At 35.3% G+C, this 59393-nt stretch overlaps 7 protein-coding genes across 11 annotated transcripts in view; 4 read left to right on the top strand and 3 right to left on the bottom strand.

Annotated features, from left to right (window-relative positions):
• Positions 1-8899, top strand: part of LOC125810182 (protein FRIGIDA-ESSENTIAL 1-like) — a 12241-nt gene extending 3342 nt beyond the window's left edge. The window contains exons 2-6 of one of the 5 annotated variants that reach the window (XM_049489711.1): positions 4989-5159; positions 5253-5408; positions 5547-5814; positions 5891-7065; positions 7323-7464. In XM_049489711.1, coding sequence (XP_049345668.1) covers positions 5703-5814; positions 5891-7065; positions 7323-7397 — 1362 coding nt within the window. In that variant the 5' untranslated portion in view covers positions 4989-5159; positions 5253-5408; positions 5547-5702 and the 3' untranslated portion in view covers positions 7398-7464. Of the gene's footprint in view, positions 1-4746; positions 5160-5252; positions 5423-5546; positions 5815-5890; positions 7066-7154; positions 7465-8845 lie in introns of those variants that run through there. The other 4 variants (XM_049489714.1, XM_049489715.1, XM_049489712.1 and 1 more) reach the window with 4 other exon arrangements.
• Positions 8900-11361: 2462 nt separating this feature from the next.
• LOC125810063 (mitochondrial arginine transporter BAC1-like) lies at positions 11362-18338 on the top strand. Its single transcript, XM_049489578.1, has 9 exons — positions 11362-11471; positions 12396-12485; positions 15261-15362; positions 15549-15653; positions 15732-15830; positions 15901-16089; positions 16223-16321; positions 16396-16535; positions 18064-18338. Coding segments are annotated over exons 1-9 (918 nt in total). The 5' UTR covers positions 11362-11378; the 3' UTR covers positions 18065-18338.
• On the bottom strand, positions 17179-19364 carry LOC125810078 (squamosa promoter-binding protein 1-like). Its single transcript, XM_049489595.1, has 2 exons — positions 18923-19364; positions 17179-17544 (listed from the first exon to the last, which is right to left on the bottom strand). The coding sequence occupies exons 1-2, from the start codon at positions 19210-19212 to the stop codon at positions 17427-17429; spliced, it is 408 nt and encodes a 135-aa protein (XP_049345552.1). The 5' UTR covers positions 19213-19364; the 3' UTR covers positions 17179-17426.
• A 9008-nt stretch (positions 19365-28372) lies between these two features.
• On the top strand, positions 28373-41538 carry LOC125810034 (putative DEAD-box ATP-dependent RNA helicase 29). Its single transcript, XM_049489548.1, has 11 exons — positions 28373-28823; positions 29123-30284; positions 30378-30432; positions 33567-33662; positions 35046-35091; positions 35952-36025; positions 36184-36236; positions 39257-39338; positions 39424-39480; positions 40509-40647; positions 40975-41538. The coding sequence occupies exons 1-11, from the start codon at positions 28460-28462 to the stop codon at positions 41208-41210; spliced, it is 2364 nt and encodes a 787-aa protein (XP_049345505.1). The 5' UTR covers positions 28373-28459; the 3' UTR covers positions 41211-41538.
• A 444-nt stretch (positions 41539-41982) lies between these two features.
• On the bottom strand, positions 41983-43365 carry LOC125810060 (serine/threonine-protein kinase WNK8-like). The gene has a single exon (XM_049489576.1). It carries the CDS (start codon positions 43139-43141, stop codon positions 42164-42166), a length of 978 nt encoding a protein of 325 aa, XP_049345533.1. The 5' UTR covers positions 43142-43365; the 3' UTR covers positions 41983-42163.
• Positions 43366-45110: 1745 nt separating this feature from the next.
• LOC125810038 (probable hexosyltransferase MUCI70) lies at positions 45111-50570 on the top strand. The gene is made up of 10 exons (XM_049489552.1): positions 45111-45240; positions 45570-45937; positions 46526-46762; positions 46898-47093; positions 47287-47396; positions 47480-47679; positions 48558-48661; positions 49468-49655; positions 49752-49951; positions 50298-50570. Exons 2-10 carry the CDS (start codon positions 45811-45813, stop codon positions 50514-50516), a joined length of 1581 nt encoding a protein of 526 aa, XP_049345509.1. The 5' UTR covers positions 45111-45240; positions 45570-45810; the 3' UTR covers positions 50517-50570.
• A 1292-nt stretch (positions 50571-51862) lies between these two features.
• Positions 51863-52255, bottom strand: LOC125810125 (pentatricopeptide repeat-containing protein At2g20710, mitochondrial-like). The gene has a single exon (XM_049489651.1). It carries the CDS (start codon positions 52253-52255, stop codon positions 51863-51865), a length of 393 nt encoding a protein of 130 aa, XP_049345608.1.
• Between the last annotated feature and the right edge of the window lie 7138 nt (positions 52256-59393).

Here is a 59393-nt window from a genome sequence, read left to right as displayed (position 1 = left end):
TTAGAAAATCGTATTAGCCACGCGGAGGAGGATGGTCAAGCGGTGCTCCGGTCCCTACATGGTGACATCATGTAGGCATAGAGTATGCATTAGTACGTTTGAATGTACTAAGTATATGGGATGCAATGCAATGCTACAATAGATGGACATCATAGGAAAAATGCATAATCATACCCGATAGATAGCATAAATGAGATGATATGTATAATGATGCTTACATAAAAATCATATTTAGTGGGACGTAGTACATGTGTGGCGAGTGACCATCAATATAGTATTTCCAAGGCCTACCACCCCCTTGGAGAGGCGAAAGAGGTACAAACCCCTCAATGTGGTTACCCGGGCCTACCACCCCCCGAGCTAGGGACCAAGGTACAAACCCCTCGATATGGTTATACGGGCCTACTACCCCCCGTACTAGGCAACCAAGGTACCAACCCTCGATACGGTTACCCGGGCCTACAACCCCCCGAGCTAGGCTTGGTCGACTCACAACACTTATATAGAGAAAATCATATACATGTGTCCATTTCATCATCATTTCAATAATTATATAACCATCCGACTCATAGGACGTACATTGGACCTTCCATTTCCTAAGAATTCTATAAATGGCATTTTATCAAACACATGGTGGGCTATTGTTCATGTAAATAAAATCATGTATTTCAAGAGTACTAAGTCCAACCAATTCCAAAATCCATATAAATCAGCCCACCAACAACATACATATATATATATATCAACCTTCATAATTTGATCATGGAAGCATGAAAACCATAAACATCACATAATAATTCCATTTCATGATAATATGCAAAATAGACCATAATAGTGTGTAGTAGTAATTCCATACTTCAAGAGTTCATAAATAACCATAAGGACCCATAAACTTGAAGTAAAATAGAGGATAAATGGTTGGACTTGTGGAAAGGAAGGTTTCCACAATCAAACCCACATACCTCAACTTTGGAGAATCCTTGATGAAGATTGGAATGGAGAATTGAAGCTTGAGATTGAGTCTTGAATCCGGAATTAGAGCTTGAGATGTTTGAATTTGGTTGAAGATCTTGGTGGAATTTTGGAGAGGGCTTAGAGAGTGTTTTTGAAGTTAAAAAAATGACTAAGTATGGGACATTCCCTTTTTATAAAAAAAACGTCCCAACCGCTAAAAAAAATAGCTCACTGGAAATTGCAAATCTGCACAGACAGGTTTTACGAAAATGGTCATAACTCCTCATCCTAACTCGGAATGAGGTGAAACCAAGTGCGTTGGAAAGCTAACTCAAAGGCTTTAATTTAATAGGTGTGGCCCTTCCAGTTCCTTGTGTGCTAAGAGATATGCCCCTTTAAAGTTGACCCTCCAAATCGCATTTTTTGCGATTTTCGAATTTTGATACGGTTGCTCTAAAATTCGGGTTAGACCCATTCCCACTCAATTTGACCCCATGAATAAGAATATGAAGTCGAATTTCTGAAATCATGCACAGATTTTGAGATATATGGAAAATACAGATTATAGGTGTTTCCGAAGCACATTTTCGGGCATTTTTGGGGTCGTTTCAATATCTCCCCCTTGGGAACATTCGTCCCCGAATGTTAAAGAAACGTACATGAGAGACACAAACATGGCAATTTCAGCCCACATAAGGATGCAACAATGCACTTACACCTTATTTCAAAAACCTCAACATAGTTTGTAAAACCACAATGAACTTGTCAACTTAAACATGAATGTATGCAATGACATGGGGGTTGAACTTAAGACCTGAGATTTTATAAAGGGCTTAGATCAATACCTTAGCTTGAGTGGAGTGGAAAAGATAAGGATATCGCTTTTGCATGTCCGCTTCGGCCTCCCAAGTAGCACTTTCAACTTGTTGATTTCTCCAAAGGGACTTTAACGGAAGCCACATCTTTGTTTCTCACCTCTTCACTTGTCTATCTAAAATCTGGACTGGAACCTCTTCATAGGTCAAATTATCTTCAACAACACCCACAACATCAAGAGGCACAATGGCATTCGGATCCCCACACACTTCCTCAACATAGTCACATGAAATACCGGATGAACCAAAATCCATTTTGCTAGGCAATTCCAACTCATAAGCTACCTTGCCAATTCTCCTCATCACCTTATAAAGACCCACGTATCTTGGGCTCAACTTGCCCTTCTTACCAAAACGAACCACACCCTTCATGGGTGACACCTTCAAATAGACCCAATCACCAACTCGGAATTCAAGATCCCCTTCTCCTCACATCGGCATAGGACTTTTGGCGACTTTGGGCCATCTTCAACCTTTCTCTAATCATCCTAACCTTCTCAAGAGCCTCCATAACTAGATCTGGTCCTAACAAGGCCACCTCACCAACCTCAAACCACCCAACCGGTGATCTACAACGCCTCCCATAGAGAGCCTCAAAAGGAGCCATACCGATGCTAGAATGATAGCTATTGTTATAGGCAAACTCAATCAATAGAAGATGATCATCCCAACTACCCTTAAGCTCTAATACACAAGCCCTAAGCATATCCTCAAGTGTTTGGATAGTCCTTTCGGCTTGTCCATCCGTTTGCGGGTGAAAGGCCGTAGTAAGCTTAACTCTCGTACCTAGACCCCTTTGAAAGGACTTCCAAAAGTGTGAAGTAAATTGAGTATCACGGTCCGATATGATGGATAGAGGAATCTCATGCAACCTTACCAAGTCATGAATATATAACCTTGCATAATCTTCCGCCTCATATGTTGTCTTTACCGGTAGAAAATGAGCCGATTTTGTCATCCTATCAACCACCACCCAAATAGAATCAAAACCTTTTCTAGTCTTGGGTAAACCAACTACAAAATCCATATTAATTTCTTCCCACTTCCAAGTAGAAATCTCTATGTCTTGGGTTAGATCACCCGACCTTTGATGTTCGGCCTTGACTTGTTGACAACTATGACAACCGGAGACGAATTTGGCAATGTCCTTCTTCATGCCTCCCCACCAATACACATCTCTCAAATCCTCCATTCCGGGGACGTTGCTTATGATCTCTTGTTATGTATAAGACTTTTCCTTTTTAGTTATGTATTGACTATGAGGGTGAGCCGGTAATTTGGCTTGGCCCCCGCTAAGTACCCATGTTTAGAGGTGGTGTTAGACAAGTTGTGTATTATGCTTGAGCTTGACTCACCTATGGTATTTATGTATCATTCTCTCTTTCTCTTGCTCCCTTAGTCCCGATTCCCCCTTGATTATGCTTATCGCTTATGGTCATTTTAATTGCTTCCGCGACCAAGGATGTGTAATGATATGCTATGAGGCTTGTTTGGGGTTCCTTCGGGTTCCCCATTCGCCGGTCACGTCTAGGCCCTAGGCTTGGGTCGTGACATTAAGCATAGATGATTGTGTTCTAGTTGTAGAGACCAACGTGTGTAGGTTCTCTACTTTTTGCATATCACTTGTACATCGGGAATTTTCAGTCATATTAATAGAACTATTCCTTTTTTTAATCATGGTGTTCGACCAACTTGTGCACACCTCGACTAATTCCACAGTTACTACTATCTTCCACCAGCACAGGTACCTGGTAACTTTGTTCACCAAGGATTGGAATGATGGAAATAAATCACCCTCAGTTTGAACCATAAACCTTATGGTTCTCAACCCACTTGATTGATCATTAAGCCGCACTCTTGGATGGCTAATAGAATGATTCCTTAAAATTCCTTTTGAAAAAATAGAACTATTTCTTAAAAGGGAAAGATGGCTCAAAGACCAAAGTAGTTATTATAAGCACAACCAACCTTCTTATTGCCGGAGAACTCATCATGGCTGGTGACTTTAATCATGACTGCTTTGATTTGAGGATTTTGGAAAATTATCCTTCTAGATTAAAAATGAGAAGAAATCTAACATAACTTGGTGGAATAAGGAAGGTGTTAGAGTCCCACATTGATTGGGGATTGGACCGACAATCTGCTTATATGGACTTAGGCAATCCTCCCAAGTTGCTTGGACTCGGGTGCAGATCTAGAGGTTGGATCCTCTATGACCTAAATTTTAAGATTCGGTGATACAGATCCATGTGTGGATACGGGTGAGGGTACTCGGCTAAAAATAGAGTTATAAAACCTAAATTATGAGATGGTGTGGAGAACTCAAGTAAAAAATAATGATCAAAAGGAGAATCTTGGAAGGAGATAAAAGGAAAGAGAGTGGCAGTAGAAATTTATATATACAAGATATTTCGTTTTCTTCAATTTCACCTTAGGTTTTGTTTTGATAACAAAAATCATTAAATTTGTCCAAACTTTCTCCCTTGAATTTGGTCAAAGTATCCAAAACCGGTTGACCAGATCGGATACGGATCCCACACCCACACCAACGTCGTGTCGACATGGGTGCGGCACCGAAAGTGATGAATCGAAGCAACTTAGATCCTCCCCTCATGAGCTAGCTTTTGGGTTGAGTTAGGCCTAAGCATCATATCTTTATGTGGTATCAAAGCCAGATCCATCCCTGTCTGGACTCCTAGTCCATGCTCCAATTTGGCCTGGGCGGGAAGGGGGGTGTTAGAGTGGTTTGAGTCCAACATTGGTTGGGAGAATGGACTGGTGATCTGCTTATATGAACTTGGCAATACTCCCCTCATAAGCTAGCTTTGGGGTTGAGTTAGGCCCACTCCCAGGTGCCATATCTTTACCGGAGGAAGGCTTCTCTTCCTCAAACCAACTCCCACTGCCCTATTGGCATCCCCTAAATATGGAAAATTTGGAATTATGAAGTATAGAATCTCCTTGAGGTGTATTCCACCATATGTGCTTGCCTAATTATTTAGCAATAAGGTTTCATGTACCTTAGTAGATCTGTTAGGAATAGATAATCGTTTCATGCTTAGACAGAGACACAGAGTTGTTGGATAAACAATCGTCAGGGAATCCACCACAAAGATGTTGAATTGGTCTGTGACTTACTCTGATCTTTCTTCCTTGTAGATGGAACCCGCATTCTGGAGCCTTTGGGTCTTAAAGATCATTTAAGATCAGGATCTTGTACTCCAAAACCTGTAGCAAATCCTGATACCCCTATGACTGAAGAGGGTAATGACAGTTGCAGGATATCTAATTCTGATGAAAGAAGAGGAAAGAATTATTCAAGTTTGGATGGTGAGAATTCTTGTTAAATTAAATGGGGAACATTCTAATCTCCCGTTATAAGACTTGTAGATATTCACGGGGATCCTGATGGGGCTCTTGCAGGAAAAAGAACCGTTGTACTTTCTGATCTCCAAGCTCTTAAATGTGATAATGGGGAAACAACCCTTGAAACCAGCCGTTTGGTCAAAAAGTAAGTGCTGAATTCACTGAAGGAGGTCATCATGAAGTGTTACAGGATTTACAACAAACATCATCAAGGTTTCATTATACTGGTTCTCTTTCAACTTTCTAATCATACTATGAAGTAGGATCTCATGCTGCTTTTGAACATCTCCTTGTTGGAAGTTTGTTTTGGTTAAATTTCAAGTAGAACTCTTGAAGGTCTGGTTTTTCCAGGTTGGATGCTGAGGAGACTTGGGCCAGAAGTTTGACCCCTCCTGCTGATTCTAGAGGTGGAAACAAACGACCAGCAGATAGATGTGAATTTTATTCTAGAGGTTGGTTTATCAACAGGAGTTCATGTAGGTTCCTATTATTTTTTTGAAACTGGTAATGTTGAGGAGCTCATGTAGGTTCCTTCACGTAAGGGATTATGTAATTAGCCGTAATAAGGATGGTGTTTTAGATACTGCAAAGATGAAAAACAAAGTCATAAATGGTGAAGGTAATATCAAACTATTTTTTTGGAATTGGTTAACCCTAACTTTAGTATTCCTGATAAAGTAACTTCTGTGTTATAGGTTCAAAATATACCACCGAGAGACCAGCATCGTATTGTTTCTCTGATTTTGCATCATCTGAAGTTCAATGTGGAGGATATCAAAGGTTGAACAGTGAAAATGATTTGCATATGCATAAAGATGAGGATTGGTCAAGCATGCCGTTTAGAGACATTGGAAGAGAAACTTTTGGATATAAATCATACTTGGCTAGTTATGGCAGCTCGTCACCACCATTACTCAAAGATAATTCTCTTAATAAAGATAACTATTGTAGTGGAATGCATCCAAGTAGCTCAGTACTGCCATCTTACAAGTATCTGAACACCGAAGGTCCCTCTTATGCCTCAGCTTTGGATGGCACAAGTTATAAGAGGACCCACCTTATGCCCGATTATCATCATTTGCCATTCTTGAATCGCTCTGTGGATAGGTGGCCTTCTTATCTCACTTCTTACTCTTCAAACCTAGACCCTGTTGGTGATCAGAAGCTTTTAGACCGTAGCCGAGACTGTATAACTAGGTCAATGTCTCTGCATAACAAGTCTTCAGCACTTCCTGGTTGTGGAACTGAATCTTTTTCTTGGACTGATTTATCAGGGGACACGGAACACTCATGTGGTTATAAGACCAAGGTGAATTTTAATGACTGGGAAACTTCTGCGCCTTTTCGTCCATCAACCTTTCTTAGTCAAATTATTCCCCCTCCAGAAAGTCTTTATGATCCGATTCGTGACAGCATTGAGCAAACCAGCACCGCCGAGAAAGATTTGTCTGCTAATGAAAGAAAAACAGCTGATAGAGCTATAGCCCATCAAGAGAACATGAATACCTCTTCAAAAGAAGAAAAGCACTCAAGATCAGTTAATCCCAGAGGCCAAAAGAGGAAACAATCAAAATTAGAGAAGCTCGGACCCAGCTGTGAAATTCATACCGACTTTAGGAGAGATGGATCTGTGAACTATGAGTCAGGAGTTATGAAGCATTTCCGTGCTGCTCTTGTGGAATTAGTTAAAGAATTGCTTAAGCCAACTTGGCATGAAGGTCTTTTGATGAGGGATGCGTACAAGATGATTGTTAAGAAAGCAGTAGAAAAGATCATTAACTCTTTGACACCCGATCAAGTTCCTGATACGACTGAATCCATCAATCAATATCTCTCTGTATCTGAGACAAAAGTAGCTAAGCTGATTGAGGTGAGTCAACACTCTGAAACAGTACTTGCTGACTGTGGTTGAGGCTCTTTCTTCCCTGAACTTAACAATTGGTTAATTTGTGATTGCAGGGGTATCTGGAGAAATATGGTAAATCTTGAGATGAATCATCAAAAGTATTGCTTTACATGCTGCCACTAGTCAGGAATTAATTAAACATGTCATTGTGGACTACTTATGTTTCTACTAAAGGGCTAGAAGCAAAATGTTAATTTTGTATATGGATTTCTTCTTCTTAGATAAGACCTTTTTTTGCTGCCTTCATGGGTCGAAAGAATTTTGGAAGCATCTATGTTTACTTAGTAATAGTTTGATTCAATCTTGGTAAGGAAATATAATTTGCTAATGTCATCATCTTCGCTAGAGTCAACTACTAGATTAGTGCTCATTCTCTGGCATTCATTGAGGAAGCTTTTAGATCCAAAAGGTCATGGAGGAGGCCACTAATTATCCATGAAGCTTTAATCTGATGTTCAGTAGGTAGTCTCACGATCTAGCACCCATGCCCTGACATTGTCATTGTATACTTCCATGAGTCGGAAGGTTGCAGGAGTAGGAGGGGGACACTAGCGAGATCTATAAGCAGTGAATTCCCCATAAAAATAGAGGCACCTATCAAAAGAATACTTTAAAGGCTTTGGGATTGAGGTCTCATTAGCTCGCAACAGGCTGCATGACTAGAGCCTGTTCCATGCCGTTTTCACTTTTCAAAGTTAGGGAACTAAAATACTTTAGAAGATAAAGGAATATGAGTGGGAGAAGATTGTGCTTTTGAAGAAAAACGAATATTAAGTTTAGTAACTTAGCGAAGTGTTCAGTTCTTTTTCAACAGGATTACAGGAAGTACTTATCGTCTTTCATTCCGGCTTTGAAAGGAATTTGTTCTTTTAAGATGTTGCTCCAATCAACTTAGTGTTAGCGGTTAGATATTGGCTAGTGCTAGTTATATATGAAATGAACTAGTAACTGCAGTTCGTGACAGAATTGGATAGCAGGCAAGCATGCTTTTGATCGTGTCTTTGCACCAGAGCATGGAGGTTTAGAGATAACTATAGATCAGCCCAGCTAAGGGACATCTACCTCGTCGCTGTGGGAGGATCATCCTTTATTTGCGGCATGCTGTTAATGTTTACGTAGTTGCATGGGGGATTCTTGCATTTATAACAGTTGCAGTTCCTCACTAGGGGCACAGAGGTTCAGGTTTCTGCAGCTGCTTGTTCAGACAATTATTAGATAATAGTGTGATGGTCAATTAGTCGGTGGCATAATCATGGTGCATACAAGTTGACCCATATGCCTCCGTTGTCATTAAAAAGATACCAAACGATTATGTGGACTTTGGGTATCATAGCTACACTAATTCTCTACAGTATTGTTATGGTAACCCTATGGGAGGTTACACTGACAAAAACAGTTCAATATTATGGACATATCCGATGCATTCACTGGTGACTAAACCAAATTGGACAGTCTTTTTGGCCCTATAGCTATTTCATTAAGCATTGAGTTGTTATTTAAAGCTGCATAAGAATTATTATGAGTCTAATAATGTGTTGAACGAACAGGAAGTGCAATGAATGGGATGTTTATTAGTGAGGATCGCGGTGTAGATAAATTAAGTTTTATTTGGCGGGTCCAAGATTTACCAGGCACTACATGCTAATTAGATCTTTTAGCTTGAAATAGAAAGAGTTCTCTTGAGCCATTGCTTGTTTTGTTACTCATTCTCTGCTTCTGTAAGTTTTAATATGTGGAATTGCAGAAAAATGAAATCTTCATCTAGATGCTTGGATTGGACATATTTCCTTGGAAGCAGTAGATCCTAATGCCGCAATATGCTCGCTGGAGCAATGGAAACTTCTGGGGCATCATTATTTGAAGGGGTTGCCGGAGATAGACAGAATAACTCAGCTACTTAAGAAGGTAATGAGTAGGGGATACTGTCCTTATCATATGAAAAAAAGTCAATTTCATAGAATTCAGTGGCCATGTGCATATACTTTGGAAGACTAAGACAACTCTCAAAGAGTCCGTCCTGCTTTGGATGGATATCAAATCCATAGAGCTACAACTTCCACAGATATATAATTCAAATCCATGATGCTATATCTGTAGGAATGATACTGGTGATACCTAATCCGATCCTTTATTTCTGCATATGGCAAATGTGAGCTTTTATCTCACTTTTTGGTCTACATTGGTTCATTTTTAGAACAGTCGATGAAGCCTTTACAAGCCGGAGAAGCAGAATGATCTAGCAGGCGGCCAGTTGGAAGGAGAAACCTGAGACGTTAGATCAGAATGTAAGACTCAACTTTTGGCCTTTTGATGTGATCTTAAGATCTAAATGACCGAGATTCCATTGGACTTTTTTGAACACTGTATCGTGGACGAGCTAGGGTTCCAAAAGAGGGTTCATCCGAACCTCCTTTGGCGAAAATAGGTTAAAATTATATTTTATGTATGTATAATATTGAGAGACTCACCCCCACCCGCACCGCCTTTTTTTTTTTCTTTTTCTTTTTTCCCCTCTCTTGTGAGAGTTTCCATTTTTTGCTTCCTTACTGACTCGAATCCACAATCTTTGGGTTTGAGGGAAGGAGATTGTTCACCATCTAAGCAAACCCCTCTTGTCTGCATATGTTTACTCTTTTATAAGTTGAATTTCCTTTAAGTGAAAATCGTGGTTCCGTCATTGCCAGTGTGCGTAGTAGAAGTGTTATTGACAGCACCCACTTTGTTGCTGCTTTATGTCAATAAAAAGTACTCTATGTAAGAGAAGTTGTCATTGCTTATTGAGCTGCAAACCAATCCAATTTGTTCAACTTTATTTCCTATTTTGTATGTGTTATAAAGTCTGCTAATCTCTACCCCAAAAAAATATAGCATTTGTTAATTGTAGGAACAAAGGAACAAACTAATCCCCTATGAAAAGTAGAATGAAAAAGGAGCTAATCTTGTATGAGAATCTATTCTCTACACTTAAAAGCCTAAAAGATATTTTTCTCAAGTTCACTTCAACTTTTGATTATCTAAAGGAAAATTTCACTTTATGGATAAAATCTTTTTATCAAAGTTTCACTTCAACTTTTGATGAATATTTTAAAAAATAATTAATTTCTTCATAGTAGTAATATTGTTTGGACGTATAATTACTATGACAAAAGGGATGGGTTTTAACTTCTTGATCAACAGCCACGCAAACAATTTGGATTAAGAATGTTGCAACTTTCTCAGATATGAAGTTATAACCACCTTTGACTTCCTTTTGGTTGTCATTCATCACCCCCGTAGACGGCGAGCGTCTATTTATTTAATTTTATAAATTTAATTGTGGGTTTATGCACATTAAAATTGGATGTCAAGTTAAAAACATATTTATGAAACTATCGGACACGTTTGACCATATAATTTTTTCACTTATTTCATGCGTTGAACTAAATTCATCTCGAAGTTGAATTTAAGAATTTTCAAAACTTTTAAAAAGGCGTTTTCACTTTAAATTACTCACAAAAAGTCAAAAATATGTTACGAATTCCCACATCGGTAGAGGGATGGGAAATTTGGCTCTTTATATGGATTTGAACAAACCTCCCTTCAATCCTCATAAGCTAGTTTTTGAGATTGAGTTAGGTCCAAGTGTCATATCTTTACTCTTAAGAAGTCCCACATCGGTAAAGGGATGAGAAATTGATAGAGGCATATCTAAGATTTTGAGATGATGGGTGTACTATTACGAAAAGGTGAATCTAAGATATAAATTTGATCGGTTTAACATTTAGGTTCTTATCACTAAAAATAATTAGAATTTTAAAATTATATGTCCAAAATTATTTTTACCTATCCAAACCATTTAGAGAGACGTTATCCAATTTTAGAAATGAAAATAAAAGATTCAAATTTCTAACCTCACTTAGAGAGGTGCACTCAATCATAATCGCACGGTATGATACTTCAACTATGAGTTTATATATCTATATTTAAATATTTTTTAAAAAAATATAACACTACTATATATTATTTCAGGAGGAGAGCATGAGTTTACGTGAACATGGTAAACCCCTCCTGAATACGCCTCTGAAAATTGATCTCCTTATATGAACTTGCACACCTCGAGCTAGCTTTTGAGTTAGGCCAACTATCTTTACAAAATCAACTTACTTTATTAATCCAAACATAACTTCAATTTTTTTTTAAAAACACGGTGTTAGTTTGAGAGCCAACAAATTATTGGATTTACTGAGCTAAAACCCTTTCAAAAACCCAGCTCAACTGGAGTTGGAGCAATAGAGAAGATGGATGGAAATTCGGGGTACAAGGAGTATGTAGCTGGTCTGATGGCCGGTATTGCTATTGTGATTACCGGTCACCCTTTTGATACCGTCAAGGTTCGGTTACTACTCCAAGCTTATATAGAAATACCCATTTGCATTATCCTCTGAATTTATGCAATTCGAATTTTATCATATTTGGTAGAGTTGAACAAATTTTGCATCTGGGTTTTGCTGTTTTCTTAGTATAGATGGCTAGGTGCAGCATAGTTTTGTCTCTAGATTCATTGAGAAGTTCTTTTTGCCTATTAATCAAAAAATGGTTGATTGTTAAGCACCTAAGGGTTCATTCATTTGGTACACAAACTAAATTATCCCGTTATTGTAGTTCTAGGATTATAATTCTTAGACTAGTTTAGTAGGTGGGATAAAATAAATCCCAAGTTGGATATTACAGGATTAAGTTTGGGATCAGATTTATATTATGTTTGGTTGAAGGTATAAATTTGTAGCAACGACCCCTAAGGGTGTGCCTTAGTGGTCAATGATATTGGTTGAGAACCATGAGGTCTCAGTTTCAGATCATTGTTCGTGGGAGGTGACAAATATCTTGTGGGATTAGTCGAGGTGCACACAAGTTGGTCTTGACACCACGGTTAACAAAAAAAGAAAGTTGATTTTTATAGTTTCTCTCTTTACATGCTTTAATTTGTTAGTTGAAAGTCTTACCAAAGACAGGCAGATCCAAAATTTAAACTCTATGGATTCAACTTCTTAACGTTGGGCCTATTATATTTTAAAAGTTATGGGTTCAAACCTACTAATTGTTGCAATCTTAGTGAAGTTTTACGCATAAATTTATACTGTTCATGAATAGTACCAGGTTGAAATGAACCGGTGTTATAAGGTCATCTATGCTAGATGGAAGAATTTTATGTTTTGAGAAGATCTTAATAATATGACATATATAGTATACTTGTTCGGGTGTTGGAGGTTCTTGTGACTTCTTGTGGGTTTACTTAAGTGAAATGCATTTATCAGGTGAAGCTCCAGAAACACAATACGGAAGCTTGTGGAATAAAGTACAAGAATGGATTGCATTGTGCTGCTAGAATATTAAAAACTGAAGGAGTATGTCTCTCAACTTCTTCCAAGATCCAACTTTGAGATTTTCCCGTTCTGTTTGTTGAAATGCTGTTTAGTTGGTGGAACGTGTAATCTCTTTACTTGACTCAACTGCTTTGTGGATATTGAAATTCCAATCAAACATAAAGTTGAGTGATTCCATTATTTCAAATCCATCCCCGATAAGCCTCGTCTTCTCTATACTAAATGTCATATATCTTTACTTGCACATATTTATATTCATGAACATTTTCCTGAGCTTATGAATTATGATTGTATTTGCCTATTCCCTTGAAAGTTTATCTAAGTTTCTGGTTACTGAAGAAGTATGCAGTAAATAGATCTAAGGAAACAGAGCTCCCTTGAGGATTTCTACATAAGTGCCAAATTGTGCCGTCTTGACTGATTGTCAAGTAAAATTGATTTACCCGCCAAGTCCTGTTTCTTATACAAAAAAGACTGCTTCTATTTCTTCAAAGAAATTGAGGTTTATACCTTTGCTTGTTAGCCTCATCTTATACCTTTTTCATTGAGCACATCCCAACAAATGGCCTTCATAAAAGGTAGGCAGATCATGGATGCAATTTTGATTGCAAATGAATGTGTGGAGGAGAGAAAGAACAGTAAGGTGCCAGGCATTTTATGCAAATTGGATATTGAAAAAGCCTACGACCACCTGCATTGGGGCTTCCTCTGGAAGTCTTTGGAAAACATGGGCTTTGGAGGAAAATGGCTAAAATGGGTTAAGTTTTGCACTACAACTGTGAAGTTCTCTATTTTGATAAATGGTGCCCCCTCTGGTTTTTTCTCATCAGAGAGAGGATTGAGACAAGGAGATCCTTTATCTCCTTTCCTCTTTATCCTGGCGATGGAGGGCCTAAATGACATGCTCAGAACAGCCCAAACAAGAGGATGGATAAGAGGATTCAATGCTAATATGAATAACAGACAAGGCCTGGCCATCTCCCACTTACAGTATGCTGATGACACATTGATATTTTGTGATGCAGACATCTCTCAACTAAAGTACTTGAGAGTAATTCTGATCCTTTTTGAAGCCATCTCAGGCCTACACATCAATTGGAGAAAGAGCTTCATCTTTCCTGTCAATGAGGTGCCTAGGATAAACATGCTTGCAAATATTCTAGGGGGGAAGATAGGGGATCTCCCCACAACATACCTTGGCATGCCTTTGGGTGACAAAAGCAGGTCAAAAGGTATCTGGAACAACATTCTAGAAAAGTGTGAGAAGAAGCTGGTGAACTGGAAGAGTCAATATTTGTCCTTGGGAGGAAGAGTCACACTCATCAACAGTGTGCTAGATGCTCTACCCACATATATGATGTCTGTTTTCCATATGCCTGCAAATGTGATTGATAGAATGGATGCAATTAGGAGGAATTTTTTGTGGCAAGGAAATTGTGATCCTAATAATCATAAATTCCATCTAGTGAAGTGGGACCAAGTCATTCTCAGCAAAAAGGAAGGAGGTTTGGGGATAAGGAATCTGAAAATCCAGAATCAAAGCTTACTTATGAAGTGGTTATGGAGATTTGCCTCACAAGAACAAGCTCTCTGGAAGGAAACAATAAAGGCTAGGTTTGGTATGGAGAATTTGTGGATCACCAACCTGTCCACACAACCCTATGGAGCTGGAGTATGGAGATCCATTAGAAATTTATGGATCAAATTTTTTAACAAATGCAAAATCAAGGTAGGGAATGGTGGAAGGACTTTGTTCTGGGAAGACAAATGGGTGGATCAGGTGACTCTGAGAAATAGGGTCCCTATTTTGTTCAACATGAGCCTTCAAAAAGAGGCTACAATCAGAGAAATGAGAGATAATCAAGGGTGGGATCTAAGGTTTAGAAGACATCTAAATGATTGGGAGGTCAATAAAATAGTTGAGCTACTCAACATTCTAGGGCAGTACAAAGATCTAAACACAGATGAGGACAATCTATTTTGGAATCCAGATGAGCAAGGCAGATTTTCAGTTGGCTCGGCTTATAGAAGCTCACAAAGACCTGGTACTCATATAGGTGGATGGCCTTGGAAGATGATTTGGAAAGTCAAGATACCACTCAAGATAGCATGCTTCACTTGGCTGTTAGCCAATCAGGCTGCACTCACTCAACACAACCTCATGAAAAGAGGCATGCAAATCTGTTCCAGGTGTTGGTTTTGTGAATGTGAGGTCGAGACAATAAATCATCTCTTTCTACATTGTAGAGAGGTTGCGAAGTTGTGGTAGATTTTCATCAACTTAAGGGGCATCAGTTGGACTATGCCAAGGAACATCAAAGAAGCTCTAGCTTGCTGGAACAGAGATGGGAATCAGTCAGGACACAGGGAGAGATGGAAGATTGTCCCTGCCTGCATTTGGTGGTCTATATGGATGTAGAGGAACCAGAGATGTTTTAAAAACAAGAGCTGCTCTATGCAGAATTTGAAGTTGAATTGCATGGCTCTTTTCTTTTTTTGGTGTAAACATGAATATCCTCAAGATGCAGAGGATATTCCTAGTATTTTAGAGTTCTTATGACCTCCATAGGAGTTCTTTTCTTTTAGCAACTTTTGGATGTAAGTATTACTAGAATACTCCTTATGTATTCTTTGTTTATAATACAAGTTACCTTTCTCAAAAAAAAAAAAAAGGTCAACTTTTGTTGTCTATATTTCAATTATCTTTCTTTTCTTATTTTTTGGAAACTTTTTCCTCCTTGTGTGGGACTGCTTTTCAAGGTTCTGAATGACCTGAACTGCAATTTTCTGTGGCAGGTTAAGGGGCTCTATCGAGGAGCTACATCTTCGTTCATTGGCATGGCCTTTGAGAGCTCACTTGTATTTGGCATTTACTCCCAAACAAAACTATTGCTGCAGGTTAGTTCAATGCTCATCGAGCAATGAGTTTGCGCTGTGATTCAATTCAAAGATTGTTTGTGACTAGTTTATGTTGAAAGGCAACTACTCTCACAACCGTTAACAGTATCTAGGAACTTCGGCGCTTTTGTGACAACATCTCAGTAACTTGTTATCGATTACAAACATTTTGTGTTTGCTTTAAAGGGTGGACCTGATGGAGGTATGCCCCAGCCTCAAGCGATAATTCCTTCAGCTGCCTTTGGAGGAGCTATTATCAGCTTCATTCTATGTCCATCAGAACTGGTGAAGGTAAGTGATGTGAGGGTTCATAACATCCTGCTTTAGAGTTGCTTGGAAGTATCATCCTTATTATATCTATGATGCCAGTGTAGGATGCAAGTTCAGGGTGCTGATTCTGTGGTACCAAGCTCCAGTAGATATGGTGGTCCTCTTGAGTGTGCCCTTAAAACTGTAAAATGTGAAGGGGTGAGAAATTTTTTGATTGACACAAATTTTCCTTCTGGTGTGTATTTAAGCTGACAAAGACCCTCTCCAGATCATAGGCATATTTCGAGGAGGCTTCACAACCTTATTAAGAGAATCTTTCGGAAACGCTGTCTTCTTTAGTACATATGAATATGTGCGTTATCACTTGCATCTACAACATAAAGGGGCTTCCTCTGAGTCTAGCCAATTGATTGATATTGGAGTTGGAATAATGAGTGGCGGTCTTGGCGGTATAGCAGTGAGTATTCTTGGTTGGAATTCATATTCTTAATGACTTCTCTTTCTTTTCCTTGCTTGGTTTAATGCTGTCTGTAAACTTTCCATGTGGATGTTTTATACACCAATTAATTCTGTGCATCTTCTCTTTTCAGTGCTGGTCAGCAGTTCTGCCGTTGGATGTAGCAAAAACTATAATTCAAACTACCCCAGAGAAAGACCATACGAGAAATCCGTTTCGTGTTTTAAAATCGGTAGTTACCATAATCTCTTGTATTTTGGAACTTGAAATACTAGATGAAATGCCTGATTCAGTTTATTATGATAGATATATGCAAGATCTGGTCTTAGAGGATGCTATATGGGTCTAGGTCCTACAATTGTGAGGGCGTTTCCTGCTAATGCAGCTGCAATTGTTACATGGGAGCTGTCTGCCAAACTGTTGGGAATCAAGCGTGATTTGAACTAGTAAGATATCTTGATTGCTGCCAATATTTATTCTGGTTTGCCTGCTGGCTTTAAGCTTTAGAGGCGCCGTAGCAAGGTCTGCATGTTTCTTTTGATATGCCCTCTGTCGTGCTACTAATTTGGCACAATCACGTTTTACTTTCTTAATGAGATAATCTGAGTATCTTTAATTTCAGCTTTGTGGTTCTCTCATTTTGGTTTTTTTCCTTCTTAACTCTTCAAATGAGTGTTCTCCGAGTGTCTTTAGTTTCAGTTTTGTGGTGCTCTCATTTTTTAATTTTTTTTCCTCTTTAACTCTTCAAATGAGTGTTCTTCTTAGGCTTTATTGTGCATCATTATTAGCTATTTAGCTGCAATATTGATGATTATTTTATGAAAGATAGTTTTTGCATACTTCTATATGCTTCTGTTCAGTCGAACACTAACTGATGCCTACATTTAAGAAGGTCAATTCTACCTGTTTCTCTCACACTGTTTATGTTTACGATGCACATTCAGTGTTGTTTGTTGCATGAGGTGGAAAGCATTTTTTATACTAGACTCGAGCTCTGTCAGGAAAGTAATGGTAATTAAAAAAATAAAAAAGAAACTTTGTAGTGTGAGATGACAAGTCCGATAGGGTAGTTTTCAAGCAGCATCCATGTGAAACACAGGATAGCTTTATTTTCGGTCTACAAACTATCGAAGTACCAACAGACAAAAGTTAATGACACATTCTTTCATACTATTTTCATTTCAAATGAAATGAATTACTACTTTATGCATACCTGAAGATAACATTTTTTGTTAAAAAGGAAATATGGCAAATGACAGAAGAGAGAGAGCGTGATAAAACTCTTATGTGTTTCAGAGGGAGCTTCTGTCCCCATCAGTCCACTAGTAGGTGCCCGTTCAACTTGACCCTTCTCCTGGAGGATCATGTGCACTTTTACGGCGGCGTTCGTTGTGGCCTGCCAACCGTCTCCTGCAACTCTTTTTTGCATCATCAAACTCCGCCAACTGATGAAATCTGCTTACCATAAATTTATAATGTAATAAATTTCGCATAAGTAGTTCTGAGAGGATGGCAAGAGAACCAAGATGTCACACTCTTGGAACAAAATAGAGCAAGAAAAATCACGTCAAGTAAATTCTGATTGGTTCTTTTCTAGTCACTAAGGGAAATGGTGCACAGGGAGAAAAGCTCTCTGTCCTTGCTAATTTCTTTTTGTTAATGTCTGTTTTTACTCTCTTTTATGTTTCAATTGTCAGATACTCAGACCATTGTGAGTTTTCAGTACTTATATTTTACCTATGTCGAGACTTTGCAACAGGAAAGCAGCTGCTTAGAAAATCAGTAAAATCATTGTTGTGTATACTGAGTTTCATAATTGAGAGGATACATACTTTTATAGGAAAAGAGGGAATCTTCTTTAGGTTACCCCAATATAATCTTCGTTTTGGAAAAGAAAATTGGGTAACAGTCCTGTTTGAAAGTAGAGAAAATATTTTTTTCTCCGTAGTAGTAATATTTTGTCCGTCTTTATAGGAAATGATGGTGATTCTGAGAATACACCAGTATCAGATGTGATCAATCTCAGCAGGGACTCGGGGAGAATCAGCAGTCAAGGCTTCCTGCCTGCCGGAAAAAGCAGGGGATGGCAAAGAATCCCCATTTGAGACTCCACTAACAGATTGTTCTCCATGTATTTTTCATTTAAATTGCCTTCACCTTAAATTTAAAGCAGCACTGAGCACAATGAAATTCATACAAAAGAAATAACAGTTAAAATAGTTGTTCTGATTTGGCTTTGGTTCCATAATGTTGCTCGGACTCTTCAAAATATTGACAAGTGTGTGTCGAATCCTCCAAAAGTAGTGCATTTTTGGAGGATCCGACACGGGTGTGGCAACATAGGTTCCATGTTACGTGAATCTGGAAGCTCTTTATCCTCACCAACCAGACTCTGAGCTTTTCATGAAGGTATTGCATAATTTTAAGCAGCATAATAGAAAAATATTGATGAATTTACTTTTCACCTGGAAACTACTTCGTGTGCTTAATGTGAGAGAAGACTAATCAGCCTTGCAACGTTGTGCCACTGTTTTTTGTTCTTGTTGCAGGAAATGATCTTTGATGTAGATATAATAGACCTCTAGCTAAAAAAATTGTTCTTTTGTGGTCATTGGTAAAGTGAAATGCTTGTTTGTTTGCATCCTAATGGCTGTCTGTGTGCACTCTAGACTGTGCATATAAATGCATTTTACCCCTACAGAGAGTAATTTAACTATGTTTTTTCCAAGTAACTAGAATGGGCAGTTACTTGTTAGTTATCTTTAAGGTGATCTGATGAGTGTATTTAGAAGTTAAACTCAAATTGCATATTGAAAGATCAGAGTTTCTGAACCTGCTGCATTGCTGACAGAAACGCTGTCGGAGTCCATCAATAAGTACTGCTGGAGCCTTTGCATGAAATTCACAGACCTTGTGGCGGCGATGGTATGTCTTAGCATTCACCATATCTGCAGTGCAGTCCTCAACTTGACAGGAAGGCTGCCTTGACCCCTCTCCCATGGATACCTTCCTTCCGGAGCGAGTCAAGACCCTCTTCTTTTTGGTATCCCCTACAGCATTTTCATCTTCCTCGTCATCCTCCTCTTCCTTGTTTCTCTTCCCTTCCCATTTGCTATTTTCCATCTCTTTGAGGGGGAGGAAAGAAACAAGTTGAGGAAAACTAGAGTGAGGAGCACAAGAATATGAGTAGATTAATAATGTGAAATTTAGCAATAAAGGTGAAAGAGAAGGGAGAGAATATGTGTGGACCACTCCACACACCCAAGGGTATGACTTAGTGGTTCAATGAAGTGAGATGAGAACTATGAGGTCTCAGGTTTAAGTTTTGGTAGAGGCAAAAACACATTCATTTATCTAAGCTTTGATGGATAGATTGAGTTACTCGGAACTGGTGGGAAGTAACAAATACCTTGTGGAACTAGTCGAGATGTGTACAACACCACACTTATTAAACAAAAACGAATATGTGAGGACCACAAAGCTCCATACTTTTCTGGTTCTATATAGTAAGTGGAAAAGTGGAGAACAGGATTTGGATTAAAGATGAGCTAAAGATACTACAATTTGATAGGTTTCTCGTACATGTTTATGTTGACAGATGAAGGTACTCTTACTGGCCTCAACTTGCAACATACAAAAGGACTTCAACTTTAACGTGACCTAAGCATTATTGCATGTAAAAGAAGAACGTGACCATTCACAATATTGATGACTTTGATACCATTTCTTTTTTTCTATACATCTATAGTGTTTTATAACTTTACCTCAAGTGAGGTAATTTGTTGCAAAACTAGGGACGCAATGAGACAATGGGATTCGAAAAAACACGAGGGGTCGTTTGGTTATCGGGATTAGGCTACTCGTACTAAAGATTTTGTTCGAAAGGATCCTCTTATTCTCATGGCCTAATTTAGTCGACCCTCTTTTCTTCCCATGAATTTGAAACCAAAATGTAGAGAGAAGTATTGAAAACACCTCTGAACTTTGCGTGAATTGTTACTTTTGTTTCTGAACTATTGACCGCCTTAAAATATCCTTCTACTTGACTAAATAAACTTAAATACACCTCTGATCCTACCACATGGTTGTAGTACACTCCTAAATTCTTGCTAAGTTTAGGAATATATTCAACACTTCTCTTGGCTTTTTATTAATAGTCTCATGCTCCTACAAGAGTTTGAGAGTTGAAACCACTTGTTATGTCATGTGGCAGATCGTGGGTATATTTAAGTTCAGTTAATCAAGTAGAGGGGTGTTTTAAAAACTGTCAATAATTTAAGGATGAAACTAACAATTCACACCAAGTTTAAGGTTGTTTTCAATACTTCTCTCCAAAATGTATATTATAGTTGTAATATTCTATTTTGATTTAATAGTTAACATTCAAGCAACAAGAAAAAAATTCTGGTTTTACAAAAGTAAAATATAAGAAATATTGGAATTGCATTTTATCTTGTGTTTGGTTGTTGGTTTTAGTTGAAATTGGTATAATTTTTTGGGAAATTTTTCAAAAGAGCAATATTTTAGCTTTTAGTGGGACTTCTTAGTAACAGTTTTATTATTTATTAAAAATGTCATTATTTTAGTTTGTTAAGGGATTAATTATGTATTTATTTTATTTTGATTAATTTGAAAGAATACAAATAATTAATAACAGAACAGAGAAAATCATGGAACAAAAAAAAATCAAAAAAGGTAAAAAAAAATTTAAATACAAATCAGTTACGTTTTGAAAAGAGCATAAATAGACATCTTTCTGTCAAGCGTTTTTTTGCTTTCTTCTTAAGAACATCAAAAAAAAAAATTAAAATAGTTTAGTTTGTCTTCCGAATCATTTATCTGATAACTTTCAAAACTTCTTTAAGTTGAATACAACATATTTTTGAAACATAATTTTTTAAAATTGACAACTATGAATTTGTCGCATCCAGTGAACAATCGAAAAATAATCGGGTATTTTTTTATTTTTTTATTTGTTTGGATGAGATATTCGTATATGTCGAGTACAAGAGTGTTGTGTTTTTTTCCTTATTGAATCAGTGAAATCTTTGAATGCATTGGGATTTATAGCTTTTCTCGGATGTTTTGTATCCAAATTATGATGTATAACGAATGAAATTGTTTTTTTTTAGTTTAGTAGCTGTTTTTTCTGTTTGAATGCATACAATAATTTGTATCCCATTAAGTGAATGTAACTAATCGATCATGAACTATAATTTGTATCCCATTAAGTGAATGTAACTAATCGATCATGAACTATATGTTGAATACAACAATATATGAATACAAAAGTGAGATGAAAATACAAAGTTATAAATACAAAGTGAGATTGAATATAAAGTTGTGAATACAAAAGAAATACTCTCTTCATTTGAGATACAAAGTGACTTTGAAAGGTAAAATACAAACTAATGGATCATGAATTATATGTTGAATACAACAATATATGAATACAAAAATGAGATGAAAATACAAAGTTATAAATACAAAGTGAGATTGAATATAAAGTTGTGAATACAAAAGAAATTAAATACTCTCTTCATTTGAAATACAAAGTGACTTTGAAAGGTAAAGTAGGCACATAAAATACAAAACTTGTTGGTATACAATTAGGTTGAATACAAAATAAAAGAGAAATACAAACTTGTTCACATATAAATTGAGATTGAAATACAGAATGAATACCCAATAAAATACAAAATTGTTAGCATACAATTAGGATGAATACAAATTAAGAAGGAAATACAAACATGTTGGTATACTAATTGAGATTGAAATACAATACAACCCTTGGGTAATACACAAATCAAATGAGGGAAATTTCCCAAAATTTTGAATATTATTTGGTATACCTCTAGTAATTCTGATTGAATCAGTCATTGTAGACAATCAGATGCTTTCCCCATAATCTAAAACCCTAAAAGCAAATTTCGATATTATCAAATTTTAAAATGTATTAAATACCAAACAAAACAAACATATATATGAATTTCTAGAACCTACAAAATCTGAAAAATTAAAAGAAAATCACAAAAAAAAATGAAATTAATAAATATATGATGAATATTTGAAAAAAATCACATAAAAATTGAAAAATTTGACTGAAAATCCGTAATATATAGAATCAGTGATTCAAACATCAAATTAAAAAAAAATCAAAATTGATAATGGAAATTACCTTGCCAACCGAGAAATCTGCTTGAATTAATAAAGAGATTTCGTTTAACAATAAAGAAAATTTCTTGATGAACAACAATTTAGCACTTTGAAGAAATATAAACTTGAAACGTGAAAGGTGGGGAAGAAACGTGAAAGTTGGGGAAGAAACGTGAATGGTGATGAAAAAAGGTTAATGGTATTGGTTTAGTTATTTTTTTTCACTTTAAACGGTTATTGATATATAATTTGGTCTAATATAGGACTCTTTCGATAAATAAAATTAATTTAAAATACTAAAATCTGAATACATATTATTTTATAAAAATATTGTCATTCTGTCATTTTAAATAAATATTTTAAAGTGTTGTTATTTTGACTAATTATGTTAGGTATTATGACTTAATTGCTAATTTTCCCTATTTTTTTTTATTGAGATACTAATCTTGATATACTTATTATGTGATGTTCGATAACTAATGACGACATATTTCATAACAAATCTATGTTGAACCTATCGATTCAATCTATTCTTAGAATCAAATTAAGACACAAAAAAAAAAGAATATTTAACACGGCACAACATTCTCTGAGGGCATGTAATGTCTAGTTGTTTTAGTCAGAATATCTACAGTAATGTCTCTATTAGATTTTACGATTGGAATAAGGAAAAAGTTAATTAATATGTATTTTGGCCTTAATTAATTTACATTATTATTCTTATGGATTTATGGTAGACATTAGACATTGTGGTTAATTTGGTGTACTTTCAAGCAAGGACGATTCTGTGTTTTGACCTATGGGAAAAGCTATAGCCATGTCCCTTTCTTCCATTTATGGGGCATGGTTCCGAGTACGAGAATTAAATTATTAATGTTTTGTGAATTTAATATTCTTTATATATATATATATATATATATATTTGAAAAAGACATTATAAATAATATTTCTTTTGTTTTAATTCTTGTGAAGGTATTTGATTGGGTACAATATTTAAGAAATAAAAATTTTGAAAATTGTGATCTAATATAATGTGTGATTGTAAAAATTATTTTATTAGAAGTAAAAAAGTATTTTATAATCAAATATTTCTTTTAGTAATAAAATAAACAAAAAGATGGTAGTAAAGTGATAAGTTCTCAAAAGGACTTATTGAGGATAAAACATTGAGGGACTTGAATTCGAGACTTCTGATTAAAGATGAAAGATTATTTATTACTTTATCACAATCCTTTATCGATTTTTGCATTGTATCATGACCCAAGCCAACTACTTAATTAACAAGTCTATGATTTAGTCAAATTGTTATTAAACATACAAACATATTATTCTTTTTTAGATTGACTAAAAAAAAGAGTGATACATAAAAAAAATGAAGGGTATAATATAATAACTTAAAATATTTTTAAAAAGTTATACTCCTAATAAAAATTAAAACTCTCTTTGATTCTTCATAATAATGATACTTTTTTGAATTTTTCACCTTAATAATTGATATCCACTTTGAATCTCTGATTAATGTGAGTTCACACCAAATTTTATTCTCTTCGAATTAAAACATGTAAAATTATGAATGGAAAGTATTTTAATTTTTTTTACGTTTACTTAAAGATGTCTTATTTATCCCTTTATTTTTTGTCCTATATTGCTGCCTCTATCATATCACATAGGAATCTAAGTATTAAAATGATTCCAAACATCTATTTTGGTACATAATAATTGTGATATCCACTCATAGTACTAAGATGCAAAATGGCCACAACCAAAATCGAACAAATGAAGAATACCTTATCTGGACCCAAAAAATAAAGTGTAACAAATCTTTATAATAGTCTTACAAAATTTTATTAGTCAATTGATGTAAACTAATAATACAAAGGATTTTAGGCATTTATTATTTGTCTTTAACATTAAAATATCTGAAATCAAATGTATATTAGGATAATTAAAGTATTGCCTTTGGATTTGAACACTAATTACAAAATAAAGAGGCATGCTACAGTTGACAGATTACAAAAGTTTGGCATAGATACTTAAAACTTTCTTTCTTAGGAATGATCTGTGCGGCAAGTCTCACTTCTACATCTGTCTCATCCAACACATCACTGAATTTGCAACATTAATATTTTGTTTTGGTCCTACTCAACCTGAACCCTTTGGACTCTAGCGTTTGTCTCCACACCTCCAACCGCGCATTAACTTTGTCCCGCGTCTCATCAATCAGTATTATGTCATCCGCAAATAACATACACCATGGGACCTTCTCCTGAATAGACCGCGTCAACTCATCCATCACCAAAGCAAATAGGAAAGGGCTTAGGACTGATCCCTGGTGCAGCCCCATCTCCATTGGGAAATGTTTTGAGTCTCCTCCAACTGTTCTAACCCGAGTCTTGGCTCCACCGTACATGTCCTTTATCGCCCTAATATAAATCATCGGGACTCATTTAGACTCCAAGCACCTCCAGAGGACACTCCTCGGTACTTTGTCATAGGCCTTTTCAAGGTCAATGAACACCATATGTAGGTCTCTCTTCCTTTCTCTATATTTTTCTACCAATCTACACATAAGATGAATGGCTTCGGTGGTCGAACGTCCCGGCATGAATCCAAACTGATTCTCAGAGATGGACACCCCTCTGCTCACCCTCATCTCCACCACTCTCTCCCAAATCTTCATAGTATGGCTCAACAATTTGATACCCCTGTAGTTGTTACAGTTTTGGATATCACCCTTGTTTTTATACAAAAGAAAGTCTTACATATGCACCATAATAATGGGCTTATGGGTAAAGTGAGCTAGTCAAATTGGGCTAAATTTATCGACAAAGAAAAGGAAGGAGATCCAAAACCTTGGACTTTTATTTGTGTATAACTTACATAAATCTCATAGTGTAAGACTTAAATTACATTTTATCCCTACTCTTTTCTATTTTACAAAAATTCCCTAAAATATCAGCCATCCGGATACACGAATGTTGTCCTACAGTAAGTGTTAATCTATTGCACTAAAACAGGAAATAAATCTGAAAATCTAATTAAATCCCATAGATTACGCTTACGTTTCTTTTTACTAACAATTAGACAAATTTAATTTATGTATTAATTTGCTTCATATTTATTGTATCAGATACATAGATGCAAAATCTTCACATTTTGCCTCAAACTAAACAAACTTTTGATAATAACATTTTTGTATCACCATTTATGAATTTGATACATACTTGTGTGGCACTTTAATGTATCATATATATAAGTTAATAAGTATCAGATGTATTGTTGTGTGCCAAGATCGCTATTATGTAGTCATGACATGTTGTTATGTATCAATTTGTACAAAAAAATTTACCACACATATTTAGCTATGAAAATAGTAAGATTTATGTATCACGCATATAATTTGGTAGTGTGTACGGATACACATCCTTCTAAATTTGAATAAGGTAGAAGATACATAGTCACACCTAGATACATGATAAACGATACACTTGGTAGAAGTTTTGTATCAAGTATCAAAACTAATTAAGGTTATGTATCAAAACTAATATTTGAACATGATATACACTGTGCATGATAAATTGTAATGTAATATTGAAACAAAGGCATTATACATTAATTAAGAAAAAAAATTAACATAATATGTATCACAAACTATAGTCGTAAGATGATTTAGTAATTTGAACACGATACATTGTACACAATGAAATTGTAATGTATCATAATGTTGAAACGAAAGCAGTATACATTAATTTAAGAAACAAAAACAACTGAATACATTACAAATTTGAACCCATATATATCAGAAAAAGATGAACAAGAAAAAATCGGGAAAAAAAATCAACAATCTGATTTGTTTCGACTTCTCCATCTCAACATTCACTTTAGAAGCTGTTTTTCCGCCGTTGAAGTTTATTGGGACATTACAAGTGGGATTTAGTGAGTTCACTAAGTACACCTTGCACTTGCCCATATATGCTCCTATTAATGATTTGGGCACGATCCGAAACTCACTATTCTTGTCTGTTATGGCTGATTGAACAATTGCATTCTTCCCGTTGTAGCAAACTAGTCTTGCAGAAGCTCCTGCAAGAATACTATTATTAACCATTGAATCATATTATGTTCAATTCCAAGAGAAAAAATGATTACAAGATGATATAAGAATTTCAAATTCAGTGTGCTTGAAAGAGTATTACTAGAATACTAAAATAGGTGACCCACGAAAAATATTTAAAAAAAAATGAAGTCGAAGATGCTTCCTTCTTCAAGTAATTGGGTAAGCCCAATATTGAAATATGAACTTTTATTCATATGTATTTGCGATTTTTGAAGATGAAACTGAAAACTGAAGGTATGAAAAGAGATCTACCTCTTGAATAACTTGAAATCATTAATTCGAAAGAGAAAATATTTGAAATTCAAAAATGGATTAATGGGATAATTGTGGAAAAATTTGTGGCGTGAAAAAAGGAGCAAAAAATCGTGGGAATCTAAAGTTGGAGAAGAAGAAAAGGATGGGAGAGATGTATGGAGTGAAATCAGGAAGTGATAAACATGAGTTTGGGGAGTGGGAGTTATGTTTGTGTTACACTAAAAAATAAGGAATTTTGGAAAATTTTAGAACTGATAGAGAATAATGGAAATTATGAAGAAAAAAAAAAGGTGTTTATATAGGTAATGTTTCCTTTATTTATTCACATAGAAAGGGAAAAAGACCCAAAACTCAAAAATGGGCAAATAAGAAATCAGGAAAATGGAGTACAAACAACTGTTTGTTTGCTTTGGTGATAACTGTTATGGAGAGAGCGCAACTTGATCAGATTTCAAAACAACAATTATCAGATGGAAAAAAGATGTAGAGAAATAACTTTATTCATGAATACACGAGTGTAGAGTAAATAATTTACTATTTTGATAGCCTATGTAAAAGGAGTCGAAATGATTTTTGATTTTCTTCTGCTTATTTGATATAATATAGAGAAACAATGGATCAACACTATTTGGTTTTGTAATGAGCTAATTTGATCTTAATAAAAATTGTTTTATTTACTAAGAAAAAGAATATGCACAATTTATTTTTTGTTAAAACATACTTAATAAATATTAATTCAAATAGAAAGTAATTAAATATAAAAAAAATATTTTTAATAAAATAAAATTATTATTTGATTAAAAATAAAATATTTATGTCTGTTAGTAATGATGGAGATGGTTTGTAGTGATAGTAGCAGAGGCGTATCCAGGATTTTGAGATGATGGGTGCACTATTACAAAAAGGTGGATCTAAGATATAAATTTGATCGATTTAACATTTAGATTCTTATCACTAAAAATAATTAAAATTTTAAAATTATAGGTCCAAAGTTATTTTTACCTATCCAAACCACTTAGAGAGACATTACCCAATTTTAAAAAGGAAAATAAAATAAGATAACTAAAAGATTCAAATTTCTAACCTCACTTAGAGAGGTGCACCCAACATAATCGCACGGTATAATACTTCAAGTGTTTAAATATTTTAAAAAAATATAACACTACTATATATGATTTCAGAAGGGGAGCATGAGTTCACGTGAACTCGGTGACCCCTTCTTGGATATGCCTCTGGATAGTAGCAATATGATTGATGCTAGTGGCTAGTAATAGTGGTGGTAATAGTTAGTGCTAGTGACTATTGGCTAGTAATGTTGGTGATGATAGTTGTAACGGTGGAGGTAGTTGGTATTGTAGTGGTTGGCGCGATAGTGGGAGGTCATAATAATAGTGAAATTGGTTGATGTTACTAGTCACGATGATAATATGTGATGATGGTTCATAGTGCTAATGATAGTTGATAATTATACTAGTTGTGATGATAGTGGACTAGTGGTGATGACAATGAATAGTAACTAGGCATATTACATAAACATGATCATTAATTTGACGTTAACTGATAAATATGACCTTTAACTTTGAGTGTGAACAAGTAAAATATGATAGTGATCAATAATAGTGATTGACAACACGACGATGGTAATTATAATTGTGAGTCACTCTTTTTATATTTTCACTCTTTTTTTTTGTTGCCTTAAATAGGGTAGACTAGTTAAGCTAAAAAAATAATTTAAAGAAGATAAAATCGTAAATTACAAAACCCAGGAATTAGGTCCAAAAACCCTTTGTTCATTCTCTTCTCCAGTGAGCCACCAAAACTTTCTTCGCTTCTAACTCTCCAATGGCGATTCTGGTTAGCTCCAAAGCGGAGCTGAAACGTAGAGAGAAGCAGAAGAAGAAGGCAAAATCAGGAGGATTTGAGTCATTAGGCTTAAGCTCTAATATCTTCAGAGGAATCAAACGAAAAGGTTACAGAGTTCCTACGCCTATTCAGCGTAAAACAATGCCACTTATACTCTCTGGATTCGATGTTGTTGCTATGGCCCGTACTGGTTCTGGTAAAACGGCGGCGTTCCTTGTGCCTATGCTTGAGAAATTGAAGCAGCATGTGCCTCAAGCTGGTGTTAGAGCTCTAATTCTTTCTCCAACTAGGGATTTGGCGCTTCAAACACTTAAGTTTACCAAAGAACTTGGTCGATTCACAGGTGCTTTGCTTTTTCCTCTCGTATTTGGCTTGTTTGGATAATTGTTACCTATTGTATTGTATTGTGTTGTGTTGTAGTTTTAATACAATGCTTGTTTTTATTGCTACTTAAATTGTATTGTATAGTATTGTTAAATCTATACTTAGGTTAAAGACTAAAAGTCCCATTTTGTGTGACGTAACAAAAGAAAGGAGGGAAGATTGTTAGAATTACCGCTTTTCGTGTTGGTGCTATGAGTTTTAGTCGAATTACCTGTAGCCTCAAATGGTAAAAGCTGATTTTTTTTCTCCTTGATGCAGATATTCGGGTTAGTTTGTTGGTTGGTGGTGATAGTATGGAAAGCCAATTTGAAGAATTGGCACAAAGTCCTGATATTATAATTGCAACTCCTGGTCGGCTCATGCACCATTTATCTGAGGTTGATGATATGTCACTGCGCACTGTGGAGTATGTTGTTTTTGATGAAGCTGATTGTTTGTTTAGCATGGGTTTTGCTGAGCAATTGCATACAATTCTCACCCGTCTAGGTGAGAATCGCCAGACTCTGCTTTTCAGTGCAACTTTACCCAGTGCCCTTGCTGAATTTGCCAAGGCTGGGCTTCGAGACCCTCAGCTTGTGAGGCTTGATTTGGATACAAAGATAAGTCCAGACTTGAAGGTTGCATTTTTCACTGTAAGACAGGAGGAGAAGCATGCTGCACTTCTGTATCTGATTCGTGAACAAATAACTTCTGATCAGCAAACTATAGTTTTTGTTTCCACCAAGTATCATGTTGAGTTCCTCAACATTCTTTTAAGAGAAGAGGGTGTTGAAGCTTCTGTTTGTTATGGTGATATGGATCACGATGCTCGCAAAATTCATGTTTCTAGATTTAGAGCAAGAAAGACCATGGTGCTCATTGTGACTGATGTGGCTGCTAGAGGAATTGATATTCCACTGCTTGATAATGTTATCAACTTTGATTTTCCTACCAAACCTAAACTTTTTGTTCATCGAGTTGGGCGAGCTGCAAGGGCTGGTCGTATTGGCACTGCATATTCTCTTGTCACATCCGACGACATGGCTTATTTGTTAGATCTTCATCTCTTTCTATCTAAACCAATCAGGGCTGCACCAACTGAGGAAGAGGTTTTCCAAGATATGGATGGAGTCCTGTCCAAAATAGATCAAGCAGTTGCCAATGGAGAAACTGTCTATGGACGTTTTCCACAAACTGTTCTAGATCTCCTCTCAGATAGAGTTCGGGAAATCATTGATCATTCAACTGAACTAGAAACTCTGCAGAGGCCATGCACTAAAGCATTTGGGTTGTACTCAAAGACAAAATCAAGGCCTTCTAAAGAGTCCATTAAAAGAGTAAAAGACCTACCCCGCGAAGGGTTGCATCCAATGTTCAAAAATGACCTCCGTGGTAATGAATTATCAGCAATGGCCTTTTCTGAACGCTTGAAGGCCTTCAGGTTATTCTACAAGTCCTTTTGTATTTTTGATTGTTATGTTGTCCATGGAGGAAGGATATTATTTCTGTTCTTTAACATTACATCTTGTTATAGACCTAAGCAGACAATCCTGGAAGCTGAAGGTGAAGCCGCTAAGTCAAAAAAACAAGTAAACTTCTTATCCTTTATGTTAGCTGCTATTATATCAACTAGAACATGGAGAACTTCAAATTCCTGTTATAATTTATGGTCTCTTTTGAATGCAGCTTGTGTTTATTTTTCTACAGCTCCTATTGGCTTTCACATCATGTTCTCTGACTAGTATCTGGACACGTGCACACGTACCCCATATCAATGAGTATAAACTTTTTAAAATCACATAATATTATTAAAGAATCTTTTTGAGTTATAAAATGGAAGTTAAAGAAATAATTCTTCGTACTGAAAATGATGAATGTTAATCTTATTGGTTAACAAAGAAACCATACCCAATATAAATTCTCGAAAATGCAAACAAAATTGATCGGTCACGTGTTCATCATTAATTGTTGATAAGTATATCATCTTGTGTACAACATTACCTGTTTCAAAAATAAATTAAATTATATATCATCTTGTGTATGAAATTCGTTCAGCTTATGTTGGCTAGAAATGTTTTTCTTAATGAAGTGGCTAGAAATGTTGACAAAATTGAAGTCCTTTGTTTTTGTACGTATTCAACAACACAAAACTTAAAAACATTGCACACACAGAAAACTATATTCTTGACATAAAAACTCTACATAAACGAACAACAACAACAACAACATACCCAGTGAAGTCCCATTAAGTGGGGTCTGGGGAGGGTAGAGTGAACGTAGAGCTTACCACTACCTCGGGGAGGTAGAGATGCTCTACATATATGAAGCAAAAAAGTATTAATTAGATAAAAATGAACACAAAGGGGTGATGTGAAGTGCCAACTTCTTCAGAGGCTGATACAGTTCTCTTCTCAATGGAAAAAATAAGTACGACTTTGCAATAAAGAAAGTCGATCACTTTGATAATTGAGAGCAACGGGTAGCATGTTATCTTGACCACGTTTTACAAATTGGAAACAAATGTTTTTCTAATAGTTTAAGCCTCTTATTCAGATTCTAATTGTATATTTAAGTCTTAAAGACAGTTTCTTTCTCGTTAGTTCCTTTTAGTTTCAGATAACCTTGCTTAAACATACATCACAAACTTTATATTTTGAAAACAACTTATTCAGAATCATAAGGGCCAAAGAAATGCTCAATTTTTGTGATAAAGATGAAGACATAATTACAATTTAAGGGCTAAAATTAATTTGAGATGTTTGGCTTCAAATCAAGCTAAAGTGTTCAAGACGAGATACAACCAGACATAAAGAAATCAACTACAAAGAACAAATCTTACACCTCTATGCATCACACATGAGGAAGGGTTACTCCTAGGTTGTTATAAAAGTGCGATAGCGAAAATTTAGAATAAAATAAGATCATAAATTCTACTTCATACTGCCACTGAAGACTCTTTATCTCTGAAAAATGTTAAATATGTTGTTTAGGTAGTTGCATACTATCCACCGCAAATGAATTTTGTTTGCTCCCTTCGGTCAAATTTATCCAACCTCAAATGCCTAAAGTTTATCTCCATAACCACATTTCTTTCTTTTCGTTTACTATCAATTCCATATAATGCTCTGTGTATTTTTCCAAGTATAAATTTCAACAATAATAGTAATTGAAACTGTATGCACTTGTTACATTTTCGTTTCCCTCTTCCATGAAATAGACAAATAAGCAAAATAGAAGCTACATTTGAGACATGCATAAAATATTTTTTTCGTAAGTCATGAATGAAGCAAGTTCACAACAATTATATAGAAGGCTAGATAGATTAAACAAGCAGTCATATGAACTACAAGAGAATTGGACAAGATTATTCTAGTAAAAACATAGAGAGTTTTTTTTTTTTTTTTGAAAAGGTAACTTGTATTATAAACACAGGAATACTCAGGATGTATTCCAGTAATACTTACAATCAGAAATACAAAAGTGTTGCTGTTTTCCTATGAACTCCTTAAGGACTCTAACATACTAGTGATATCCTCATCTTCATGAGGATATTCATGTTTACACCAAAAATAGAAAAGAACTAAATATTTCAGCTTCATCTTCTCCATAGAGCAGCTCTTGTTCTCCAAACATCTTTGATTCCTTTCCAGCCAAATAGTCCACCAAATGCAGGCCGGGACAATCTTCCATCTCTCCCTGTGCCCCGACTGATTTCCATCCCGATTCCAACATGCCATAGAGAGTTTTTCAAGTTGCTTGTTTAGACTACAAGTAAAAAAAGTGAGTAAAATAAAAGGTTTAACTAGTTGGTACATATACATGCGCAGCATTGTAATTCTTTTTCAAGACTCTGAATCTTGACATAAAAACATAGAATGCACTCCTGCGAACACCTTTTCTTGCCTCTCTCCATTTTACACGTACTTATGGTTATGGAGCAAAATTTGACCATTTGTAGAATGGTCTTTTCCTCACTGTACACAAATACAATATATAACCTACCTCTAGAAAATGCCTTCTCCATTATTGTGGGATAAATTCCACCTTAATAAATTATAAACTATATTCTGTGTGTAGTTGGCAAGTAACTGTTAAATCAAAGCATGAATTCGCTGCTAAAGGCCTTAACCGCAGAAACATAAATAAATTTAGGGAGTGAGTGAGACCCAAGGGTGACACCCTACTGGTCAATGAAGTGGTTGAGAACCATGAGGTAAAATATTAGGTGATTCTTCCCATCTGTCCTAGCCGGAAAGTTACCTAGTAACTAAAGCTCGTGGGAGGTGGCAGGTATCCCGTGGAATTAGTTGAGGTGCGTGAAAGCTGGCCCAGACACCACAGTCATTAAAAAATAATATCAGGGAGTGAGGGTTAAAGAATGTGTAAAATTTAAACTGCTGGTAAATTAAAAAGGTAATGAACATGAGTACTTGAAGAGTGAAAGCATATGAAATTTTATATTGTATTTATTTAACATGAAATATTGTGTGTTCTTATTACATTGAGGTGCATTATGTCGAAAGTCGTTAAAAGCTTAATTCTGGAGTATATGTAGTACCAAAGGTAATGTATTCTAAGATTTCCAGTTAGATGTATATTTACCATCATGTCTTCGGAACTTATGTGTTACTGGAATTCTTAGTCAACTTGCACATTGTTCTTCCCCATTCCCAAGTATGTCTTAGAGGTGATTCTTAATTAATATTTTGGATAACCCATGCAGAATCAAATGGTTGATGTGATGAAGATGAAAAGAGCTATTCATGAGGAGGTCATCAATAAAGTTCGTCAACAGCGCTCGAGTGTTCCTGCTTCAAAGGTGAAGCTCCTTTCTTTGTGTGATTTTTTGTTTAGATGCTCTTTGAGTGTGCTCTCTAGTTGTTTTCATAATACAGACAGGAAATCTAAAAGGACAAGGTATTCTATGGATCTGTAACACGATATTCTCAGATGCTGGTAACTTTTGAAATTATTGACTTAGAACCTAGATGCTCTCTTGAAATTCCTGCATTATGGAATGAGATGCCCTTTGTTTACCAAGTTTAGGTGCTGTATAACTTGCACAATGGAACATAGATATATGCAACATGTGTTGTTTCATTTCCAGTTAAACCACAAACCTCAACCTGGTGAAGAACACATGGGTGTTACTTGTCAAATAGTTAGTATATAAAAGTTGTTTGATATCTGCAGACTCTTATTCTTTTCCTGATGGGTGTATGCCTTCATTTTATGCTATTTTTCTTTGGTACAAAGTTCGAAATGAGCTGGAGTATGTGGGAGTCGTTGTGTTGTCTTTGTCTTAGTTTTTGGAAAGATATCCTTCACTCTAATAAAACTATCCTGGTGGGTACTGTAGTTTCTTTCTTTTGCTTGATTTTTTTTGGTTTTCAAATAAGAATGTTGCTATGGCAGACATGGATTTGGAAATGGGTCAAACACAGAAACCAAGACAGGGAAAATCACATGCTCACTGAAAAGTCAATATGAGTGAGTTGTAATACTGATGTTTAGGCTACAAAATTGAGGATATATTGAAAAGTATCCTGAGATTTCATGTATCTTCTTGATGCCTTTCTAATACAACAACTTACTACAAAAAAAAAAGAGAGAGTATCCAGAGTAGAAGATTAGTGCCGTAAAACAGTGATTTTTTGCTTGGCCTGAACAAGCATGCTTGTATTTGGGGGAAGTGACATGGTGTCATGGTCCAGCTGATATGGCATGCATGATTTGAAAATGGGTCTAACACAGAAACCAAAGGGCAGGGAAAGAATATCACATGCTCACTGAAAAGTCAATATGAGTGAGTTGTAATACTGATGTTTAGGCTACAAAATTGAGGATATATTGAAAAGTATCCTGAAATTTCATGTATCTTCTTGATGCCTTTCTAGTACAACAACTTACTGCAAAAAAAAGAGAGTATCCTGAGTGGAAGATCAGTGCCATAGAACAGTGATTTTTGCTTGGCCTGAACAAGCATGCTTGTATTTGGGGGAAGTGACATGGCGTCATGGTGCAGCTGGCACTATTTAGTTGTTGGAAGTTCTCCCTTCAGCTATCTTTTTGTGGAGAGAAGTTATCTTCTAACTATTTGATATGATGTTATAAGAATCCTTCTCAGCATATGATTTGGTCTTATAATTTGCAAATGGTGATTAAATGTGTTCATTTGAATTTTGTTTCTATTCTATTGCAGGAAGATGATATTGATCCCACACCTTCAAAAAGGAAGGAGAAACAAGGTGTGTCCTCGTTCACTCTTCCTTTTTGTGGTTCTGTCTCATTAAATCATCTGTTCAGACATATTGATGCAAGATGTATTATCTCATCTTGGAATAGGCAGATGTGTAGTTATGAGCCTGTTATGATTTGATTTTGAACATATTGCGCCCCATTCATCAAATGGAGTAGACTTAAAAAGACAGAGAGCACCATTTAGATGAAGAAAGATAAAACTGTTTATGTGATCAATATATCACCTTATTGATATTCTCATATTCTGGATTCTGGGTGTAAGATCTCGACAGTAACCCAAACTACCAAGTTCTGGTTTTCAACTTCTTTTTAGAGTAGAGAAAAAGATCCTATTTCTTACTTTTCCAACATGTCCATTGGGTGTAAAACTGTGAGTATTTTATTCAAGTAAACTACTACTCACAGTTAACTGAGGATAAAATACCTCAAAAAAAAAATACCTCACAGTTATCATTTAAAAAAATAACTCACAGTCCATTAATGGGACATAAAATAAGTACTCACAGTTATCATTTAAAAATAATAATAGAACACTCAATTATGATTGTAAGGTTTAAAGGTGAGGGAGGGATATCCTATTAGAAAGGGCGTCACTTCAACCCATGAGTTTCGAGGTTCAAGTCACCAAGGGAGCTAGTGGAATAAAGTATTGTTGGATACTTGAGGAGGAGTATTGGTTTGGTGGGGTCTATGTCTGCTGTATCAAAAGGAAAATGAAAAGAAAAAAGGACTGTTAGGTCTAGATGAGGAAAAAAAACAGTATTGGTTTGCTTATTTGTTTCTTTTGCAGATATAATATTCATTTTAATTTGGTCTTCTGTTGATTTGTTCTTTTGCACTTGGACAGTTTCTGGTTCTAAAAGGAAATCAAAGATTTTTAAAGATGAGGAGTACTTCATAAGTGCGGTACCAACAAATCAGGTAAATAATTAACTGTGAACTAGGAGATTGTCAGTAATCATGTGATTCTTAGTGTTCTGTGGATTTTTAACTTCCTGCTTGGGAGTCTTACGCTTTTCATGTTCTTTTATTTGCATCTTGTGGAGTGACTAATCTAACTTGTATTCTTCTGCTGGCAGCATTTTGAGGCTGGACTCTCCGTGAGGGGAACCCATGGTTTTGAATCAAAAAGGTAAGCTTCACTATTGTTTCACCTATTATACATATTAGCATGGAAGATAGAGGTTTAATGTTACACATCTTGAAGTAGTTTCTTCTGCTTTCTCATGTGTTTATGGTTGAAGATCATAAGTTAATGTTTAGCTTTGAACTGCTAATACAGCATAATATGCTAGCAATCACGTTAGGGATCCAATATAGAATCAATAAAAGTAAGAATGAGCGGAAGCTAAAAAAAACTAGAACAGAAACATATAGATAGAATTTGAAACGGATCAAGAAATGTAAGAATGAATCTTGAACTTCAAGATAACCCTAGACTCACTCTTAATTGATTCCTAGCAACAACAATTTGCCAATGGAATAGGTTACACATCCCTGAGCCCTATGTATAGGGGTGTTCTTTTTGTTATTTTCAACAGAAAGTATAATCAATTGAATTGAGAGGACTTCCCTTTGAACTCTTGTAGTGGCTACTCTTGGATTCATTCTTCAACCTTCCAAAATCAACTTAAGGGGTGTGGGTTCCATAACCTATTTTCTTTTTTTTGAAATAGGTAACTTTGTATTCACACAAAAGACCTCATCAAGGAATTGATGAGGAGGGATTTACTAACCCCCCGGGGGTGCCATCATTCTCAAATCCAAAACCAAATTTTCAAAAATTTACAATTGTCCTATAAGCTCTACTAAACTATCTGCTTCCCCCACTAAATCTTGCTTACACCAAAAAAAACAAAAGACTAAGGCATCTCATCTTGATCGTCTGGGAACTGCTAGTCCTCCCTTCAAAACACCTTCCATTTCTTTCTTTCCATAGTGTCCACCAAATGCAAGCAGATACATTTTTCCACCAATCTCCCTTTGATCCTCTCTTCCCAATTCCTTGCCAGCGTGTTAGTACCTCAAAAGTGGTTCTGGGCATTGTCCATTCCATAACCTATTTTCTTGAGCAATTCTCTATCGAAGGATTAGTCCTAGAAGGGTAAGAGATCAAATCCTATACTATTTTGAACAAGAAGTCCTTTAGGAAAAGTTATAAAACCTAACTAGGAAAAGAAATAGGAACTTTGACTAGGAAAACTGAAACGAAGCTTTCTGGATGGAAGGCTCAATATCTTTCACTTGGAGGAAGATTGATCCTCATAAACTCTGTTCTTGATTCTCTGCCCACTTATGTGATGTCTCAATTCCCAATCCCAGGAAAAGTAGTGGAAAATCTAGATAAGCTAAGGAGAAAATTCCTATGGCAAGGCAACAAGGATGGAAAAGGCTATAACTTAGTAAACTGGGAAACTGCTCTACTTAGCAAAGACAGAGGGGGAGTTGGGAATTAAGAATTTGAAACTACAAAATGAGAGCCTATTGAAGAAGTGGTTGTGGAGGTACACTGAAGAGAGAAATGCCCTCTGGAAAGAGGTGATTATAGCTAAATATGGTGAGTTAAACCCTTGGTGTTCAGAGAACACAACAGAACCTTATGGTGTGGGTGCATGGAGATCAATTAGAAGCTTGTGGCCACAAATGGAGACAAATTTATATATCAAGGTGGGAAGTGGCACTAAAACAAAATTTTGGAAGGATGTTTGGATAGATCAAGCCCCTCTTAGGGATCTCTTTCCAGATCTTTTTTAAATTTGTGGAAATCCTGATGCTAATGTTGGTGATTGCTGGACTGAACAGGGTTGGGATCTAGTTTTAAGAAGACTTCTCAATGATTGCGAGGTGGAAAGGGTGGCTGAGATATTAGGGATGCTAGGTGGAGTGAACATAATCGCAAATGCCACAGACAGGATGTTGTGGAAGCACAGCAAAGATGGCTTTTTCTCAGTCAACAGTGCTTACAGAAGAGGTCTCCAGGTGATGGCAGGGAGACCAAAACACCTCTGGAACTATTTTTGGAAGGGGGATATTCCTACAAAAGTGAAATGCTTCACTTGGCTAGTGATAAAGAGAGCTTGTTTAACACAGGAAGTACTTTAGAAGAAGGGTAGACAGCTGGTCCCTAGGTGTTTTTTATGCAATTTGACAAGTGAAACTAACCGCCACCTTTTCTTGCATTGTAATTACACTGCTCAAATCTGGAATCTGTTCCTTAGCATTTCAAATCTGAATTGGACAATGCCAGAACGTACGTCAAAGGTGTTGAAGAGCTGGGTAAAGAGAGGAGGCACCGAGAGTCAGAAGAGATGGTGGAGGTTAATACCATCATGTATATGGTGGTCTGTTTGGAAGGAAAGGAATAGTAGATGCTTCGAAAATAGATCCAATTCCATACACAAGGTCAAATGGAATTGTATAGTAAGTTTCCAAAAAAAAACATGTAGCATTGATGTCACACTTCCCAAACTAACCAACTGAAATAAGTGAAGTAATAGCACATGGTCTTCAAAACACATGCCTCTTGGACCAAGAAACACACCAATGACGTGAGCAATTGGTCGTTTTCTTTTTAAATTGGTAACTTGCAATTGGTCGTGTTTTTCGCTCCTCTTAAAGCCCTCCTTCCTTAGGAGTCAATTTGGGGCACTTTATGGGATCCAATCTTCTTCATCTTGGACTTGGACCATGAAATAAGTGTAGAACTTAGCCAGAGTTTCTCCACAAGTCTCGAGATCTTCTTCGGTTCTTCCACAATAAAGCATCTTCTTGTTCTCCCATTATATCTCAACAACCTTAGCTTGTATCTCCTTGGCTTGAGACCTTGTGAATGACCTTTTTGGTGCATCCAAAGCTTCATTTTTGTCCATGGAGCTATCATAAAAGTCAGAATTTTTTCCAATTTCATGTTCTACATCTTGAAATAAATTTTTTCGTATGTAACTATGAATGAAAAGGAAAAATTCCAATACAGCAGTTTGTTTGCTTCAAACTGCCAATATGTGTATTCAGTATTGCAAAGAATTGAAGATTCCTAAATTGACTAGTTTTGCGATCAACCTAATGTGACACTTCTCCTTTATCAGGACTTGAGACACCCACCATACTAGCATTTATTGACATTGTTTCTTTTTGGCATTTTGCACAAATTAGGTTGGATGCTGCTGTTCTAGATTTGGTAGCTGATGACAAGAATGGGTTACAGAAACAAAAGGTTTCATATCATTGGGATAAGGTACTTATAATTGACGAATGACGCTGCCTTTTTCTTGTAATGAGTAGTTTTTCTCTAGAAAGCTAATTGCATGTTCTGAACACAGAGGAGTAAGAAATACATCAAGCTCAACAATGGAGATCGTGTTACAGCTAGTGGGAAGGTACTTTTTTTAAGCCCTTGCATGTTATTTTTTGTCTGGACCAGCAAGCTTGATGAATAGAACATCTAGTTTTCTTTGAAGTGTGGCAGGAGAGTTTTAACAAGCCTACTTTTCATGTTGTGAGCACCGAAAAGATGTGATGCCCCCTTCCCATAATAACTTTGTATTTGATACGTTAAAATATATTCTCCTCATAATGAAAGTAGCTACTAATGCTGAGGAAATGAAATAAAACATTGGAACTTGTCATTTGCAAATTAAAAAGCCCACCTAACACACATGCTGAAATAGGGGATTGGTTGATCAGAAAGCTCAGGAAGAAAAAGTGCAGCTCCCCCCCCCCCCCCCCCCCCCCCCCCTTACTCTTAATATCATTTTGAACACTTTATCTAACTGAAATATAATAATTGCATTAAATTTCATCAGTCTAAGTAGCTCTAAGGACTAAGGAGTATGGAGTCTGATGGGTCTTTATGCATTTTCTTTGGTATTCACTTTCTCTTGGACCCGTTGGAGATTAAGATAGTATTTTTTTAAAAGTTAAATCTTTTATGTATCAACTAGAGGACATAACCTATAGAATAACTTATAAGGTTGATACTGTTTTGGTTTTTTCCTGTCAGGGTTTCATCTTTGAACTGTATATGATATTTGATGCATCATGATTTCTGTATAAGGTGGGGAAATGATTTGAAATCATGCTTGCCCAAAATACTACCCCTATATACCTTAAGCCTTTTGTGAAGTTAAGCAGTTATGTGTACCAAACAATGAAAAAGAAAGGGCTTAAACCAAACAGCAAGTGAGGGCTAACGATTCTGCTTACTATGATAAGGATGTAAGCCTAGTGATTTTATAGAAGCAACACGGAGGCAGTATTTGGACACTATTATAGGTTCCCATAGATGTGCTCTTATTTGACTTGACCTTCTTGTTGCATTATAGGATTGTTATACTGGGCAAAGCTTTCAAGTTTTCAGGTCTCAGCTTTCCAAAACTTTTTTCATCTTTTTGTTAATGGTGTGCAGATAAAGACAGAGAGCGGCTCTAAGGGAAAAACCAACAAAACTGGGATATACAAGAAGTGGAAAGACCAATCACACAAGAGAGTATCTCTTAATGGAACGAATGATGGAAACTCTGCTGCACAATCAACTAGTTTAGCTGGTAATGATCTAGAACCCCTCTTCTAAGAGAACTTTGACATTATTAATGTTTAGTGATGAATTCTACATATTTCTTGGTATATTTGATGGCCCTCTCACTGCATTCAGAGTATATTATGGTTACGTTTCCTCCCAGGAAACATGTGCTATTATGCTGCTCCATGTTGTTTCCTTGGTGATGGAAGTTCAAATTCATTTTGTTTCAAATATCCTGTGAGCTTATGTTGTTTCAATCAAATGAAAGCTTGTAGTTTGACACATAGTATCTGCTTACATTCAATGAAATTAAATCATGGTTGATGGTTGTGACCTTGTGCTGTTTGAATAGGTGGTCCTAGAGGTCAAGATGGTGGCAGAAATTTCAGAGGTGGGAGAAACAATAGGTCAGTACCTAACGCCCACGTGCGATCAGAAATTAAAGATGTTGATCAAGTTCGAAAGGAAAGAGAGAAGAAGGCCCAAAGAGCATCATATTTGAAGACCAAGAAGGGGAAAAAGGCTTACAAAGGTGGCAAAAAGGGAAAGGGAAATGGAAAGGGTAAGGGAAAGGGAAGACAAGGTTGATTCCAGCTTATCAACTCATTTGCTCATGATGGGGATCTCCATTTTGCAAGCTTTTACACATGCAAATCCAGAAGAGCACTAGGGAACATTCTTTCACAGGAGTTAACTTGTCTATTCTTATAATTCAATGGAAATAAGGTGAAATTTCCATTGCATACTTGTGCAGCTTGGAATGCAACAGGCAGCCATTTTTATAGTAATTATCAGGTTGGAGCATAGACTGCCTGTGGACATACTGTGTATGAAACTTCTGGCTTCTCTCTGTCGAATGGTTCTATGCTTTTTATAGAGGTGAAATAGCAGAACTCTACAAGTACTTTTGATAGAAAAGTTGTACCAGATTACCTTTTCATTTAGGAAAGAAATTATATGTGCTTTCAACTTTCTGAATTGAATTTTCCTTTGATCAGCTTTAAAATGCAGTCAATAGTCTGGACTCTAGATGTATTAGCCAGCACTTCCATCAAATTTAACAAAACTATTTGTAGTTACACAAGGAACACAAAATTTATAAAAACTAACAGAAACTGATAAAACCAACATCAAGCAGACCATTGTTGATCAAAGCAAAAAAAAGAAGAAAGAAGAATTTTCAGCCCAACTGATAAACTCAAAATCAGAAATCCCTATCACAAACATGAATAAGAGCATCAATTGAAAGAGTTCAACATCACCAATAACAGTTTAACATAACTCATAGTAATGGTCTTTAATATATTGTTGTGACAATTCGCTAAAGATAGAACACCATGAAAGTACGATACGTAGAAGATACATAACATATTAAGGATTTAACTTATATATCAAGAAGATGTATTTGCTTTCTCAATAGCCAAGTCACAACTAAATTCTAACATTAACAAAGAATTCTGGAAAAGAAAAATGCTCATTACTCCAACAAAGAATCAATCAATCCAAAACAAGAAGGCGTGAGATCCATCCTATACCAATCATCACACCAAACATAAATTCCTAATATCCCTAGCATAACAATGAAATCCTCTCAAAGGATGACAAATTACAAAACTAGCAGCAGCAGCAGGAGCACAAGCCTCCAACTCCAATGTTGACGATCCATCGTTGTATAAAAAGAATGAATCTTTCAGCAACTCTTCGGCAGATGGCCTAACAGACATGGGAAGCATGCATTTCTCAATAATATCTTTCAATCTAGAGTCCTTCACCTTTCCGAGAGACGCAGGCTTTAAACCAGTGTACACTTTCTTAAATATTTGAATCCCATTGCTACATTCCATATACGGATATTCACCAGTAACCATCTCAAGAAGACACATTCCGAATGAATATATATCAACCAACTCGTTGTATTCTCCATCGTAACACTCTGGAGCCATGAATTCCGGGGTACCTTTAGCCTCTTTCTCTTTCACAAACTTACCCTCCATAACACAAATCGCCAACCCAAAATCTCCAAGAGTAATTTCCTTCCCACCACTATCAACAAACACATTGTCACACTTAATATCTCGATGGATGATCTTAGGGTTTTGGCAATGGAGAAAGCTCAAACCTTCAAGAATCTGCCTGCCCCAATTTTTAATACTCACCAAATCAGCACCAACACCATTATCATTATCATCAGAATTCGCAAGATACTTTTTCAAGCTACCCGAAGGGAATAACTCTGTAATCATGTTAAGAATTTTGGACTTGGAATCGAACCAATAACAGAAACACTTCATAACCCTTTCATGGTTCAACGATTTCAACAAAATACCCTCAGCGAACAACTTTTCAGGGTTTTCTAATGCTTCATCTACTACGATTTGGTTCCAAGCAATTTCAATTTGCACAACACGATCATACCCTATGTACACTTCTTTATAAGCCCCTCCACCCAACATATCACTGTATCTAATAAACCTACCACACGGAGATTTCTCTACAACTCTGCGTAACTCGCAATTCATCGCGAAAAGTCGAAAACACAGAGATCGAAACAGAAAAAAAGATTACTGGTTTTCAAAAAAAGGTTCGATTGCAGCTGAGAAAGAATCCATCATCATCATCAATGAAAAACTTGGTTGAAAACACATGAATTTCTTCATTGATCGGAACTGAAGGAAGCAAAAGAGTTGATGAGAAAAAATTGTATACAGAGAAATTACCTAATTCGAGTCCAACTGAGATTCGGATCAATAAAAATTAGGGCTTCTTTTCTTCCTACTTATATCCCGATTTGGATGGCAAAAAAGATGACAAAATTACACGGATAAACAAAAATATACTCATATGTCAAAAATAGCACTGCTTAATGTTTTGAAAAATGTGTTAGATAATAAATAATACTTATTTAGTAGTAAGGGTAAAATAGACATAAAGGGTAAATTATCTTTTGATTTTCTAAATTGGACAATTATTACTGAACAACTATTTTTTAGTATATTGTTGGACGGAGGGAGTACTAGTTAATTAGCTATAATTTGAATTAATTACGGCTCACAACTTAATTTTAGTTGTAATTATGTGCGGCTCTCTCCACTATCTGGCCTCTTTTCTCGCTTTATACATATACAAATATAAATTATACATATACATATATAGTTATATGATAGATATACAAATGCAATAGCCTCTCTCCACTCTCTGGACTCTCTCAATCTCGCTCGCCAAATATACAAATACATATGTATATTAGTTACATATATATAATTTATACATATACAATTCGACAGATATACATATACAACTCGTTTCTCTCCACTCTCTTCCCTCTCTCGCTCGCCTCTCTCCACTCTCTACCCTCTCTCACTTGCCTCTCTCATCCCTCTTCGAATTTCTCTTGCCTCTCTCCTCCCTCTAACATGTAACTATGAATCGTAATTACCAAATTATAGCTATGAAGCCTAATTAAAATTATTTTAGTGGCTATTTGTGAAAGTTTCCCAAAAAAATATATAAGTAATTAATTTAAGTACTAGTATAAGGGCCTGTTTGGATTGACTTTTGACTTATGACTTATAAGCCAAAAGCCACAAGTTAGGATTTCTAACTTATGACTTTTGGCTTATTTTTGTTATTTTGACTTTAAAATAAGTGCTTATAAGCACTTTTTTAACTTTACCCAAACACTTCAAAACTGTTTAAAACCTATTTTGACTTAAAAGCACCTAAAATAAGTCAATCCAAACAGGCACTAAATTTTTTAAGTAATATCCTTTTTTTTCTTTTCAAACAGAGAGTGATATAAGAATTATGGAATTTAATTAACAAGGGTTCTTTTTAAAATTAAAAATAATCTTATTTTTAATTTTATTTTTAGTAAACAATATTTTGGAGTTTATTAAGTTAATTAACACCTATTTGACATTGATGTCGAGAAAAAAACATTTTTTTGAAAAATTAATTGTTTTGTTAATCAGTAAAACTGTTTTCAAATGAACTGTTAGGAAAAAACTAAAAAAATTGTTTTTTTTTTAAAAAAGAAAAAGAAAGTAAAAGTAGAAAATTATTTACATAAAGATTAATACAAATTTACCAATTTATGTAGTAGTATAATTTAACTTGAGATAGAGTTCTAAAAAGAAAAAATAAGGATTGTTAATAAATATGTGATTGTTTTTGGGAAGGTAAGCCATTCACATCGTGTTTTAATTAATTTATTTATTATAGTATATTTAATTAATATATATAGAAAAAACTTTATGAAGAAATTATACAGACATATCCGCCATGCAAATGGAAAATTAAGTTCCTAAATTATAGTAGTTATATTTTTTCTTGTACTCCTTTTAAAATTATTATTATCTTTTGATTCTATACCTGAAGAAGCAGCTTATTGTTTTTCAATTCTGATTTGTAAGATTTAATTGAATAGTGGGTCTTGATTTGATTTTTGGTTTTATTTCTGGGATTTTGTTTTTGGTGAATTGTTTTTTTTTTTTATGGTTGAATTTAGTGGAAAGATTTGAACTTTAGAATGAAAAAAGTTGGATTTTCTGGTTAATTGTTGATTCTGTGATCATTTGGTGAGTTGGGTTTTGGTGAATTTATTGGTTTGTTTCTCTGTGTGGAGGATTTTGTTGAAGTAGTCCACATTAGGAGGTGAATTTTGTACCAAAATTGAACTTTAGAAAGGAAAAAAGTTGGATTTACTGGTTAATTTTTTATTCTGTGATCATTTGGTAAGTTGGATCTCGTTTTTCTTGTTGAAATTAGTGGGTTTTATCTCAGTTTGGGGGATTTTGTTGAAGTAGTCAGCATTAGGAGGTGAGTTTTGTACCAAGATTTGAACTTTAGAAAGGAAAAAGTTTGATTTTCTGGTTAATTGTTGATTGAGTGATCATTTGGTGAGTTGGGTCTCGTTTTTCTTGTCGAATTTAGTGAGTTTTATCTCAGTTTGGGGGATTTTGTTGAAGTAGTCAGCATTAGGAGGTGAGTTTTGTATCAAGATTTGAACACTAGGAAGATAACATTTGCATGTTTATGAGAAGAATGAGGACAATGAGAGGTGAAGTAGGAGTATTGAGGGAACAACAATGACTACAGAGTCATTGGGTTTCTGTCCTTCTGGAAGTTATGGTTCTTTTGCTGCAATAATTCTGCTACATCACAAACTACACCCTGAAAGCCACCAAAAATGTTTAAGGAGAAAGAAGGATTGTTCCCCGGGATTCACAAATTCGCACCAAGAAAGAAGGTGGGGATGCTTCTACTGTGTGCAGTTTCACTAGCAGTTTTCCTGTGGGTCGTGTTTGTTGACAAAGGTTAGATCTCTAATCTTTTGACATTGCTGCTTTCTGGATTTTCTTACTAGTTCAGACTGATGCATGTTGATAGACTGATTGTTTGATTAGGACTTTCAACTTTCAACATACTGGTGCACACTTTATTTTGATACATTCAATGTGATTCTGTTTTTATTAGTGCTGATTGAAACTTGAGTTACAGTTTGTCGTTCTAACCCTCTGGGAAATAGCATGTTTGATTATACGTGGTGACACGAAATTAACAATCTTATATAGCTTTGTGTTGCAATTTTAAAACTTGTGTTTTTTGTCATCTTAATTACTCTTTGAGCTTGCTAGATGCTGGAATCGTTACCTCGGTTTGATGGCATTTTGCTTTGGCTCTTTTTAAGCTTTTCTTCATAAGGTAAGTTTCTGATTATGTCTCGTTTACACGGGAAGATTCTCATCTAACACAGTACATTATTTTAATCTTCTTCCTGGACATGGATAAATAAATGAGTTGATTTTGTTGTTTGATGTGACGTGGGTGATAGAATATGGCAATGCCCTTTCATCACTTTGTTTTTGGCTTCTGACAGCCTCTGCAATTCTACTCTTTCATAGGTGAAGCACAAGAAAGTAACCCCCCCATAGGCAATAGGTTATTTCGAGAAGCTGGACAGAAGGATAATTCTACTACTATTGAGTCGGTAGAACGAACTAATGCTGGACAAAGTGCATGGACTGTCCAACCTCCTCCTCCTGTATATTTTAAAGGATACACTCTTCCTCCTGGGAATCCATGTGAAAGCTTCACATTGCCACCCCCGCCAGCAGATAAAAAGAGGACGGGACCAAGGCGTAAGTTAAAATCTGTCATACACTTTTCAAACATAGGATTTTAAATATGTCGCTGTCAATTTTTCTCTCTGATGGACTGTTTAGGTGAGAAAATGTAAGCTGCAGATTCTTAACTGGATGTTTACATTCTTTCAGCATGTCCAGTATGCTACCTCCCTGTTGAACAAGCTATTGCACTAATGCCTGATGCACCATCCTTTTCTCCTGGGGTTAGCAATTTGACTTACATTCATGAAGAAAATTCAGAGAAACCCGAGTTCGGAGGATATCCTTCACTGGTGCAAAGGAATGATTCATATGATGTAAGAGAGTCCATGAGTGTGCATTGTGGGTATGATATTTTTTCCACCTGGGCAGTTCTAGTAATATACAGCTTCACCCACCTTTTTTTCTTTTGAATTTCGAATTTTTCTATTGGCTTCATCTATAAGATACTGATGGATAGAGTTGTAAATTATTGCACATTTCACAATGTGTCTTACTTCGTTTCGTTTGTTTATTTCTTCTGCAAATCCACGTGATAGATTTGTTAAAGGAATCAGGCCTGGACATCAAACAGGTTTTGACATTGATGATTCTGACCTTCATGAGATGGAATCTTGTCGAGGTGTCGTTGTGGCATCAGCAATATTTGGTATGGATCTTTCAGTTCACGTGCTGACTCATTTCATGTTGAATCTGCTGGCTATGATTTGTAACAAGTACATTCTTGGACAGGCGCTTTTGATTTGATAAGGCAACCAAAAAATATCAGCGAATATGCCAAGAAAAATGTCTGCTTCCATATGTTTGTGGATGAACAAACTGAAGTTTTTTTAAGAAACTCTAGTGAGCTAGATGGTTCCATGAGAGTTGGCTTATGGAAAATTGTCACTGTTCACAACCTCCCTTATGATGATCCGAGGCGAAATGGGAAGGTTGGTATTCTCAATGATAACATCACCTATATTGAATAGTAGTTAAAATTTGCAAGCATTATTAGTTGGTGATGAGTATTTATTAGAGTACATATCACTGAAAGGAGAATAGCTATGTTAAGAACTGAAAGGAGAATAGCTATGTAAAGAACAGAAAGGAGTATGTGCCAATTTTCTTCTCTTTTTGGTTTCCACAAACCAACTCCCTCCCATCCCCCAACCCAACCCAACCCAAAAGGTAATTCCAGAATTTTCAGGTTATTGACATCTATGCCTCATTTGTTAGGATTGCTTTTCATTCAGATTATGATCACTGATTTCTCCCTCTATTTTCATCTGCATGATTGCCTTTTAGTATCGTACTTTGCATTTTCTATTTGGATTGAAATGACAAGGCTATGTTGTTTTTCTTTTTCGACAATGGTGGTGTCAAGCCTAGCTTGCATGCACCTCGACTATTCCACTGGGTGCCTGCCACCTCCTGCAACACAGATAACTTTGCCACCAAGGCTTAGGCAGATGGGAAGAACTGACCTAGTGGTTTTTTTTTCTATTGGGATTTGAACCCTAGCCTCCCATGGGTTTTACCCACTTCATTTGCCACCAAACCACGCCCTTTGGTGCAATAAGGCTCTATTCTTTCTAACTTCCTTTTGTTAGGCACTGTTTGTTCTTTCCCTATCCCATTTAACTTTTGTTCGATCAGTATTCTTCGGCTATGTGTATATGCTCATGAAATTATTACCTAATGGTATAGAAAAGCTTTTCAGTACTTGAGAACCATCCATTGTATGATAGCTGAGTGCTTCAAGTTCACCTACCTAGACTGGTATCATTTGTAAAATTCTCCAACTAATTTGTATTTGTTGACATTTCAGGTTCCAAAGCTTCTGCTTCATAGGATCTTTCCCAATGCTCGTTATTCTCTGTGGATTGATGCAAAACTTGAGCTGGTTGTCGATCCCTATCAAATACTTGAAAGGTACATCTAAGACTAAATACACCATTCCATATATTCAAAGCAATAACCATGATGTTGCTTTCTCTCGGTTAAATTCTGTCTCTTGACTAATAACAGTACAGGCTTCTGTAGAGCCTCCCATATGACCTTCTAAAAGGTGTAGGACATTTCTTCCCCTGATTTGTCATTAGATCATTTCACCAAGAGTTTCTAGCTAGAAGCAACTATAATAAAGCATACGGTGCTGGCGGCTCTTAATCATAGTAGCCTCCACATGCTTTTATCGGCTTTCTGTAGAAAAGGTAATAACAAAAGAGTAAAGTTTCCGGAAATGCTAAATGTTTGTTGCTAATAAATTTTAATCACCTCTCTGACTTGCTATAGCCTGGAGATCTTCTATCATTTTTATCATATCAAAATTGATTTTTCTGCTACATGTCAGTATTGCAAAATGATAGATATTGTCACTATTGTGTTATGAACAGTGCTAACGCGTTCTGGACACCTTCGACAATGCTTTTGCAATTTTTTGACACCTTACAATAATGAATAAAACATACATGTTTTTTTTTTCCTTCAAAAAGATGAATAAGTCATACATGAAAATTGTTCTTGTCGCGTGACATAGATTAAGAGCAAACGTGAGGAAGTGCTAAATGGCCCTAATCCTATTTATTACAAGGAAACTATCTTACTGATCAGGGGATTGCCCTTCTGATAGAAGGGGTCATATAAGTCTGCAAACATTGAATGCTGGGCTAGTGATGCAGAGCTTTTGTTCTTACTGCTTAGTCGAAACCTTTCTTTCACTTATGTTTCAATTTCAGGTTCTTGTGGAGAAAAAATGTCAGCTTTGCAATATCAAAGCATTATAGGCGCTTTGATGTGTTTGTAGAAGCAGAAGCTAACAAAGCTGCTGCAAAGTTTGACAATGCTTCCATTGACTTTCAAGTTGAATTCTATAAAAAGGAAGGTCTAACTCCTTATTCCGCAGCTAAACTTCCTATTACAAGTGGTAATGATGTAAACCTCCTTTCTCTTATCTTTTTCACAAATCTGATATAGACATTTTCTCTCCGATGAATGTTTTAGCATACTATTTTACATGCAGATGTCCCTGAGGGATGTGTAGTAGTAAGGGAGCACATTCCAGTTTCCAATCTCTTTGCTTGTCTTTGGTTTAACGAAGTGGATCGTTTTACTCCAAGAGACCAAATTAGCTTCGCCATTGTGAGGGACAAGATCATGTCAAAGACAAATTGGACATTGAATATGTTCTTGGACTGTGAAAGACGCAACTTTGTGGTTCAGGTGATCTTTTGTGTTTTGCCTTTTGGATTTTCAAAGATCTATGCTCTGATAATGGAATGGAAAAGAAAAAAAAGGAGATGTGCCTCCCCGCACCAGATTTCTTTTTGAATTCACACCAAATCTTCATAATATGCTAAGATTCTTATGGGCCTCGTAGGAAAAATGCAATGTGCAGTTGCATGATACGTGACTACTTCTCGAGTTGACATTTTATTCTTGAACTGCTCTTTTTTCTTCTGTTCTTCCTTTCAAAAAATGATGATATCAGTTCAGTAGACATTGAATCTCTGTTATATGATAGGATATAATAGATTGGCTATCTGTTATACTCTTTTATTATCTACAGGGGTACCACCGCGACATTCTTGAGCACTGGTCTTCCCCACCTCCCCCTGGTGCTACTGAAATTATTCATCCTCCACCGCCTGTACCTGATGAAACCCCGCAGACCTCAAGCAACATTACAACGTCAAGTTCAGTTACTGAGCCATTAAAGAAGGTACCCTCAAAGCGCGGGAGAGACAGGAAAAAGCGTCATAGAAAAGTTATTGGAAATTTTGCTTAAGCAAATTCTTGTTTTTTTTTCCCTTAGCTGTTACAAGGATATGAATTTTGCGGTTAGGAACTGAGATACATGAGCATTATAGCTTTTAACACAAGGAAGTTAATCAAGTTTAGGTGTCAAATTTATTCATTTTTTGTTGTATATAATTGAAGGCTTAACATTTCTTTTTTCCTATCATAGCACTATCATACTGGAAATAGAACTTTCAATTGCTATCTCAGTTACTAAATTTCTATCCCATGTAACTCTTGTTTCTGAAGAAAGTAAAGCATTCAAAGGCATTAACACAATAGCACTAACAAACGCAGAGGTAATGTTTGCGTACATGAACATCTTCTTTACCACCAAAAATGGTAATGTAAGACACTTCTATACTCATGCTTGTCATCTTTTCGTGAATACCATCCAATCAAGTCTTTATTCTTTTATTCTTAAAAATATGGGTGCTAACCAGATTTTCCATTTTATATGCAAGTTCAATAGAATTCTCTAGAGAGTGAGACCACCTAAAGTTGGATTTCCAATTGTAGTTTTTAGTTTGGGGTGCAATAGTAACATAGTTGCTTAGTCATTCTTCCTCTTATGTATTACAATATAGTAGGTGTTTTACTAGCTATCTTTAGCGGAAAATGGACTTAATGGACAAATAAAGGATAGACAAAAATCTGTCATCCTACTCTTTCTAGACCCCGCTTGTAATAGTACTTCCTTTCAATCAACAAGTGGAGAAGAGCTTTCCCTTTACTTCTTTCAATGATGATTGGTGTCCAACCCATCGATAAATATTTGCTACATTCCATTCGCACATGTATCAGGTAATTATGTCCGCTATGATTTAGGCAGATGAAAGAAATTATCTAATTTTTTTAATTTTTTTTTGTCAAAGATTTGAATATGAGACTAGCTATTTTCTTTGCTTTTCCTAGTTTGGCTTAAATAAAATGACCATAGTACCTAGGTATTCATATCAATTCTTCTAACAAGTGATTAGTCTATTACAATTTACATGTATCATAAATTAGTTCTAGATTTTCTGTTTATACAAGTACATGATACTCTGGTATTCCATGATTCACTCAAATTATATAAATTTACTAGTACCTCTTCTTCTTAGCCCAATGACACATAATTCGAAACTCATGATATCCAGCTTTGTCTGCAGCAAGATTCAACATGCCCAACCTACATATCACGTGTTGCTCTCTTATCACTAGCCCAAAACTCTCGAGTTACTAATGTAACAACTGAAGCACATACTCAAAACTAGCTTCTTGCATTGCATGACGTTATGAGGCTCTCAGTTCGCAGTATACAGCCCCCGCTTCAGTTGTTCCTGTTTGGAGTTTTCATTTGTTGATGAAGCACCACAACTTTTCACGAAAAAATGATGAAAAGACACCCTCCACCTCTAAAGACCTCACAAACTCCCCAGCCTTCTCCACATTTCCCTGATTTTCCCAATATTCTACACAGGTACGTAAAGTCTCCTTGCTAGGGATAAATTTAGGCGGGCAGATTGACATTGCCTTGTTCAATGCTTCTATGGCTTTTGAGACCTGATCTTCATGGATATACCCACTTGCCAAATGACACCATGTGATGACAGTAGGAACACCTCCTTTTGATAATCCTCTGTTGAAGAGGGCCTCAGCCTTGCGTAGAAGACCATTTTTACAATATGCGCCAATCAAAAAGTTTGGAATTTGGAAGTCGTAGGATATAACCCCCTTGATTCCCATTCCTCAAATATTTGTTCAACTCCTTCAATGTCATCAAATTTCATTAACGAATTCATCATGCTAATGTAACCTTTGTTATATATTCGTAGATTCTGCTTGAACAGATCCCAAACTCGATGTAGCTCTTCCTTCTTCCAGCTTGCGCATAGAGGTTTAGTAATACACCAAGTACACCCTGCTTATTCTTGCTAGTGGCAAGCATGCCCTCCAGTTTATTCAGCATTGTCAGAGCTTTTTCCACTTGCCCAACATTGAGATACTTCTCTGCGATGATAGAATAAGCATTCCAATCCAATGTGATCCGTTTATCAGATTCCAACATCCTTGCTATTTTATCCATTCCATCAGAATCTCCAACAGCAGCATATGCACTTAACCTGATTATGAGAGTGAACTGGTTAACATTTATACCCTTCCCCTCCATTTCATTCATCATATTGTCCATTTTCTCTCAATCTCCTGTTCGATAATACATGTTCATCATGAAACTGTAGCACAATGGATTATGAGCTAACCCCATATCCTTTACTTTTTGCATGATGGCCTCAGACTTCTCCCTGGCATAGCAGATGAGAAGAGCTGAATAAGTTTGAAAGCCTTTAAATTGCTGCGGGATGCTATTGATATACTTCTCAACTTCTTCTAGACCTTTAACTTTAAAAATCAGATGAATTCACACTCCAATATCAGAATATTCTGGGCTGAAACATCTTTTGTCAGTCATCCAATAAGATACTTGTCGACAGAATTTAGAAGATCACTCAACATGCAACATTGATTAAATCATCTCAGTATGAAATAAGAATGAGCAGCTCGATCTTTTCGCCTTAGACCTCCTGACAGCAAAATTTTGATCTTTCTACATCTTGCAAGGGTGAGGAACTATATCACTTATAATTCGATAAATATTCACATGACAACACAAGTTAATATTTGGTGGTTAAGTATACTATTGGCATTTAAAACACAAAGCCACAACAGAGTTAGGATCACCCTATTAGTGCACAAAATCATGCACAACTTTGATATCTATCAAGAACACACACCAGTCTTTTCTTATTGAAGAAGTATTTATATTTCCGGGATATTATTGTCGTACCAGCAGGATGAAAACATTAGAAACCTAAATATCAAAGACCCTGACTACGACCCTAGGAATCAATAGAGAAACATTGAATTCACAGTATCAGCATGCATAAACAGACTAATGAAGCACCGCGACGTATACAGTGGAGACTTTCAGAGTATTATGCCTAAGCCCATTGAAAATCCTGATAACAACCACAAGCACCACCTCGAAGGTCCTAAGATACAGTTCTATAATCATGATTCCTACCAAAGTTTTTCTCTGCGACAACTCAGTAAGAATACAACTCAAATAGAAGAGCTTTCCAAGGAGAAACAATTAAAAAATGAATAAATTAATAACACTTTTCGACCCACAAACAAGTTAACAATATAAATCCTTTGTATCCAATTTCACTCTATTGACAGAATTCATCACAATTAAACTATTCTTATGCTCATGGGTGGAGGTACAAGCCCAGATAGCTTTTGATCAAATAGTATATCTGTATTAAGAAATTCATTAAATATGTACATATGTTAAATTTAGAACCTAGTTATTACCACTTGAAGTCGTAATCTAGAACCCATAAAGTTGAAATCTTGCCTCCGCCTATGTTAGTTATTCTATTGTTACTTGGGACCAGCTATGCTAAGCAGAGTAAAAAAGACCTAAACTTGCTCCATAAGAAAATTGTTAAGCATCAGCCAATTGGACCTTAATTAACAGAAATGATGGGATTTACCCTTTACCCATTTGTTTAAAAAAACACAAGAAATGGTCTAATTCATAACAAATTGGCTCAAATTCATAGAACAAATGACAGCCTAATTTACAATAGCGCGACTAATAGCAGAGGCGGAGCTAGAGTACAATCTACATAACCCTTTTAACTTTTGACCCTGAATATATAGTAAGAAATCTACTAGATATTACTCCTTATTAGAAGTTAGACTTAGATGGACGAACACTGCTATACATATTTGTACAACAACCAATAAAGATAGTACTTTTAAAGTAGCAACATTCAATATGAACCCTTCAATTTTTATTTTCGGTACACGTGTCTACCTTTTAGTTCAGGGGGAAGACAACTGTTTTCCACTTCTATATGCTCCTTCTACTTTAACTCTATTACTAAAAATTTATGCAAAATTGATGGTTCTCTAATTTCAAATGGATTGTTTTCCATTGTTGCTTGGTGGGCATTTTTTTTATGGTTATATTTTTTCTTTTTCTGATCAGTTTTCTTCTCCTAAATAAATATTTATGAGTATTCTATATTGAGATGTTCATAATGGTATGACCAATTTTCTATGGTAATAATTTTGTTTAAATATGTTCTTCTCATTGATTTATAATATGTTGTATCGATTGTTTATAGGTGTGAAGAGACTCAGGGCTAAGAAATTGGTTGATCAAAGTTATTGCATGTGAGTATTTTGCCATTGTTTTGCTTGTTGTTGAAAGTTATATATCCCCAAATTTATGTTGTCTTCGTAAAAACTTGAATGCTAGCATTACAGATTTTTTTCTCAAAATAATTACTTAGATCTTCTGAGAGTTACAGTAGTTTAAACTAATATACCAATTGTTGATTAACATGAATCTTCACTTTATTATTGCTTTTATTTCTATTCGTAATTTTTCGAGATGTTTCATTGGGTATGTTGTTGTTTTTGTATCTTTGTCCATGTAGTAGCACTTTGTTTGCGTAAAATAGACATGCACTGCTCTAAAATTTTGTTTCAATAAGAAAAAATTTGGACCCTTTTTTAAAGGGAATAACCCCAACTCCGAGTTTAACCTTAATTTATTTACCTTTCTTACAATTGCTTTATTTATTTTTCTAACCAAGGTAGGCCTTTCATTCAATTTTCTCTTTGTAGTTACAGAGTCGTAGGCTAATTCATTTCATTTTCACTCTCTCATTTGAGAGTGTGGAAAGATTTAGCGGAGTTTTGAGATTATGAAGTTTATTTTAAAGTGTTTCTTTTATTTAGATTATTTGAAGAAATATATATTGTTTAGATTAATCAACATGAGATGGACATATTTATGATTGCAGGTTATTTCTCGAGTACTTTATTAGTCATTACAAACTACTATTATTATCAACTAACGAAGAATGAACTTACTTTCTGTTTAATAGGTATTATACATGTCAGTTATTTTTTACCGAGTTTTCTATATCATACATTTTGTGATGTTTCTTTAATTTCTTTAATATATATTATTCCACTTCCTTCTCAGTCATTTGAAGCTTAAAGAAAGAATCAACAATACATATTCCGTTGAATGTCTATCCTGATTTGCCGGTACATCGTGTTTATTATTAACTTGTTTGTAGCAGTTGCATCAAAGGTTTGATGAAATTTTATAAAAAATGATTGACAAAGGTTTTTTTCTAAGTGGGGGTAGGGGAAGGGAAAATGGAAAGGGAATTACAAGGTTAGGGTTCAGGTAGCCAGTCAGCTACTAAAATTCTCTATTGACCAACGTAAGTTCTTTTAAGGAAGCACTATTATTTTAGATGTCCAGGCAATAATGTGGAAATACAGTATTGTTCAAGTGGCTTTCTATGCAAGTAAAAGGTTACGAAAACATAAAACTTCATTGTCATACTTAATGACTGGAGTAAGTGATTTTATGTTTCTACTAAACATTTAGAGAAATGGATAGTTATGAGAGTAAAAATTATTAAATGGTTTAGATGATTAATAAACAAAGTGGAAATGTGAGTGATCTACTATTGAGTTCCTGTCATATCAGAGTCAACAACTTTGTTCGAACTGATCGTTACACGTTTGTGAGCAATTTTGTAAAAATAACCTAAAAATAAAGAGTTATAAGTGACTATTACAAACTCTTACATGGAACTCTGGTGAAGAACTCATGCCTTTGATTTGCTTCATTATATTATGTTCGAATACTAGTTGATTGTATGAAGAACTCCTACTTTACTTTGTTTTATTGAGTTTATTCTAGGATGTGAAATTGAGTTTGCCTTATATGGGTCAATGGTCAATTGATGCATACTGAACGTGAACATCAGTTATGGTATTAGGTGTATTAAACTTTATTGGTGAAATATTGTAAAGATGTACAATTTCTCAACAAATATTAGCTTGGAATTTATGGTATGACAATTTTACTTCATAATGATACATCCGAATTTCTTTTTCTCATTTTTTACAAGTTTAAGTACACTATTGACATAGAAGCTTGTAAATGCTTGAAAAAAGAAAATAGTCCTACTTTTAAAGTTTGTTTATCTCGACTATGCTACACTTGATTTTATGTCTCATTTATGACAATTCACCTGCAACTTCACCATCACATATTCATAGACTTCTTACATGGCAAATGCTACTGTGAATTATCACCCTGCAACTTCACTATCATATATTTATAGACTTCTTACATGATAGATGCTATGGTTAATTTATTCTATTTAATAATATGTTGTTGGTTATTTATTAGAGGTCTGATGGGTATTTTCTTTAATTTATGTTTAGTGCTTTTAACTTTTCTTAAGTCAGTAGTCCCCGAAAGTCAAATTTTGTACAAATTAGTGTTTATGAATATGAAGTTTGGCTAAATTGTTGACTGCTTGAGACTTGACAAACATGTAATCAGAGGACCTATATTTCTAAGAATAATAACTTCTAACAAAAAATTCTAACTTTTTTTTCTTGACCTCCGATTATATGTTAGAAAGGGTACAATATGAGGATGGTTTCAGATTTTTTGTATAAACTTCTTTTTACTATAGATTTACAAAGACAATATAGAAGAAAGGTATAAATTTGTCATTCATAATTTTTTATTTAGTAGGAATAACACTATCAAGTCTTTCTGTATATTTGCTTAAGAAGTATATTAATATGCTTTTTACTTGAATAAATAATATGTTTATTATCCATTTTAGGTGATTCACGGTTAGTGTTGGTGGGGTTGCTCCAAATAAGCCTCTTGATTGTGTTGTTCCATGCCATCTCAATCAATGTTTTACACTGAATAAATTAAAGAAGATATCAGTCACACAGTAAATTACTTTTACCATTCAAACCGATGATCTCTGAAATGATACCATTCATTGAAGTTTTATGTCAACAGGTGGAGGATCCTTCAAAGAAAGAAAACTTCATAAATATATTATTAAAAAAATCATTTTATTTATCAAATGACGTGTATTTAGTTTTCTCTCGAATTTACATAGATATTTGAGGCTTATGTACAGTTTTTGCTCATTTTTAAACCAGGAACAAGAGAATGATATCAAAACATATTACAATATTGAGTAATTCTGTTCTAAATTGCTATGCCTGTGCAATCTCTATATGGTTTTTAAGCTAATTGTTGAAATTTTATCTGGATAAATGATCACAAGATTGAAGAAAATTTTAAATGTCTGGAGAGAAGATTGCAGGATTGGTTACAAATAGGCGTTGTGCATCTCTTTTCAGATATCCAGGTTCGTCGACTTCATTAATTTTTTCTTCTTCCCTTTTTTTTTGAGGTATTTTATTCAAATTTCTTGCTGCTTCAGCTAATTTTATAGTTTCAACAAGTTATCTTCATTAGATCCCAATTTTTATCTTCAAAGTATTCTTTTGATATCGTAAACATGTTTACTGCCATTTTGTCTTTATTGGTTAAGGATTGAAATGTTTCTGCACTTCTTCTATGTTAATATTATATACTTCCTCCTCCCAAAATATGAGTCAATAATTTATTTTTCTTTCTATGAAAAAAATTTCATCATTTGTAGCCACATAAATGTTAATGACAATTTTTAGACCTCAATCTTCAAAAGTTTTTTTTCTTTCTTAAACTTCATGCTTGATCAAACACCACCATATAAATTAGGATGGAATATTCATTTCTAACTTGATATTGCATAAATGTGCATCATTGTCTACACAATTCCTCTTTGTTGCAGGAGAATAGATATCATTTGTTTTTTCTAAGTGCATGTGCTATTTTACAAGCCTATCTCACTAAACAATTTCTACTTAATCTTATGCAGGAAATCCATTTCCTCTCAAGTTTCAACTACTACTTAGAGTGTGTTAGTGTCTCTATTGTGCAAGTTAACTTGTAGTTCCAGTGTTATAAGTTGTTGTGAGAACATCTTTAAGCTTCTGCTATAATATCAGTGTTATTTGTCTTTTGTATTGACATTTTGTTGCAACTATTCAATTTGTTAATTTCACAGTTGTGGACATTTGCATTTACTTTGAAAAGGAATTTCAAGATGAGATAATAAGCAAGTAACCCGAGGTCTGCATCAGGCGTGCTAGAGTTTTCAGATACGATAAAATAAACTTGTATTAACTTTAGAAGATATATTTACTTTCTACAATTTCATGTTTGTAAGTATACTAGAGTAAGGTACATAAAACACATTTGTATATTTTGTCATAAGTTAATCAATGAAGGGAATAATATAGTAATGTTTTTAGTTGCTTTTCATAAACTTTTTACAAGAACTTTAAATTTTGATTATTCACGTGAATTGAAACATGAGTAACCTATATTATTCAAAACTATCGCAAAAATACTATAAATCACAACAATTTAATAACTTCAAATATATTTTTAAGAAAACATATAAAAAATCGACTGATCTTCAAATTCCATTTATATCACATAAATTAAAATAAAAAAAATTAATATTTATTGGGCCCATGCTGGCACGGGCACCAAATATATTTATATATATGTGTCACAAATGGAAAAGTCTCAATCAAGGAAGCAACATATATCATTTGCAAATGACTTAAAAAACATTAAAAATTATAATAATTACAAATTTAAAAGCTAAATAATACAATACGTTGACTCTCAGAATTCTATCAGGCTCACATTTATTGGGATAGAAAAAATAACACATATCATTTTAAAATGAACAAAAAAGTATCATAAATAATAATAATTAACAACTTAAAATATCTTAAAGACATTTTAAAAGGGTTAATTTTGTAATTTTATCCATATCACATAAATTAGGACAAACTGACTAGTAATGTACGTTATTTGAAAGTTACATAAAAATATCATAAATCA

The sequence above is a fragment of the Solanum verrucosum genome, unplaced genomic scaffold (genome assembly GCF_900185275.1).
Source record: "Solanum verrucosum unplaced genomic scaffold, falcon-dt-bn FXZP01000281.1, whole genome shotgun sequence".
Lineage (NCBI taxonomy): Eukaryota > Viridiplantae > Streptophyta > Magnoliopsida > Solanales > Solanaceae > Solanum > Solanum verrucosum.
Note: the sequence above shows the minus strand (reverse complement) of the source record. Positions and strands in the feature narration are given on the sequence as shown.

Excerpts from the sequence above, each read along its gene's own strand:
- LOC125810060 (XM_049489576.1), bottom strand. The coding sequence starts at position 43,141 with ATGAATTGCGAGTTACGCAGAGTTGTAGAGAAATCTCCGTGTGGTAGG.
- LOC125810125 (XM_049489651.1), bottom strand. The coding sequence starts at position 52,255 with ATGGGAATCAAGGGGGTTATATCCTACGACTTCCAAATTCCAAACTTT.
- LOC125810078 (XM_049489595.1), bottom strand. The coding sequence starts at position 19,212 with ATGGAAAATAGCAAATGGGAAGGGAAGAGAAACAAGGAAGAGGAGGAT. Across the intron at positions 17,545-18,922 it reads TTCTGTCAGCAATGCAGCAG|ATTTCATCAGTTGGCGGAGT; the intron begins GTTCAGAAACTC and ends TATGGTAAGCAG.
- LOC125810038 (XM_049489552.1), top strand. The coding sequence starts at position 45,811 with ATGTTTAAGGAGAAAGAAGGATTGTTCCCCGGGATTCACAAATTCGCA. Across the intron at positions 45,938-46,525 it reads GGTCGTGTTTGTTGACAAAG|GTGAAGCACAAGAAAGTAAC; the intron begins GTTAGATCTCTA and ends ACTCTTTCATAG. Across the intron at positions 49,952-50,297 it reads GACGCAACTTTGTGGTTCAG|GGGTACCACCGCGACATTCT; the intron begins GTGATCTTTTGT and ends TATTATCTACAG.
- LOC125810063 (XM_049489578.1), top strand. The coding sequence starts at position 11,379 with ATGGATGGAAATTCGGGGTACAAGGAGTATGTAGCTGGTCTGATGGCC. Across the intron at positions 11,472-12,395 it reads ACCCTTTTGATACCGTCAAG|GTGAAGCTCCAGAAACACAA; the intron begins GTTCGGTTACTA and ends TGCATTTATCAG. Across the intron at positions 16,090-16,222 it reads GCGGTCTTGGCGGTATAGCA|TGCTGGTCAGCAGTTCTGCC; the intron begins GTGAGTATTCTT and ends TTCTCTTTTCAG.
- LOC125810034 (XM_049489548.1), top strand. The coding sequence starts at position 28,460 with ATGGCGATTCTGGTTAGCTCCAAAGCGGAGCTGAAACGTAGAGAGAAG. Across the intron at positions 30,433-33,566 it reads CCGCTAAGTCAAAAAAACAA|AATCAAATGGTTGATGTGAT; the intron begins GTAAACTTCTTA and ends TAACCCATGCAG. Across the intron at positions 35,092-35,951 it reads AAAAAGGAAGGAGAAACAAG|TTTCTGGTTCTAAAAGGAAA; the intron begins GTGTGTCCTCGT and ends GCACTTGGACAG.